The 71842-nt window shown below is 38.7% G+C and overlaps 3 protein-coding genes across 5 annotated transcripts; 2 read left to right on the top strand and 1 right to left on the bottom strand.

Moving 5' to 3' along the window:
* Positions 1 to 12250: 12250 nt before the first annotated feature.
* Positions 12251 to 26840, top strand: LOC119796929 (sialic acid-binding Ig-like lectin 12). Of its 2 annotated transcripts, XM_038305706.1 has the most exons (10): positions 12251 to 12426; positions 15188 to 15293; positions 18743 to 18957; positions 19150 to 19251; positions 19762 to 20142; positions 21003 to 21305; positions 21382 to 21639; positions 22618 to 22699; positions 22778 to 22808; positions 26327 to 26840. In XM_038305706.1, the coding sequence occupies exons 4-10, from the start codon at positions 19167 to 19169 to the stop codon at positions 26372 to 26374; spliced, it is 1188 nt and encodes a 395-aa protein (XP_038161634.1). In that variant the 5' UTR covers positions 12251 to 12426; positions 15188 to 15293; positions 18743 to 18957; positions 19150 to 19166; the 3' UTR covers positions 26375 to 26840. The 2 variants fall into 2 exon arrangements, with proteins under 2 accessions (XP_038161634.1, XP_038161635.1); XM_038305707.1 differs by lacking the exons at positions 12251 to 12426; positions 15188 to 15293 and adding an exon at positions 13761 to 13779.
* An 8038-nt stretch (positions 26841 to 34878) lies between these two features.
* Positions 34879 to 46269, top strand: LOC119796933 (sialic acid-binding Ig-like lectin 13). 2 transcript variants are annotated; one of them, XM_038305713.1, is made up of 9 exons: positions 34879 to 34966; positions 35217 to 35309; positions 35460 to 35834; positions 37643 to 37942; positions 38042 to 38245; positions 43212 to 43469; positions 44124 to 44205; positions 44283 to 44313; positions 45892 to 46269. In XM_038305713.1, exons 2-5 carry the CDS (start codon positions 35225 to 35227, stop codon positions 38137 to 38139), a joined length of 858 nt encoding a protein of 285 aa, XP_038161641.1. In that variant the 5' UTR covers positions 34879 to 34966; positions 35217 to 35224; the 3' UTR covers positions 38140 to 38245; positions 43212 to 43469; positions 44124 to 44205; positions 44283 to 44313; positions 45892 to 46269. The 2 variants fall into 2 exon arrangements, with proteins under 2 accessions (XP_038161641.1, XP_038161642.1); XM_038305714.1 differs by lacking the exon at positions 45892 to 46269 and having other exon boundaries at positions 44283 to 44314.
* A 7778-nt stretch (positions 46270 to 54047) lies between these two features.
* LOC119796928 (sialic acid-binding Ig-like lectin 12) lies at positions 54048 to 62033 on the bottom strand. Its single transcript, XM_038305705.1, has 8 exons — positions 61990 to 62033; positions 61634 to 61739; positions 61060 to 61440; positions 60245 to 60547; positions 59914 to 60168; positions 56556 to 56637; positions 56444 to 56474; positions 54048 to 54603 (listed from the first exon to the last, which is right to left on the bottom strand). The coding sequence occupies exons 2-8, from the start codon at positions 61716 to 61718 to the stop codon at positions 54553 to 54555; spliced, it is 1188 nt and encodes a 395-aa protein (XP_038161633.1). The 5' UTR covers positions 61719 to 61739; positions 61990 to 62033; the 3' UTR covers positions 54048 to 54552.
* Between the last annotated feature and the right edge of the window lie 9809 nt (positions 62034 to 71842).

Here is a 71842-nt window from a genome sequence, read left to right as displayed (position 1 = left end):
GATTGTGAGACTGATGAGTGACATTTCACTCCTTTCTTATGTTTATAACCTTGGCTTAGACATTTTAAAACCCTTTCAGCTTTAATTGAAGCTGAATAATCTCACACTAAAAAGTTTTGTTAGTTCAAACTTGAGCGCATTGATTCAGTGGTAAAAAATACGTTAAAAAAATACATTACTGGGCAAAGTTATACGCCGCCTCACAGATTACTTTAAGCTTTTATCATTATTTTATTACAAACATAGAAGATCGACTAGAACATATAACTGTGGTAAGCAGAAAATGCATAATTCTAATGTTTTAAGTTGAGGGTTAAAAAGCTTTCTAATAAACATGAAAAGAGTAATCCCTCATAAGCCTAATTATCTCACATTTGCTGAAACAACTGCCATCAAGCGTTTGAGAAACTGGGTATATGTCATCCTGTAATTTGAAAAACTTTGTAGACAAAAGTCTTTTCTCTAAGACTTTTCACTTTGTGAATGGATAGTTGTTACTGTCTCACAATCAAAGATAATCTGTGATTAATATCTGGCAGAGGCAGATATTTAGAATGATTACATCACAGTGTGAACCTGCTACACCCTACATTACTAATCAGCGAAAAGAAAAGTACTTGTCATTTGAAGTACGTATTTTGTTTAGTGTGCAAATAATGTGTTCTTTATATATTAATATCCACTTGTGATATGCTAACTGCAAATAGATGAGTGATAAATACATAAATCAAACTCTCTCATCAAAACTAGCATCCTAAATTGGCCTCTTTCCCTCTGCCTCGACAGTAATGGTGGACAGTGTACCCAAAAATTATACTCAGAAGGAGCACTACTTCATATTTTTATGCAAATAAGAATAAAAGATGGACATCCAAGAAATTACTTAAGTAAGAGTAAATAATATCTAATAAGAATGCTTGAGTACAGACTCATTGCAACATCTTAATGAGATGAAATTTAAAGCTATGTGAAAATCATGTTATTTTATGGATTACAATTAAATGATTAAACAAATTAATAACTTTATTGATAACACTGTGGATCTCAGTTTGTGGTGTGGGTCTGCCTTGCTGCCTGCCCTTACCCACCACACAGCCTATGCCTATGGGGTACTCTGGTGGATGCCTAAGACCTGGGTTCTGGTGGCTGGTGTGCCGTACTTGGCGTAGGGGATTGGACTACCTAGGTTGTGATTGCCTGGTAGCTGGGTGTGACAGGACCATATAGATTGCATCAGGGGGTTAACAACCTGCTCTGGCATCTGTGGGGATGGGTATGCCAGACACCATTGATGAAGTTGCTCATTGCTGTACCATTTTACTGGTAAACAATTATGTACAATGTCTGTACATCAAACTTGGCCATGTAAATCTTTTTTCAAATTTATGACAGCGTGATAAGATTATTTATTTTGCATTCTAAAACTATGATAAATACAAACATTTTTGATATTGAAAATGTAAAGGAGAAGTTAGAAGGGGGACTACATGAGAAACAGTTCATGGGGCCTAAGAAGAGAAGAGTGCCTTAATTCTGTTCAACGAGGTAAGTCAGAAGAACATAAGAATCCAATGGTTAATAATGAGAACCAGTAATCTTATATATTTTGGATTAAATATTTCTATGCATTATAATCTGCTGAATAAACTCCAAACAAGGAACAATAATAATTTTAATTAAAAAACCTTTCACTTCCCAACATGGGCATTTTAATGAGTGATAATTGTAGCTGTGGTGCCCTCCCTTCCTCTGCATCCTTCCTCCTTAGCCTCAAGGTAAAGCCGTTATGTCTGAAATGATGGAGCAGCAAAAGCAGAAGCACACTTAGGTTCAGAGTCACAGGGGAGGTAAACCATGAAAAGAAAAGCCAAGCGTTGTCTACAGCCCGCAAGGAGAGTTGCCTTTTATTTAAGGAGCCCACTCCCATGCATTCTTTTGCCAAGAAGCAGGGCCTCCCTGGAGAAAGCCAGGTTGAGAGGCCGAACTCACATTCAGGCGGGGGTTCATGGACTGGAGCTGCTCCAAAGATCCACAGAGACGCAAAGTCTGTGCAGAGGCAAGGAAAAAAGTATGCAGTCACATACACACTGATGCCCATACCTTGTTCATCCACCTCCTTCCTCTTTCTTTGTTCTGTCAGTCAGGATGGTTTTCTCAGCTGCATTTCACAGCAGGGAATTTCTGTTTCAAGAATGGTCACAGACTTATAAAAGAATAAATGATTGATTTATTGGGTTTAAGGGGCAGATGTAGGTGGGATATTAGGTGCTCCTTGGAGATCTCATTGTGAAATGTAAGTTCATGGCTCTTTAATATGGCACAAAAAGGCATTAATGCTTAACTTTGTCAAATGTTTTCAATATCTTCCTCCAATTTCAGTTGAGTATCTGTGTGCAATCAAACAAATAGACTCTTATTCTGTAATCTATAATCCTTCATGATGTTTATAGCATTTTTTTAGTTTGTTGTATTTTACTTAGATATTACCTATGGATTGTTGTAAAAATTTCCTTCTGCAAACCCAGGGTTGTTGTGAAGATGTTTGCATTGGAACGATATACATGAGCACATGTCAGCAGATGGATTTTCTCGTCACCCCAATGGATATAAGGTGACAGCACTGTGGGGCTAATTTGTAAAGAATTTTGGCTGTGAACATCACATCCAAATCTGGAGACCACGTGTTGTGCCATTGCACAGAGAACTGTAGCGGAATTTATAGACTACCCAAACTTTTACAGCTTTATTTTATAGAACTTTTACTGTACTGAAACTAAAACTATGCATCTGCAACCAGCTGTGTGTCCAGCTAAACTTTAATGTATTTCTCACTGTCCAACAGACAAAAATCATGCCTAGGAAGGTTTCAGTGGTTTTTCTTTGGGGAATCTGTACTGTAAAATATCTGTTGGTTCAATCAGCGAACAGGTCAACCCCACTGCATTGGGGCTTTGAATCATCCTTTATACTGTAACCTTCTCTTTTCTGTTGCATGACTTCTTTCCATAAAGCGATTCTCAAGCAATGAGTTATAAATATCTAATCTAAAAAAACTCAGACAAAATGGTTTTCACAAAGACAGTAAATTGGATCAAAGTTGCTTCAGACTTTAAAGGAATTTAAAGGACAAGAAGACGTATATCAGGACTTGGAAAATTGAGTTTTTTTAAAGCTTTTTATGAAAAAATAACTCCGATTAGCTTCTTCTCAGATTGTTCAATCATTAACCGTTTAAATCTTTATTTTAAAACATGTTTGGTTACTTTTGCAATATTTGTGTCTTTCATTAAGTAGAGTCAAATTGCAAATTGTCATGATGCTCAAAACACTAAATCATACTGATGAAACGGAGAACACCTGTAAAGTTAGATCGCGTTGCTTACGTTGATAAGAAATAACATCAAATAAAGATTTTTAAGAATTTATTTCATTAATAATTAATGTATTTAAGAGTTTAGGTTAGCTTTCAGTCAGGAAAAACAAAGCAGATTGTCAAAAAAAAAAATTGCTTATATGGATCTCAAAGTAGCAGGAAACAAAGTCAAATCCTGGCTGTCATTAATCCAACCTGTAATTTCTGAATAAATTTAAATTTATTACAAGAATAAATTTCTACTTCAAACTGTTTGCAGCTAAAAAAGACCTAGTGTTATCAAACTATTATACTTTTGAAAAAATGTGATCTACCTGAAGCCATTGTCACTGAGACAGAGGCGTAGTATACTTCAGATAAAAAAACTGTACAAAACAAAGCAAAAAGAAAACAGAAATTATATAATGCTTGGAAAGTCAGAGAAACAGTCAAAAACCTTTGTGTAAGCTGATTTTCCTCTTGGCTCTTTTTTTCCCTAGTTAAATAAAATGTTAAATGAAAGATATATATAAATCCCAAATCTAGCTATTCAGCAAATATAAACAGAAAAGAGGAGGTCAGAATCAACTAGAAGCAAAATTTAAACATTATATCTCACTATACTTTTCCCATCCACCTTGTTTTGCTTTCAAATTTGGTTGGTATGTAATATACAGACAAAGCAAAGTAAGGCTGATTGGTGACCACACACCTCTTTGACCCCTGTTAAGGAGTGGATGTTGATCAAGCTTTTTCTGGAGGATTGTTTTACTAATCAGAACTGCGACATTTTGAATCTAATCTCTTGTGATAACAGTTAACCTCTGCGCTCCTTTTTTTTTTTAGGTCAAGAGGAGATACAATCAGAAAAAAATACCTGCCTAATAACGAAAACAAGGAAAAATCAGCGGCACGGAGGAGGTATGCGGCTGGCATGGAAGCCAGACATTCCTCAGAGCTTCAGGAATCTAGACGACAAGTTCGGCTGCTGCTGGTAGCCACCAGCCGATGACAACCTGCCTCGTCTCTGGCCATTGTTTAGTCTGTGATTGACTGAGGAAAATGTTTGTTGTTGCTGGACTCTTATCTGTGTTTCTTGGACAGAGCCGGGACATGGAGCTGATGTATTATATTAGCAAAGCTGCTTGTGAAAACACAAAAGGCGCAAAACATCAAGCTACTCAACTATTCCAACCATTTAGGCTTAGATACTGTAGCAATAAAACAGGCGGTATTCAAAGTGGACAGATTCTAGGTTGCCTCAACAATGAGATGAGAGACTCTGTGTTATGGTTCTCCTCATTAGTGACTCTGAGTTTTTAGTTCTTTGTTATCAGTTGTTCTGTTTTGTTCTTTGGTTTTCCATTATATTCAAGCAGTCTTTAGTTACTCCCCGTTTCCCCCTTGTGATTGTTTTCTTTCCCCTTGGCTTCCTTCTAGTTAGTTCCACTCATACCTGCTCCTTAAAGGAATAGTACACCCAAAACATGATTAGCCTTCATTTTCTACTCACCCCCATGCTGAACAACACCCTGGAGTACTTTTTTGATATCTCAAATGCATCTGGAGATCTGGGAGGCTTCTTGCTGTCTGCTGACATTCAAATAATGGAGGTCTATGGTGACCGAGACAGAAAGGTCCATAAAAGTCCACAAAAAACGTGTCAATATTCCTCCATACTGCTCGTCCAATGTATTCCAAGTGTCCTGAGTGGGTAGCATCCAGAATTTACTCGAAACGAAGTCATTTAGAATGTTTTTAGAGCATAAACAGTAGTGTATAGGATTTCCTGAAAGCGCGCACATGCGCGCTCACGATGCTACGGAAGCCGGCAGACCAAGCCAGATGAAAGTGCGCATTCAGCATCTGCTCTGCCAATAATGCAAGCGTAGAAGAAGAAATATGCTGTTTACCTGTGCAAAGAAAGAAACAACGAAAGAAAAATGTCTGAGGACTTCAGTGTTGAGGAAGAGCATGAGTTCTTTGCCGAGCTGAATGCGCTGGTTTGGTCTGCCTCTCACAACCACCTCCAGATCAGAAATCGTGAGGTCGGAAAAAAATCAAACATGTTTGATTTTTCTTCCGCTCAGTGCGCATGCGCAAAGGATTCTTCTTTTTCTTCTTCCTCTCAGATGTAAGTGCAGAAGCATGGTGGGGGTGTATTGAGTGAAATGGAGTTCTGTCTGTAAAATTGACAGACCATAGTAGCCATGTTTGCTCAGCCATGTCTTTTTTACTTCGCCGTCGCCTTTTCTTTTTAGGGCTTTCAGCACAAAATTGCACAAAATTGCCAAGACAACGCGTTTCACTCTAGTGAGCTACATATTCCTCTTCTATTTGTTTGGCTTCGAGTCATACAGTAGCAGTTCCATCTCACTGCGGAGCAGAGTCCGATGTGGTTTTTAGTCGTACAGTGTGAGCAGGTAGTTCGCATCAGAGCGTCTGGCCGAACATAAATCGTTAGCTCTGAGCTCACACTGTATGACTAAGCCCTTAGGTTTAGTCGTATAGTGTGAGCAGTAGCTGCGTGCAACGATTGAAAGAATCTTTATTCGGATCATTAGCCCATCCTTTGTTCTGTTCCCCTTAAATACTCCACCTCTGCATTCACTCAGTACTGGTCCCTTGTTGTTTTTAATTGTTATTTCCTCTACTCTGGCTCCCCACGTTTTCCCCTGAAGCTTTTTGCTTCCTTATATTTTGTATTTTTTCTTTTTGGATGTCTGCCTCATGAACTCATCTCTGCATCTCTCATCTCTTCACTCGTCTCTGAATCCGGGTCCTCAAGCAACCTCACCACCCATTGTTGACACTCAGACTTTTTGCTGTAGAAAATGAAAGCTGGCAGAATAAGCCGTCAGCCTTCAGCAGGGAGAAAGTCAGTGTTGCTAATAGAAAGGCTTGCATTCATAGTAAGAGGTAAGATATCTTATATCCAACACTTTTCGTTTCATTGATTGCTTTTATATGCCACCTGGTGCTCATTTTCTAAAGCTGTCACTGTCAGAAGCTCTTCAGCATCCACAGCCAACTTCCCCAAGAGAAATATCAATTTCATACCACAGCATTGAGAGCTCTCTCTATGGCTGAGTGTTAGCTATTGTCAAAGAATTCATATTACCACAAGCATAACTATCCGCCCAGGACCCGTCACCGACTCCCCGAGGTGTTGTTATGTTGGGTTATTAACTTGGGACTGCAGCCTATTTTTTTTTTTACCATCGTTTTCATTTTGCGGCCCTAAGTCATTTAGTAACAAGAACCCATCACGCTGCACAAAAGAGAAAATGTGAGCGTTCACAGGCTGAAAATTACCATAAGCCACCAGAAGAAAGATGTGGAAATGCCTCTTTTCTTTCTGTTATCTAAACATAGCATTCTAATACATTTAATCTGATCAATAGAGTGAGGTAAAACTTTACATGCTTTAAAACTAAAAGTCTCAAGTATACTCATCTTTCCTTTTAGAAGTTCCAGCTTCACTGTTGTTTTCTTAGGATTCAGAAGCTTGTATAAAATACTAGAATGATGGAACAAGAACACCATAATGAGTACAAGCATGAACTTCATTATTCACCCATGATGTTTTTTCTTTTTTTTCCCAGCAGTTTGTTGTTCTCCTTTTATTTTTTATTATAAAATCAATGGTAAAAAAACTACTGCATAAGAACTTCTAAAACTAATGTATCTAGAGCATTTTTCTACATGTACCATATACTCTGACTTTCTGTTTTTAGTGGGTACAAAGGGTCACAAATATACAAAAAACAAGCATAAAATCTTAGAAATAGCAAATAATAAAAAAAAAACATCAACAACTAACCATTGAAATCAGGCAGACTGATGATTTTCAAAAATCGCAAATTCCTATAGGAGGTCCATATTTACAGTCAGAGCAACATTAAAAAAAGCTAAAATTAAAGGTGACTAAGGTAAATGGTCTCGATCACGACACAGATGGAAGGAGAGATGAAAAATATTCAAGGTTCACTGTTAGGTTACCAGAGCAGAGGTCAGCATCTTCAAGAAATTTTGAGTGACGTTAATTTGTCCATGTGAAAACTGACTGTTTGGTAGAAATTCCAGAATTCCGTTGCTAAATTAATCAGTCAAAGGGACCCAAAGGCAAATTGGCATTAAATGAAGAGGTTCATTTGGTTTGGACTGGGTAAATACAGTTCTAAAAATGATCTTGAGAAATAAAACATTTGAAATATGTTAGATCAAATTGAACAACCATTTCAGATTAGTCTGGGATTTATGCAAAAGTTTGCAATGAATAAACAAGGCAAGGCAAGGCAAGGCAAGGCAAGGCAAGGCAAGGCAAATGTATTTGTAAAGCACAACAAAAAATAACATTAAAAACAGTTGGACTAAAGAAAATAAAAAAAGTTGAACTAATGATGTTTCAGTTGAAGCGTTTAACTAGAACAGTCGAAGGCAATCTTAAACAAATGTGTTTTTAGTCTTGATTTAAAGGAACATACACTTTGTTTAGTATCATGTACGATCTTTCAAGCTGTGGGTTGTTTCTTTTTCATACCCTGGGGATTCTTATAGGGACTGACATGTATGTTGCATCATGGTCTCTTTTAAATGTTACAATTGAATTAAAAAATTATTGTGACTCCATCAGTAAACCTATTATGGATTGCCGTTTTTGTTTTACAACAGGGCAAGGATTTCAACAATGTACTTCTTCCTTACTAATCTTACTCCCCTGATTGCAATGCTGTGTTTTGAACTAATGATAAGATTATTAATTGAAAATAATTATTCCTCTGTTTAAGTTTTTGTAATCAGTAATTTAATATATCTAAATTAATAGTTAGTTATTCTTTTTATTCCACTTTTTCTGATGGCTGAAATCTTACATCAGATGTTTCCAAGTAATTTTCTGTGCTGAATATTTTTGTTTTCCTGTTAAATGGTTCCAGCATATGGACTGTCATTGACAGGGAACTATTTTCTCCACAGTATCAGAGCCCAGGGACAGGAAAGCTCTCTGTATCTGACCACAATAACCATTGCCCCCTTTTATCTGCGTTCCCTCGCCTTGCAGAGCTCCAGCTGGGTGCCGCTGTTTCCTTCTGCATTTTCATTGGCACACTCTACTGCAGCTCTGTGGCCAGACAGCACTGCACTGCCTCCAAAACAGGAAGCACAGGCTGCCTGCAGATAGACACAGGAGACAGAAAACAAGCTAGAACGGGTCCAGAGACACCAGGCAGCAAGCAAAGGAAAACGATAACGTTTCATTTCATCTGGTGTCCATTTGGTTTCTGCACATGAATTCCAGTATATTGCTCCAAGTGAAAAGTTTCATGTCTGGCCGCCAGAGTTGTGATGTTTCATAACTTCCTCTTAATGTTTATCATTCCGTCTTCTCCATATGTAAACTAGCTCTTCTAAGATTTCAAGATTTGGCTTCCCATTGTTCATCATCTTCAAATATGTAGGTTTATTTTTTTAGCTGTAATTATTTGATCACCAACTAATATTTCAATGTTTTATTGCATTTTTAAATGTATTTTAAACAAACAATTTCATGAACTCCAGAAGTTATTGCAATCGGCTATTTGTACACAGATCTAAATTACAGATTGCTTAAAGTTTATTTGCCTTGGCACAAAACATGCTTGTGCAAACAAAGGGAACTGAAATTAAAGACTGCTTTAGAAATGCATCCACACATCTCCTTTTAAGTTCCATTGGTATGATTGGATGATCAGTTTTGTGCACGTTATTTCATAAGCTGTCTCACTTTCATACATTTTGTGGATCCGGAAACAAACCAGCCTATCAGCGAATAAAGGGCTTACCATGCCCTGTGTTGCACTCCTAAAGAAAGCTTTTATTATTGCTTAGTCTTTGCGAGTGGGTACTAGAACAGTTTTAACTGAGTGGATCAGTAGTTTTATCCCCTAAATCAAAAGGAAGATTTGAGAACCTTTATCTTGTTGGCTGGTATGCTTCTCTCTCTGTATCACTTCTTCTTCTCTTTTCTCTTCTCTGCTCTGCCACATCTCCCTGTTCAACTCCTCCTTGTATATTGAAATTAAAGGAATAGTACACCCAAAACATTAGCCTTCATTTTCTACTCACCCCCATGCTGAACAACACCCTGGAGTACTTTTTTGATATCTCAAATGCATCTGGAGATCTGGAAGGTTTCTTGCTGTCTGCTGACATTCAAATAATGGAGGTCTATGGTGCCCGAGACAGAAAGGTCCATAAAAGTCCACAAAAAACGTGTCAATATTCCTCCATACTGGTCGTCCAATGTATTCCAAGTGTCCTGAGTGGGTAGCATCCAGAATTTACTCGAAACAAAGTCATTTAGAATGTTTTTAGAGCATAAACAGTAGTGTATAGGATTTCCTAAAAGCGCGCACATGCGCGATCACGACGCTACGGAAGCCGGCAGACCAAACCAGATGAAAGTGCGCATTCAGCGTCTGCTCTGCCAGTAATGCAAGCGTAGAAGAAGAAATGTGCCGTTTACCTGTGCAAAGAAAGAAACAATGAAAGAAAAATGTCTGAGGACTTCAGTGTTGAGGAAGAGCATGAGTTCTTTGCCGAGCTGAATGCGCTGGTTTGGTCTGCCGGCTTCCGTAGCGTCGTGATCGCGCATGTGCGCGCTTTCAGGAAATCCTATACACTACTGTTTATGCTCTAAAAACATTCTAAATGACTTTGTTTCGAGTAAATTCTGGATGCTACCCACTCAGGACACTTGGAATACATTGGACGAGCAGTATGGAGGAATATTGAAACGTTTTTTGTGGACTTTTATGGACCTTTCTGTCTCGGGCACCATAGACCTCCATTATTTGAATGTCAGCAGACAGCAAGAAGCCTCCCAGATCTCCAGATGCATTTGAGATATCAAAAAAGTACTCCAGAGTGTTGTTCAGCATGGGGGTGAGTAGAAAATGAAGGCTAATCATGTTTTGGGTGTACTATTCCTTTAAGCAAGAAGTGAAGAGTACAGATAAGTAGAAGAATGTGATAAAGATGTCTTGTTTAGACAAAAGTCCACTGATATGTTAAGTGTATGGGTGCTTCTGGAAAGCATTTAATATGGGGTGATGACATAACTTCTATGTTATGTGTAATTCCAGGCATACACTTTTTGTCCTTTTCAGGCAAATTCTCCAGTCGTACATGAATATGTTCGATCGGGCCGACCTTCAGCCTGATCATGCGTCATGCGTTGTGTAGTGTATAGGGGTAACAAGGGGCGATCGGCCTGTCACAACCACCTCACAATCTAGAATCATAAGGTTAGGAGAAAATCAAACATGTAGGCTGTTGTAACCTCGCATCAGTGCGTCACACAGTGAGAGAACATACATTGAGAGCTGTGATCTTTGCAACGTTTGAAAATATCGCACACTGTATGGTCGGCTTAAAATGATCTACTGAATGAAAGCTTTTTTGTCAGCTTATCTGCTACTATTCTGTTTTGTGTTCTTACCTGTTTTTTTCTTACCTTGCACTCTACACATACAGTGAGGAAAATAGGTATTTAACACCCTGCTCTGTGCCAGTTTCCCCACTTAAAAATTATGAAGGGGTCTGAAATTGTCATCGTAGGTACGTAACCAATATGAGAGACATAAAAAACAATCAAAACACCACAATATATAATTTTTAAACTATTTATGTTTATGATACAGCTGCAAATAAGTGTTTGAACGCCTGTCTATCAGCTAAAATTCTGACCCTCAAAGACCTGATAGTGGTCGTTAGCTGCTTAAAGACACCTGCCCACCCTACAAAATCGAATCCAACTAACATGGCCAAGACCTGAGCTGTCCAGATCTACTAGAGACAAAACTGTACACCTCCATAAGGATGGAAATGGCTACTGTAATTGCCAAGCAGCTTGGTGAAAAAGGTCCACTGTTGCAGCAATCATTAGAACATTGATGAAGTTAAACATGACTGTCAATCTCCCTCAGACAAGATCTTACCTCAGGTGATAAATCAGCCCAGAACTACATTTGCCAATGATCTGTTGGATGATCCAGAGGAGTCAGTGGAGAAAGTCATGTGGTCAGATTAGACCAAAATATTGGTCATAATTCAACTAACCGTGTTTGCAGGAAAAAAGGATGAGTACCATCTAAAGAACACCATCCCTACTGTGAAGCATGGGGGTGGCAGCATCATGCTTTGGGGGTGTTTTCTATGCACACTTGAGAGGGCAACTGCACTGAACTGAAAGGGGCCATGAATTGCGGGATTTTGGGGATCAACTTCCTTTCCTTAGTTAGAGCATTGAAGATGGGTTGAGGTTGTGTCTTCCAAAATGATATGACCCAAAGCACACAGCCAGGATAAACAAGGAGTGGCTCTGGAAGAAGCATACAAAGGTAAAAAGGTTCTGGCATGACTTAACCAGCTCAAACTCTGTGTTTCTCAGCGACAGTCCAGAAACCTGACTAGAGAAGACCTGTGTGGAGGAGTGCACCAGTGAAGACAGTTCATGTCGGAATGGGGCTTCACAATGGACCTTGATGTTTCTGGCTTTCTACTGGACAGCTGAGATAATTAAATTTAATAATAATATGCCCCCAGCCAGTTGGTTCACTTTCCTACACTGGATGGGCTTCATTACAATAGTGTTGGGCTCTAAACCTTGTTAATGATTTTGGACATTGAGGACTGATGCCCATGTTTCATATTTACGTGTTCAGTAGGGTAGAGGGTGCAGTTTTGACCCACATTGCTGCTCTTCTTTCCAAGATTCTTCAACCCATACCCAGCCCACTCTAAAAGACCTCAGAGGTGCACCTTTTGTCCCCATGGTGTTTTAGGACAGAAAAACCACACAGAATCTTCCTTTCTTTCCCCAAAGCTTCCATGGGGCTATAATATAAACCCTAGGCCCAAGGTCCAGATCTCCAGACTGACCAAGGCTAAGTCATGATGGTTGTCATTTCAGAGCCAAAAATATTCCTCTTTGAGTTGGTGGAACTGTAGATTCTTGAAGAGATGAAGAGAGTGGAGGAGGAGAGCACCCCTGATGTGTGGCAGGAACAAAGGAAAACCCCTGCTGTGAACCTGTGAGCCCTGCAGAAAACATGTCTGGTACACTTAAGGGCAGATTCTCCAGTTAAACAAGATGTCTTTTGAGGATTTTGATCATTTCATGTGTTTACTGTTGAGTAACAACAAAATTAACAACATGTATTGCATGGTAAGCAATGCTACAGTAACACACGTGAGCTATTGTTTATAAAGCTAAAACAAGCTTTATTTCACTAAGGGTTTAAACACTGATATATCTTAACGTTCATGTGTTTTCTCATATCAAAGGAGGCTAAGAATCAATCAACTAAAGGTTTTTGATTAAGAAAATAATTGAATAAAATATTATTTGGCCAAATAATGTTTTATTAACCTCTTGGATTTGCATTGTGAATTGTTTTGAAAACATTCCAATTGCTCTAAATAAGCTAAAAGCTTGTTTGATCACATTTCCAAATCTTCAAGACAAACTTTGGTTTTTAAACATAAAATCCATGCTAAACTGTGACGTCATTGCATCATGATTATGCTTTTCAACCGTGTTCATCATTCTGTCCATTGTAGCTTAGTTTAGTTGAGGTTCACAAGTTTTTAGTCATGATCTTTTTCATTAATAAAATCGTATATTTTGAAAGGAAGTTGTGATGAAAATGTACATATATGTACAGAATGATGTATGACAAAGATTTGAGCTGGATTCACTTTAATTTGTAATTCTAACACACAGGCAGAGGGTGTATGTTCCCAAACAATATATGACAGTCCAAATAATATCTGATTAAATAACATATTTTCCATCCCTACTAGGGAAGGCAATAAATATAATAAAGTTGCACAACAACAGCAATCAGTTCCTGTTAACTCTCACAAAAGTCATGCAAACAGGGCATTGTACGCTTTATTCAGCTGTTTTCAGAGGTTTTTTTTTCCATGTGTTTCAATATTTATTTCAGCTATTATGTTAAGGGTGATTAAGCTGCTGATTTTTCTCCTTGATACTCTTTGCAGAGTGCTGACATTCAAATGGTCATATCCTCTATATTCCTTCTTTTATTATAAAAAGTCTGACATCATTGGAAAGCTTAGACTTCACTCTTTCATGATCTGTAAATAACTCAAAACTTCTCTCAGTAGACTTGTTCCTAGCTTTGCCACAGCCTGACACGTCTGAAGCAGTTAAAATTCAATAAGTAATAATGACACCCAGTGTTCAAAATTGGAACTACATGCAAAAAATCATTTAGTCCCCCCTTCAGAGTGTCCTTAGGGTTGTGAAGTCAAAAGAGAGGAGAAGGTAGCAAAGTCATATTCCGAATTGGCCAATGAAGACGATTAAGCAAAAGCAACTTGTTTTGCAAATACTTTTGAAGGATGCTGAGACTTCTTAGGTAATGTTGAGACTAGTTTTGGTTCACATCCCTCTCTGAATTCCATGTTTGCAGGTGGCTGCTTTTTCAACATAATATTAAATTCTAAGCTCTGCTTTTGGCAACCCTAACTTGACTACGGCATTGTTGATGAGGAAGATTGATTATTTATAGGGAATGTTCATTTATTAATAAGTCATTCGTCAATGAAAATTATTTTTGGTTATTTATACAGTAAATTTCATACAGTATTACTTATTTACAACTGCTGGTTTGAGTTCTGAGACTAATCAACTCTGACTAGGTTCACTTGGAAAAGCCATTATCAGTAGAGCATGGATGTGATGAGTCACCATGACAACAGGAAGGAGGAAGTCTGCCTATTTCAGAACACTGAAACTAGAGATTTTAATGCAAAATTAAACAAAATATTTGATAAAATGGTTAAAAGAAAGAGAAAAATCACTGGAGAAGGGTAAAGGAGAAGATTCAATTTGCTACATTTGTAGGTCACTAAAATAGGATTATTCCTGGTCAAAATCACATTCCTAGGCAGTCCCTAAATTACTTTCTTGAGGGCAGAAAGCGTATATATATATATATATATATATATATATATATATATATATATATATATATATATATATATATATATATATATATATATATATATATATATATATATATATATATATATATATATATATATATATATATATATATATATATATATAATGTCAGATAGAAAAATACCTAGAAATGTTTACACAGTTTAAGTGACCATTTTGAATTTCATCAGCTTGACTGGATCGTTACTTATTCAGTCAAACTAACAAATACCCTATCGGCCTGCCTTAAGCGGTTGTAACCACAAAAACATGACGGGGAGAAATTTGTTTGCTGCTTGAAAGGTACTGGAACAATGCATTCAATTTAGGTGAAATTCTCATTGGGTAGGGGCGCACCTGTATAAAAACATTGTTTAAACAGTGAGGACCTGTGCATCATCTCATGGGGGACCTTCTCATTTTGATTCTATCTTCCATTACACAATAAAACCCTAAGTGGCCGTTTGACTGTTCAGTTGTTTTATATTATGCTGTTATCACACATCAATGTTCCCTCACAGATATCAAGTTCTGTTAAATACCGGTTAAGAAGTCTATGTAATGCTGAAAATGTGAGCACGGATAAGGTTGTAGATGTATGTGATGGATTGGTAGTGCTCATAAAGACAACTTTCTGAATTTGAAAGGACATCTGCAGTTTATGCAATCAGAGGACCCTCTTGGTAAAAATATTTAATTCTCTGTGAATTGATGCTGCTCATTCTTTAATTTGATCCATTTAAAAAATACATGTCATATTTGTGTTTTTAACATCCAATGTGTCTAACAGACCTACTGACAGATTTTTTTTGTTTGTACAGAACTATGACAAAACCCTTCTGACCGACTCAGGAAATTAATTGGCTTTAAGGATGGCGGAGACAGATGACACTCCAAGCTTATTGAGAAAAACCTGTATCTTACCAGGTTAGTTTGAGGGAAAATGTTGTAATAGACACTGAGGTTGAGTAAGCTTTCTTTGTACAACAGAAAACTCCCTGATTTCATGGTTAACAAACTTAGAGTTTTCATTAAAACTGTTTAACAACTTATTTTCTTACAAGGGTAGTGACAAAGAATGGAGATTAGCTCACATTGCACAGATTTAAGATCTTCAATTCAGTAGCTTCCTCTGCCAATATTCAGTCAGTAGCCAGCTACATTATGAAACTTCATAAGAATGTAATTTTTACCAGAATTTAATCAACACATTAACCATATAAACCAATGGATGACTGAGAGGAATTTGTTAAAGGACACCCATGACACAGCTAAAGAAAGGGGAACAATCTTTTCTTAAAGTCTAGTCTTTCAAAATAGAGCAAAATTAAGCATATATCATCAAAGTAAAAGTTATTTCATGTTCCATGTTTTTTTGTTTCCGGGAAATAAGACCATATGAAATTGTTTTTATTCGTTATCTATATATAAAAGCAAGTCAAAAAATAGGCATATATACTACTTGGTAATAATAAAAAAAATCTTCATCATGTTCATGTTCTCCTCTATTGATGAGCCCCCAGCTTCATGTTAATTACATGATGAACATTTTTATTTAATCTCCAATCTGATTGTGTCTTAAATAATTTTGGAACTATAAACAGGGCTGACATGATCAAATTCTCCATTTATAGTACTGTAGGTTAAAAAAAATTATTTCACGTTTTGAACCACCAAACCAAATCAAAAGGAAAAATTAAATGTTCATCTTTTGCCAACTAAACTTGTATGTCTTATTGTCATTTCAGTAGGGAGTTTACAGGGCCAATCCTCAGAGGGCAGAAGGTCCTGGTAGCACTTGTTTTCAAACCTTCTAAAGATCTTGAGTGATACCGATGATTAGACCGGTATAACCTTTCAAGGTGATCCCAATTCTAAGTATATAAATCAGCTTGTGATTCCATTCATGGAGGCAAGGGTTCCCAAAACTGTATTTTGTGATTAAGTGATCAACATTAGTCTGCACTGGAAAGATTCTTGATGTCAGCTGTACTCAGAAGCTAAAATTTCCAACCTTAGTGTAGAAATTTAAACTGGAACTCCCCCAAAAGTTAGAATTATTCAGTCAAATCAATTCAGTTTATTTATAAAACCTCAATTAATAACACATTTCACCCTATGACACTTTAACAAGACAATAAAATCAGATCATACATACACTGGTTAAACATTTTCTATCTAGGGAAACAAAACTGTTTGCCTTCAGACATAGACTTTTCAGGATTCACTACTCCTGGATGAGCTTTTGGTGACAGCAGACTTTTATTTGCATTCTGTCGTTGACTCTACAGCAATCGTTAAATGGATGATTCATGCTGTGACAGTGGAGAGTAAAAAAATATATATTTTAAACAGTAAGAAACAACCAGCATCAGAGTGAGCAGCCATGTTCTGCTGGAGGTTTCAATAAACAAACTCCATAGGTGGTTGTCTAGGAAAGAAACAGGTAAGAAGATGAGTTCTGAACTAAGTCCTGTGTTAAAAGGGTTGAAAGAGAGGGCTGTGAACTTAAAAGCTGAGCCAATCTTTTTGCTGGTGTAAACACCAAATAAAGGGGACAATAAAGGGATTTTCTATTCTATTCTATTCTATTCTATTCTATTCTATTCTATTCTATTCTATTCTATTCTATTCTATTCTATTCTATTCTATTCTAATAATAGCTATGGCTAGGAGACAAACAGGACTAAGCACTGAAAAACAGGCCCAACTGTAACAACAGTAAGAGAAGTCATTGATGACAGCAGCCCAGGCATAACATGGCTAGTGTTGTGCATGAATGCGTTCAATGAATAAATTCATAGTTTTGGTGAACTGAGTGGATCAGATTTGAAGCAATGAACATAAACAAGGGTGCAGAATAATTTACGATACAGATCTTTTTAGCATAGCCTGATTGTACCTGTATGTTTCTGAAGTTCTCTTTAATGTGGCTAAATAAAGGCTTCACTGCACAAACAGTATTTTCAGTTTCTATCTATATATTATGATCACACATTTAAAGAATGAAAATTTTGGTTTTATTGTGTAGGATTATGGTTTGGTTAAAATATATGTCGTGTATGCAGGTGTTTCTGCATGTTGGATGTATTTCCTCCCACGGATGTAATTGCCACTTTGCAATGATTGCAAAGCGCCTTGTTGCCATCTTTCTATTCCTTAAAATGAACCCAAACTTTCGATCACCTCACCCGATGGGACGCCATTTTTTTTGTTTTGCTTTTCTAGACTTACGCCCGGTCACGTCGTACTTGCTTACTGAATGCCGTGTGTGTAACTTGCGTAACAAATGTGACGTAAGTCGTGCTACCCAGAGCGGCTCTGGTGCTGCCTGGAATCGTTAAGAGAAGCATTAAGTGAGCTGCCAAATGATGCCATGGAATTGGATCATACAGAACCGGTTCTGAACAGGAACCAGTTTTAGAATCCCATCCCTAATTGTTACTAACTTTCACAAAAGAAACTGAAATGCTATTTCTCGAGAGACTCATTAACTCTGGCCTCCTAGTTAGTTACAAAGTAAGTGGTCTGATTCTTTAGTTTACAATTATATAAAGTCCTCAAATGGCCGAAAAAGCAAACTAGGATCATAAATAAAAACAAGAAAAATCTATAGTTTATGAGGAAGCTACAAAGCAGATGTGTAGTGTCTCATAAAGGTGAGCATACCTCTCAGTTTTGTGTAACTATTTTGTAATACATTGTTATGCAAAAAGACTGAAGAAATAATAGTTTGATACGATGTAAAGTTGTTAGTTTATAACCTGTAGAGCAGAAATGTACTGACTACTGACAAAAAGGTCAGCAGACAGCCATTTATGTCTAAACATAAGGGGTTTTAACCTTGCAATGTAGGTTGACATGAAAAAGCTTTCTTAAAAATGCTATTGGTGCAGAGATAATGGCACCTTCCACTGCAGCCTTCCACTAATAATACAATTTGCTGACTGCTTTTATGTCTACATTTGGTTTGTTGTTTCATTTAATAGAGGTTTTATTCACTACAAGGCAGTCATTGGGATGAAGGCGATATTTGTTAAAAAAGAAATGTCTATGTTTGATACTGTGCAGTTCTTAATAAAGCTGCTATGTGCCAAGCAAAAGTATTAAACTCCATGGGCTCTATTTATTTCTTTAAGTGCTTTAGCAGTCTTTATACGCGGCAATGTTGAATGCCTATATAAAAATCACAATCAATGAAAGTAGTTTTAGATAATTATGTCCAGAAATTATTAACAGAAAGAATATATGAATACCACCTTAGGTAAATGTAAAAACATTAATGATCAGTTAACAAATACAATGACTGTCAAAACCGGAGAAAACAAATACATCTTTCATGTAAATTGCCCCAACTGTTTCTTCTTTTATTTCAGCTGGTATTCAGAACACAGCATACATCAGTAAGGGAGTTATTGTAATAAACCCGTCAAAACAGTCTCAATGCAAATTCTTGAAGCAACATCCTCTCACAGAAAAGGAACAACAAATGTGGCTGGTTTCCACACAATACCAGCTTTAAAACAGAGAAGTTGCTCTTCAGATCTCCTGATCACCAACTGATACACCTCTTGATATAAAGCTTCATTAGGTAAGAAGTTATTAATTGTACATTCATTGTGACCTTTAGTGTAAAAACTATGTTAAAATTGTAGTTCAACAACCTCTGGAAAAGTGCTAAATGATTAAAAAGATTAGAATATATTACTTGAAGTAACGGATAAAGAGACTAAGGCATTATCTAAATGTGACTTTATTTAAAAAGGAACTCTTTTTCTGAAAGTTTTTACAGTCTAAGAAATGAAGGATCGTCTGAGTCTGATGGCAGCTCTGTCTGAGAGCATGCTGACAGTAAACTTGTTACTGAGCGTCTTCTCTCTTCCAGGTGAGCTGTTTGTTCACATCCTTTTATTTACATACCAACAAAACTTGAATCATGAGGCTGCACGGTGTTGCAGTGGGAAGCACTGTTCCCTTTCAGCAAGAATCTTCTGGGTTTGATTCCTGGCCCAGGGTGCTTCTGCATAGAGTTTGCATGTTCACCCCATGCATGCATGTGTTCTCTTCGGGTATTCCAGCTTCCTCCTACAGTCCAAAATAATGACTGTTAGGTTAATTGGCTTCTCTAAATTGTCCTTAGGTGTGAGTGTGTGTTAATGTTTGTTTGTATCTATTTTGCCATGTAACAAACTTTACCTCACCCCCCGCCCATAGACTGCCAGAGATAGGCACCGACCCCACCACGACCCTGACAAAGATGAGGTCGGAGAAGACTGATGGATGGTTAACGTGAATAGTTTCTAGTCTAAAATATTATAATAGCCTGCAGCTGAACTGGAGTTTGTGGATCGTGAAGTTTCTGAGGATCAAGTTAATAATTTGTCTGTTTTTACAGGTACTTTTGCTGATTGTGGTAGTATAAAACCAGTCGTCAGAATCACTACACCAAAGAAGATTGAAGCTCTAAGTGGATCTTGTTTGGAAATCCTGTGTATCTATGATACAAAGGATACAAGATATAACAGCAATAGAACTATCTATGGAGTTTGGATCAAAGGTGGTCACAAAATTTTACCTATAGATGGAGATGTCTTCAACAGCAGTGGGTTAAATAACTCATATTCACTGAATATCATTGGAAATTTGAAAGAGAAAAACTGCACCACTCTATTTCCCGATTTAAACACCAGTTATACAGACAAATACCGCTTCAGGATTGAGAACTGGCCATTCAGAGCAACAGCTTGTGATGATCCTCTCGATATAGAAGTAAAAGGTAAGAGGATTTTTCTTTTTTACAAGTTATGACATCAAATGAAATGTTGCACTGCAGGATATTTCAAACTTACATCTGAAACTTACATCTTCTGTTTCCTTTCTTTTATTACTGGATTATCTGATTAATCCAGGTGTGTCTGGCCATGGTTACTGAGGTCAGGCACATCTGGATTAATCAGTTCATCCAGTAGAGAAAGACAGGAAACAAAAGAGCTGCCTTTAGTTCAAGAAAATGTGGAGTTATGCATAGAGCCCATTAATTGCTGAAGTTAAGTGAGGATCTTTGAATGATCCAACTGTGACCTACATGACTGATGATGATGATAAAAATAATCCACCTGTGTGTACTCAAGTCTCCATTTCTATCTGACTGCTCTGTGATAGCCTCAGAGTTCAGTTTAAGGCACAGATCATGAGGGAACACACCAGGCAGGTTTGGATAAACAAATTTAAACATCACAAGGAGCACTGTGCAAGTGTTAAAGTGTTGAAATGGAGGGAACAAATCTGGCCTTGATGTAAGAGTAGCAAGAAAAAAGCTTTTCTTAAAGATACCCATTAAAATGGGGTGTCTCCCAGGTGGCTTGTAGCAAACACAAGCTTGTGACAAACAGACAGTTAAAAGTAAAATAAACTAAAATAAACTAAAGATTTTTCTATCAGCTTTATTTTAAATTTAATGGAAATTCTTTATTATCTTTAGTACAAACCATTTTACGAATACAAACGGTCATATAGTGTATATACTGTATTTCTTTTAGGTTACACTCAGAAACAAGTGTAAACAGTTGAGCCTTTATTGTAAATGCTTTAGGTTTGCTTTACTTACTAAACTGTCTGTCTGATGTGAACTCCCAGATTCTCCTTGGAGTCCCAGCATTAATATCTCTGTTGGTGATCTGAAGGAGCATCAGTCTGTCACTATAAGCTGCTCAGCTTTGACTCCCTGTCCACACTCACCTCCTGAACTCACCTGGAATCTCCAACAAGACTCTGAGGGACGAACAGAGAAAAACACAGATGGAACCTTAACAACTAAAATCCAGGAGACCATCACTCTGTCAGACACACATGATGGATACAAAATCATCTGTTTTGCCAGATATCCTGCGAAAGGAGGAAGCAAGACAGAAGAGACAAAGTTTACTCTTAGTGTTGCATGTTAGTGATCATGTCAGCACGTCATGGTTCAGCTGTTTCTGATCAATAAAGTTAATGTGTGTCCCATTTTCCTCAGATGCTCCTAAAGATACCTCAGCATCCATCAGTCCATCAGGTTTGGTGTCAGCAGGTAGCTGGGTGGAGCTGAGCTGCTCCAGCAGAGCCAAGCCTCCTGCCAGCTTCACCTGGTTCTGGAACAGCAAACATGGAGCCTTTAATGTATCTGTGGGGCAGGTTTACAGCTTCAATGATACTGAGGGAGGAGAGTATTACTGTGAGGCTACAAATGATCTGGGGACTCAGAGATCTTCCGTCATCTTTCTTAGTGTTAAAGGTCAGTCTTCAACAAACTCTTTGGTTCATATTGTTCTTTTACTTTGATAAAATGTGTTTGTGGTTCAGGTTTAACCTTTATTTTTCTCAAGTAAGAATTTCTTTATTATTATTATTTTTTTAATTATTAAAAGGAGCCATTAGTAATAATGATACCTTGGCACTTTTGGAACAACACATAAGATGAATGCCTACAAGTCATATCCCTCAAAGAGTGTCATTTGGGTTGTTAAATGAAAAGAGAGAAGGATTTAACGCAGCTAAATTCAAGATGATTAATGAAGACGATTCAGCCGCAGTAAACGACCTCCAAATATTTTTGATGGATGCAGAGCCTTCTTATGTAATGTTGAGATTATTTCGGGTCTACTTGTCTTCCTGGCTTCCATGTTTGGATGCACCTGCTCTTTTGCCAACATAAAATACAAAAAAATGGCCCTCTGTTTAAGCAACCTAGGAACCTTTCATGTTGTTGGATCAGGAACCAGGAAGTAAACATTGGCCACACACTGCAGTGCTGTACTTATAATTTTGAAGTAATAAATGTTAATGGAGAACACTGATTGTTCACAGGGAATGCTTCTTCCATCCAGGGTTATAGATGAGAATATTTTTGGATGATTTTTACAAAACATTTCTCAATGATTGCTCTTAAAAAAAAGCAATGAAAATAGAAGAAACAGATTTTATAATTATCTAAAGTCATTGTTACAGATGATCCAGTCTTTGGGCTCCATATTATACTGAAGATCTTGGGAGCTATGCTGCTCTGTAGTAAAGTATAGTAATAAAGTTAATGTGTGTCCCATCTTCCTCAGATGCTCCTAAAAACATCTAAGCATCTAGCAGTCCATCAGGTTTGGTGTCATTAAGTAACTGGGTGGAGCTGTGCTGGCATATGTCAAGAAATGTTGAGCATGTTTAATATATAATTATCTAAAGTAATAGCAGAAAAGCTAAGCAGGCTATACTGTTACAGATGTTCCAGTGATTGGACTCCATATTATACTGAAGATCCTGGGAACTGTGATGCTCTGTAGCACGCTTGTCATCTTTGAGTGGTGAGATAATCCTCTATTCATTGATACTTTGCATCTTCAGTTACATTTTGGTGTTTCAATTAACCTTTTTTCTTTCAGCTGCTTCAGATTCTCCAACAAATCAAAGAAGGTTTGTCTATCATTATTATATTTCATATTCGAAAATTTGCACCTGCTTTTATGTTTTATTGTTGCACCCCTAGTTGAATTTATCTTACACTGGTAGACTGCAGAGATAACAACAAGGCCTCAGACACCACATCCTCTGATACTTTACCCCCTTTGAAAAGGCTGAACTGAAACTGATATTTTGCCTTGGTGGGGTGCTGCTCCAGGCTAGGTGACGAATATAATTCGATTTGGTGATTTGTTTACTTTTGATGCTACACTAGTATAGATGCTGTAACCTATGTATACACACATTTAAACACTGATGGTGGTAAGTCCTATTATAGCCACAGCTGTGTATAGGCACCCATTGGCCTTTTGACCACTATTAAGCAATGTGGGTGAGGTGTCTTGCCCAAGAAAACAATGAGGTTTGAGCTTGATACAGCAAAAAACAGCAAGCTGTCAATAGTGCTCCTATACATTTCTCAATATGTGTACTTGTGGTGAAGTGTCATCAGCCTCAGACCTAGTACTGTTCCAAATAACAAGAACACGCCACAAAGTTCCCAGGTGTTTTTTAGAGTTTTATTGTCATTACACTGTCACAAGTACAGAGCAACGAAATGAACTCTCTGCATTTGAACCATCCCTTTGGGTAGCTGTGTGGGGGTAAGGGTCTTTGCTCAGGGGTCTGTGGGAGTGGGGCTCAAACTCCGAACCTTCTAAGCCCAACACCCTAATCACTCCTAAAAGCAGGCATTAGTGTGAAGGTTCTTCTGGCCTAAGGCCTAAGGGCCCAGTGTGGGTCCTTAGACAAGAACCACACTGGCAGCTCATTCCCACCAGCATTCTTCCCCCTGCAGGATGGATAACTTACCAATTGAGCTAGCCAGCAGTGGATGTTGTCCTCACCCCCCTCCTCTTTACAGCCGTTGATGTTGTTCTCGCCCCTCCCTCTTTACAGAGTATGCATAAGAGCAGACTTGTCCGTTCTCAAGATTGACAGCGGTCCCAGCATGCACTGCGGCAGCAGCAGCTTTCAGTGGAAGTTCTATTTTATATTACCGTCGTTCTATAAAAGTACGTTTTAAGATTTTTTGAGAACATTATGCTTTTAAGCGTCACTATATGGCCCATTTACTAATTTAGTACATAATCACAAAAAAGGTTCCGATGTTGAGAGGTTTGCTGCAACCACTGGTCCTCCGAGTCTAACCGCAGCCAGGGCTAACGTTAGCCCATCTGCGGTATCCCTCTCTCGGCATGGCCGTGTGTGAAGTACAGCTGGCTCTGGTGGAGATTTTTATGTTTTATTTAGCAAAATGTTATTTGATTTGTGTTTATCTGACTGTGTTAATTATTATTCTCCCACTAAATGGAAAAAAAAGTATTATTATCTAGAGGCTATTAATAACAGGAGGTGAAATGCAGCTCCAGACGAGCGAGCATGTGGTGACGTCAATAGTGTGCTTCTGTTCCAATTGACCTATATTTATGTTGCGTGCTCGCATTCTCCCAAAGTCCATACTTTCTTGTGTTTTTTTCAAGAACATACTTGGAGAGGACACAAGTCCGTACTCAATTTCTTGTGAATTGAGAAACAGCCACAGTGTTGAGGAAGCAACTTAGATAATGTAGTGAGCTAGGCTACAATGTGTTCATTAAATTAATCTTCACTACAATGTAGCTACCCACCAGAGATATGTTGCAACCTAAGTTACAACAAAATGACAAAACTATATAGCGTACTGTAACTATGGTTCCCAAGAAGCGCCAACATACTTAATTACACCAAAGCTTCTTTGAAGAGTCATTGTAAAAACTGTGAAAAACAGATCAGATCAGTTCAATTGTTTTCAAAGTTTTTGAATTGGGTTGAGTTTGAAGTTTTATAGGCTTTGATGGGCTACTGTAGAAAACTTCAAACTCAATGCTAATCCTGACATTTTGAATTGAAAAAAAAAAAACCCTGGATGGGAAGCAAAACATCTTCAAACTTGGAAACCAAGTCCAGTGGATTGTTTTTAATTTTCAATACTTATGCTCAAATTCAAATCTAACTTAACTATTCAGATATAATGAAAATTTAATTCTAAGATATTTGGATAATCATGCATCCAACAACCACAACAATATAAATATGTCTCAGACTAGTCCAGCAACTGTCAAATTAAGTCTTGTAAATTAATCCTTGATCTACCTCGGTGCTTTTTGTTTTGATTAATTTAAAGTGACTAGAGTGATCTGTTTAATTTTGGATTGTGCAGTCTTGCTATGGTCTGTTTTACTTAGAATATTTATAAGCCCCATTTTGTACAACTGCCATATACACAAATATCCATTTAAATTGATCATTGTTTTGTTTTCTATGGAAAAAAAACCCTGCACAATCTAATACCTGCTCTTCTACTAGCTTTTCCTCCATGAATTCTCTTCATATACGCATGCATTTACAGTATAACACACACATCCACATGTATGCGCACAAGCACAAAGGCACACACACTCACTCACACGTTATTATTTTGCTTTCGAAGGACATCCTTTTGGATTGAACTATGTTAGCTGTTGATGTTTGCTGGCTGAGTTCAGATGACCATAGCTTAGCTGATTGTGTTAACTAAAGTGTCATTTACACTACCCCTTTGAAATCGTGCCAAGATCGGTCCGAGCATGGAAACCAAGATAACTGTTCAGTGTAAATGACAGGCACAACTGAACCGGACCTCACCAGACACTATCGAACCATGCTTAACTGGTACTAGTTGCTCACTAGGGCTCGGCGCGGTTCCGTTCTGGCTCAATTCTCAGATAACAAAGAGCACAAAAACAGACCTCCTCATCTCCTATTTATAGTCAGCCTCCATAATCATGAAATTTCAAATATTTATAAAAATACAAGCTTCCCTACCTTGCCACATGATTTCCAGTGGTTATTCTATAGCGCTATATAAATAAAATGAATTGAATTCTCCTTAGCAGTGTGATAAAGGTGTGGTAAATGGTTGTAAGGATCCGAGCTTGGCATTGTTAACTGATTTAAGCTCAGCACAGAAAGGTTTTCAGAGGGTGGTGAAAATGGGGTATGAGTGTTAATTTGACACTATATTTTAACATACATATTTAATTCTGGAAATCTTATACATTTCATTTTGCAGTGCAGATCCTCATTAAGTGACATACATTTATCATGGTCAGGATTTATAGCATTTATTGACATCTAACATTGCATAAGACCACATACAGTCATATTTTCTCACACATATACACGGATTTGTAGTATTATTAAGTAATTGTATGTTTATTTAGCAAGTGCTTCAACATATTATGTTGGGGAGAAATTAGAATGAAAATCACAACAAACTCTGCTGTGATGAACAAATGTTGTTTGGTATCCAGTTAGACTAAAATTAAAGTGACTATAAGTCTTAGAATTTTTTAAACTATGAGCTTTGGATTTCTTTCTTAATCACTTTAATCCAAAATAAATGTCCTAAAAATTAACAGAACAATTTTGTTTTTATTTTATCTTCAAAGAAACAGAAGACCCAACCTATCTCGACAGTGATGGAGACCAAACCATGAGCTTCAAAGTGACCAGAAATACCAAGGCTTCTGCTAGTGTCTTCTTTCTATTCATGCTTTAATTTTTTTGATTGTTTACTTTTAGAAAGTTAAAAGGCTTATTATTATTAGCCAAGGTTAATAGCTTACAGTAATGGCAGTTACATTCTAAACAGATCACTGGTGTTTTATATCACTATATATCATGCTATAAAAATTACCTAGTAGTTCTTGATGCTTATTTCTCTATTTGCATATTTTATTCATGGATAAAATGCTACCACTTGGGATCATTCATTTGCATCAATGAATTATGAATGTGGCCTGTAAAAAAAAAAAAAAAAAGACTTTTAGAAGTGAGACAGAATTTCTCATGAATGTAACAAAACATTTCCTCTCAACAGAGTTTTTTTTTTATTGTCTTTGTCTTAATGCTACAATTAGGTTTGTGTGGTATGTTTAAGAGATGGTAAAATTTTGCTCCAGATATTTCCAGTGCAGACATGTGCATAAAACATGATCACAAAAAAATATATTTGATTTTCTTGTTTTACTTGTTTATCTCTTTTGTTGTTTGCAACACATGCAAGCCTTAAATTTCTATGAATGCAAGACAACTAGGATGAGTAACTTGTTTACTTTGGGGGGTAGTTATACACAATGGAAATTAATTCAAAAATGGTTTGGAGACTCTTTTATGGCTCAATGTCTGAGCTCCATCACCCAGGCTCAAACACTGTCTGAAAGGGAACTCTGAACTCTAGAACTTCTACAAGCCTCTGGCAAAGGTCAGAGCTGTTGGAGATTTTGTTACAGAAACATTGCCTGACAATTATTTGTTAAACCTCAATATCAGAGTATTCCTGTTTAAAATGTTTGATATGAAAATTACTCTCCATGTTAAAAATGGATTGGATCCTGTCTTTTCAGTTGGACCATGTTAACCTTGATTAAAAATGTTCTAATGTTTCTGATGCAAAATGTTAGAAGCTGCAGGAGGAAAGGAGGGCTTGCTAAAACAGGAATTATATTTTCAATCAAAAGACAGGAATAAATTTAAAAACAGACTAAGATCTGGATTAGCTCTCCTCTGCTCTGCTGCAGGCAGTTTCATAAAACACTGCGTTCGTCTTGCTTTGAATCACAGGAAACAAAACAAAACCCTATGACCAGCTCCTTCTGAGTTGCAGGAAAAAGTAGTCTGACTCGGTCCAGTGAGCACAGACCTTACTGGAGGGATTTGGTGGTTAGTTTAGTGTATCCTTAAGCTGGGAAGCGATGAGAGACCAGCCTTAAGCAGCTGAAGTTGTCCATAGAATTAGGCCTATCCAACTTCAGCTAATTAATAGGACTATTTGGCATGCATTTTAGCTCTAAATTATCAGAATTTACAAGAATTTATTGCAGTACCTACCTATAAGCCAAGTGTGCCTGTGGTGGCTGCACGAATCAGTTAAAGGCAGATAAAGAGGATTCAGTCTTTCATCAAGCTGGTTCCAGATTAGCCAAATTTTTCCTGCACATATTTATGACAACTTTAGAGAATATCATGTTAATTTTGCCACTTCTGTGAGATATGGTGCATTTTAATTGTATATGTTTTATGAGAAATATGAATATGCTGTCCTTTGCTCTTCACAAGAAACCAGTTTATAATATGATAAATTTGGAATATTAAAATTGAAATCCTAAGGGTTTAGTGCATGTTTACCTGGATTTAACACACTCAATACAGTTTTCTCTGAAAAGAGTTGAACCAAAATGGAATTCTTTTCCAGTGGGATCTGGGAAGATTCAAGGGGTTTACCAGATCAACCTTCTTTTTCCACTAAGTGGAATTAGGAAGTGGTGGAGGATAGTTTCCATACCAAGTTGTGTTGTGCTTCGGGTCAGGTTTCTCAGGAGGATCACTATCATCAGGTGGTGGTTGAGAGGGGTGAGGGATCTGACAAACCGCTTTTTGCCAACAACCTGTGGAGGATAGCTTCCATCTCCATCACTGGCTGTTCAGTCTGTTTACTCTGATCGTTACCATCACACCACTAGACTTGGTTTTTCAAGTTTGAAGACATTTCGAGGAAGTTATTTTAATTATAATAACATTTTTCTTTTTGACAATTTTTTTCTGGTTTTCCTCTGGTCAGGCTGTCTGTTGTCTCGGCTCATCTCTGATTTCCTTGTTTGGAAACCACTCTATTCCCTACTCTGTCAACTCCTCCTATCCTGGAAATAGGGTTGGGAATTGATACGATTTTCATGATTCCGATTTCCTTATCGATACTGTGAAACGATTAAATTCCTTATTGATTCTTCTATTGATTCTGTGAAACAATGAACTTGGTAAAAGCACGGTGACATTCGTCTACCTTCACCTGGGACATTCTATTTCTGCTTGCCTCAGGGAAAACAAAAGGCAGTGAACGGGAGCTGCCAGCCTCTGAGCCAGCCAGGCTACCCGTCTCGTCACAGTCATCTAAATCTAATGGAGAAGGCATCCGTTTGATTGGAAAAGCATTACTGTACAATTTCGTGAAATAAACTCATCCTCCCCTGATTTAAATAAACAAGGGTCTTTCTCTTGCTTCCTGAACTGCAGAACAACTTCGTAGCATATTTAATAACACCAAAGTGAGGTACGAAATTGGTTTATTTCCAGAAATGGAATGTGATTTACTAGGGACCACATTAAGCAAAGCCAGTGGTATAAAACTAGCTGCTTACCACCAGAGTTGCCTTCCATGCTGGTCATAACTTTAGCCTCTGTCCGGAAGCATCATAAACATGGCATTTGTTAAAATGTATGCCATGTCTTGTGCGCAGGTGTTTCTGCATGTAGGGTGTATTTCCTCCCAGGGATGCAATTGCCACTTTGTAATGATTTCAAAGTGCCTTGTTGCCATCTTTCTCTTCCTTAAAATGAAATCAAACTTTCGATTGCTTATTGAATGCCTGTGTGTAACTTCCTTAAAGAATGTGACGTAAATCGTGCTACCCAGAGCAGCTCTGGTGCTGCCTGGAACCATTAAGAGAATCATTAAGTGAGCTGCCAAATGGTGCCATGGAATTGGAACACACGGAACCGGTTCTGAACAGGAACCAGTTTTCGATTCCCATCCCTACATGGAATGCTCTCTTTTCTTGTGGACCTGCATCATATTGTCTTTAAACTTGACTCTGGAGGGAGGAACTTCTTGTCTGTCCAACAAGCTTCTCCCTAGTTCTGCCTGAATCTATAGAACCCTGTTATCTCCATCTGTTCCTTACTGGGGCGGATGCATGCTATCTGAGCATTGTTCCTGTTCCTGCATGGAAAGAGTTTTAGTTCAGTGGTACATGGTGACTTCATTCCTAATGCTCTTGTGAAGATTGTAGAAGAAACTTGATTTTAAGGTATGCTTTTCCCCCAAACCAGGAGCATTTCTGGCAAAGAGAAGAATAGTACTGAAGGCTCTCCATGAACACACAAACACAGCTTGAAGAGGTTCTCCAGATCAGCCTCAATTTCTCCGGAGCGTAGGGATTGGGTAAACCTAAAAGACAATGCTCTGTCTCTCTGGTGTAATCATCAATGGTGGATTCAGGATTACTGTGATCAAAACGCTCCATGGCTTGTGCAAGGGATTTAAATTTTCAGGTTCATAAGCCCTGTTTTGGGATTAGCACTGGTCCATTTGAATCATCATCTGACAACTCTAGCCAATCCTATCAAGGTAGGAGGGAAATTCCCATAGATGGCTGTCCTGCTATCTCTGTGGAAAAGGGGTTTCATATCTGATAGTGTTCTTAGTTAGGTTGACAACCTGCACTGCTCTGTAAAACGAACTATACGTGCCAGTCAGGTGAATCATCCTCTGTGGTCTGAGGCTGTTCTGCTTATTGGAACTGCGCACTGCACTACTAAACCTTTCCTGCTCCATCATGCTAGCTCTCAGCTCTGTGGTTGCCTGAGGAGGAACTCCTTTGTCCACCTACTTCTCTAACATAGGGACGGTTTCACTCTCTTCCTCTTCATCTGACCCTCCAGCCTGTGGCCAGGGGGCTTCCGTCCTTCGCCGTCTGTCCAGAATGGTAAATGTTGCCTTTCTACTCCCTTCCACCCTTCTAATTCTCCCTTCAGGCTTCAGACAGTTCTATTTCTAACTTAGACTTTCTCTGATAGAGCAAGGCAAGCTGACCAAACATATCAGCAACCAGCAGATCTTTTCTTGGATTCCTAGTTGACTCAATCGGTTTCTTAATCTCACTTTCACAAGCCTCTATACTGAGACTTTTCAATGCTCTATTCTCTTCTTTGGAAAAAGAGATCACTGAGCTAATTGAAGCTTGGGACTCCATCTCTAGGGAAGTCACAGATACACCCACTACTATCTTATCCCGTTCTCTATCCATTTTGTTCAACTAGGGGAGGATGAAGCAGGAAACGTAGCACACAGGCTACAAATCCCTTATCCTGTTAGCACTACACGCACAAAAGCTGAAAAACTCGGTTTGCTGTATGTCTGTCTACCTATACGACAGGTGTACAATACATGCAGACAATTATGTTGTGCAGGTTATCTTTTAACAAGCAACTTACTCTTAATCAGGTTCAGATAAATTACATTGCTGTGTTTAACTTCTAAAAATTTCTGATGGATGATTTGATCACTGACTTCTTGGCAAGTGGAATTTGTTGAATGTGATAATGCATGTGTATTAAACAACTGTGAAACAACAACTAACACACAAAAGAACAAATGCATTGTTTGGATATCCCCTCAGAAGTGGTATAGCTGTAATATTAACTCAGGTTTCAAACCTATAGTTTAAAATTACCACTCTACAATTAACCCTTAAGCACAATTTCTCCACAACAAAGACAGTAAATTCCTCAAACAAGATATAACTGTAATTGAAAGAGCGACCCGCAAGGGGAAAAAGTGTGCCTTTACCTGGGAAATTCAAAGTGTGCTGACACGTTCACACCACCATGGGCCATGCAAAAGGGCACTACACAGATTGGTCACTAGGGGAAATCAATCCTCCACCTGAGAACAGCTGGTGAAGCTGTAATAACACTCCTCAGTCCCAGGGAAGTGCCCTCTGACTTTCCTAGCTTCTCTTCATTGGCTTGCTTATAAATCAAGAATAAGAATTTAAAATTCTCCTCACATACTGTATAGAGCCTTAAAGAGCCAAGCTCCATCTTATATTAGAGATCAGATTTTTCCTTATGTCCCTAGCAAAGCACTTTGCTCTCAATCTGCAGGTTTACTAGTGGTTCCTAGAATTTCTAAAAGTAGAATGGGAGGCAGATCTTTTAGTTATCAGGCACCTCTCCTGTGGAACCAACTACCAGTTTTAGTCTGTAAGGCGTCTATATAGTTAGGGACTAATTTCCCATTGGGATCAGCTTCATAGTCATGGTATGCCACTTCTTTGATTTTACTTTGGAAAATCTTTGGGCCATGAATCTATTAAGATTTGGAACAAAACCTTAAAAAACATTGCAAATGAATATCTGACTCCTTTCAAGTCAAGTATTTTTTAATTCAAATTCAATCAATCAGATTGAAACTACTAAAATAATTTTCAAAATCTGAAAAAACTGCTTACAAATTCAAATACATTAGAATTAGCCTGAAAATGAAATAAGCCTATGTAAAATCTAATCATTTTACTCACCTTTCAAACATTAATTTAGAGTATTTATAATGTATAACAAACAAATATGTTGCCTGGAAGTTAGTAAGTTAGTATATGTCCCCAGAAGTGTGTTACTCTTCCTGTTCCTGCCATTCAGCCTCATCTTCAGGCCCCGTCTGACCCATCACTGCAGGTTCTACCAGTGGCAGATCTTCTCTTCAGAGTCAGCAAAGGCTTATCCTTACTCCCAACTGAAGTCTAGGCTGATGCTGTTGGCTACTCCAGTTAGTCTGCCTCTGCATTAACTGCCGGGCTCAGTCCTGTTCTTTTCCAGGGCCTGCCTAAATTCCTCTTGTCCGCAACATCCTCACCCTTTTCAAATAAGAAACCTTAAAACATCATACACTGTTGGCTTGAATCATCGGGTTCTCAATGCTAAAACATGACGCCAGCCCTACCACGATCCTGAAGGTTTATACCACTTAACATCACGGGTGACCCTTAAGCAGGAGATGAAGGATGGATGGATATGAAAAGTGTATTTTGAGAAATTTAAGAAACTTCTAACAAAGTAAAAAGAAACCAAAAAAAAAAAAAAAAAATATATAGAAATAATAAAACTCCTATAAAGAAGTGAGGTAAAACATGTATGTACATTGGTAACACTTTGGTTTAAAAGCATTTGAATTCCTGTTTGTTAATAATATACAGGTGCTGGTCATAAAATTAGAATATCATGAAAAAGTAGATTGATTTCAGTAATTCCATTTAAAAAGTGAAACTTGTATATTATATTCATACATTACATACAAACTCATATATTTCAGATGTTTATTTTGTTTAATTTTGATGATTACAAATGACAACAAATGAAAATCTCAAATTCATCATATCAGAAAATTAGAATATTACTGAAGACCAATAAAAACAAAGGATTTATAGAAATGTTGGCCAACTGAAAAGTATGAAAATGAAAAGTATGAGCATGTACAGCACTCAGTATTTAGTTGGGCCTCCTTTGGCCTGTATTACTGCAGCAATGCGGCGTGGCATGGAGTCGATCAGTCTGTGGCACTGCTCAGGTGTTATGATAGCCCAGGTTGCTCTAATAGTGGCTTTTAGCTCTTCTGAATTGTTGGGTCTGGTGTATTGCATCTTCTTCTTCACAATACCCCATAGATTTTCTATGGGGTTAAGGTCAGGAGAGTTTGCTGGCCAATTAAGAACAGGGATACCATGGTCCTTCAACCAGGTACTGGTAGCTTTGGCACTGTGTGCAGGTGCCAAGTCCTGTTGGAAAATGAAATCTGCATCTCCAAAAAGTTGGTCAGCTGCAGGAAGCATGAAGTGCTCTAAAACTTCCTGGTATGTGGCTGCGTTGACCCTGGACCTCAGAAAACACAATGGACCAACACCAGCAGATGACATGGCACCCCAAACCATCACTGACTGTGGAAACTTTACACTGGACTTCAAGCAACGTGGATGAAGTGCCTCTCTTCTTTTCCTCCAGACTCTGGGACCTTGATTTCCAAAGGAAATGCAAAATTTACTTTCATCAGAGAACATGACTTTGGACCACTCACCAGCAGTCCAGTCCTGTTTCTCTTTAGCCCAGGCAAGACGCTTCTGACGCTGTCTGTGGTTCAAGAGTGGCTTGACGCAAGGAATGCGACAGCAGAAACCCATGTCTTTCATACGTCTGTGTGTGGTGGTTCTTGAAGCACTCACTCCAGCTGCAGTCCACTCTTTGTGAATCTCCCCCACATTTTTGAAGGGGTTTTGTTTCACAATCCTCTCCAGGGTGCGGTTATCTCTCTTGCTTGTACACTTTTTTCGACCACATCTTTTCCTTCCCTTCGCCTCTCTATTAATGTGCTTGGACACTGAGCTCTGTGAACAGCCAGCCTCTTTAGCGATGACCTTTTGTGTCTTGCCCTCCTTGTGCAAGGTGTCGATGGTCGTCTTTTGGACAACTGTCAAGTCAGCAGTCTTCCCCATGATTGTGTAGCCTATAGAACTAGACTGAAAGACCATTTAAAGGCTTTTGCAGGTGGTTTGAGTTAATTAGCTGATTAGAGTGTGGCACCAGGGGCCATCAATTTTGAACCTTTTCACAATATTCTAATTTTCTGATATGATGAATTTGAGATTTTCATTTGTTGTCATTTGTAATCATCAAAATTAAACAAAATAAACATCTGAAATATATGAGTTTGTATGTAATGTATGAATATAATATACAAGTTTCACTTTTTAAATGGAATTACTGAAATCAATCTACTTTTTCATGATATTCTAATTTTATGACCAGCACCTGTATTGGTTGTATTGTCATGATCTCCTTTTCTATTGCAGCCTTACCTAATTTTACTGATACCCTATCCTTCTACCTTTTCTTTTAACTTAATTTTCCTCATAGGGGTTAGATGTATTCCCAGGCATTCATTGGGACCAGTGAAATATTAAACTCCAATTTTAAAAGAGAATAAAGCATAGTTGATATTGTGCATTGGAAGCTAATATGTGCAACAGAAAAGTAATAATCTTAAACAACTTCAGACCACCTGCCATTGGGTGTCTATATATAAATCCCAATCAATTAAATGACTATAGATAATTATACCAAATATGACGGAGAAGATATGAACTTTATTTTAGGTAAATGTAAAAAGCATTCCTAGTTAACAAATACAGTGGTTATTTTAACCTGAGAAGACATTATCGTTATATACAATTCTCCAACTGTTTCTTTTTTTTTTATTACATTTGTTATTTAGAACACAGCACACATCTGTAAAGGAGTTATTGTAATAAACCAGTCAATGCACTCTCAATGCAAATTCTTAACCCAACATCCTCTCACAGAAAAGGAACAACAAATACAGCTGCTGGCTTCTACATAATACCAGCTTTAAAGCAGAGTGCTGCTCTTTAGATCTTCTGATCACCAACTGATACATTCCTTGATATATAGAGCTTCATTAGGTAAGATGTTTTTAATTATCCATTTTGTGTGACCTCTATGGTAAAAACTATGTTATATATTATAAGTTTGCATTATTAGTGTCAATTATTGTACTGGCAATTTTACTTTTAAATAAATTTTAACTACCTCTTGGAATGTGCGAAAATACTAAAAATATCAGAATATTTAACTCGAAGTAACGGCCGAAGCTAAGTAACGCGTTATCCAAAGCTGACTGATAAAAAAAGGAACTTTTTTTATCTTTTCCAGTCTAAGAAATGAAGGATTGTCTGAATCTGATGGCAGCTCTGTCTGAGAACATGCTGATAGTCAACATGATACTGAGTATCTTCTTTCTTCCAGGTGAGCTGTTTGTCTTTTCTGGTCTGAAATTTTAGATCATGATATAATTTAAAGGCCCCACATGTAAAGTGCTGTAGCTGACCTGTTCATTGAACATGAAGTTTGTCTGCAGGCAAAGAAAGAAATATAAAACAGTTGTCTCTTTTACAGGTACTTTGGCTGGTTGTGGTATAACACCGCACCTCAGAATCACTACACCAAGGGAGCTTGAAGCTCTGAGTGGATCTTGTTTGGAAATCCCGTGTATCTATGATACAGAGGATACCAGATATAACAGTAGCCAACATATCTATGGAGTTTGGATGAAAGGTGGTTACATGCCTTATCCAGATATAATAATTTTCAACGGCAGTGGGTCAGTTAACAACTATTCACTGAATATTACTGGAAACCTGAGAGAGAAATACTGCACCACTCTGTTTCCTGATTTAAAGACCAGTTATGCAGACAGATACTTCTTCAGGATTGAAAATGAGCCGTTTAAAGCAACAGCTTGTGATGATCCACTGCAAATAACAGTTAAAGGTAAGAATATTTGTTCTTAACATAGTAATATAATGGTCATTTCAATGAGGAATATTTAAAATGTACATGTCTTTTACAGCTTTAAAAGGTGTCAGAAAAAAAGTTAAGGGATCTGGAGAACATAATGTCATGTTTTTTTTTTTATATTTTCCCCCAGCAAATTAGCAATATTACTGTATTTAAACAGCTGGGCATATTTTCATCTTCTAAACAAAAAAGATTCTAAATCTGAAAACTAAGATACAAGAAAAGTAAAAAGGGGTCTGTTTCACAAAGAAGGTTTATCCTCAACTCTGAATTTATCTAGCCTGAGGTTGGATACTCTGAGCTTATGGTTTCACAGTGGCTGCTGTGAGTTAGTTTAATCAACTCTGATAAGCTCCACTCAAAGTTGAACATGTTCGATTTATTATAAAAGCCATTATCATTGTAGCCCTGATCCAACGAGTCAACATGACAGAAGGCGGTTCAAATTTCACACCCGAAAACTAGGGATTTTAATGCAGAAATTATAAAATAAATCTAGAATGTTTAAAAAAAAAAGAGCAACTGTAAAGGAGAGGGATATGGCGTAGCAGAAGATCCTTGCTACACTTACCTATTTTTTTGTACTCAGCGCTTATTGGTTAAATGTTTTTTTAATCTGCTGTGTGTTAAGAATTGTACAAGAGGACCCAAAGACAGTCAGACAACTGATATTATTAAACAGTTTTTATTAAAGGCGGACTGCGGTAGTTTAAGGAAGAATCACCAGCATCGGAGACAGGCCCCTCTGGGAGTGGAAATGAAAGGTTAGTGACCAGGCAGGGACTATGGTCAATTTCAGCTGAGACAACCAAGGTCACTACCCTTCTCACAATCTGGGAGTCGACTTGTAAGGTAGTTCGAAGATCCTGTTGAGGGGTTGTGTCTGGTGATTATCTCCTTGATCTAAAGTCTGATAGATAAGCAGAGATCAAGGGACATGCACAGGGTCAGAGCTGAGTGATCAGGGTATCCAGGTAAATCAAAGGCATAGGAAAAGGTCAGAGATGAGGTCAGAGGTCAAGGTAATCCAAAACAATCATGTCTGATATGGATTATGACACTGAGTCTGCTGTGTCATTTGGAGGTTGAGTGAAAATACAGTAAAAAGTATGCAGGTAACTCAAACTAATACATATCAATATGGCCTGCCTGCTGAAATAATAACATTTCAGGGGTAACTACCTTACTGGTTTAATAGCAGTGTATCAATGAAATATATTTTGGGGCAATCTCACTGGGTAGAAGCGAGCATGTGAAGATGGAGTATAAAAACATTGTTCAAACATATAAGGCCTGTGCATAATCTCATGGGGTTCCTTCTTATTTTGATCTTGTCTCACATAACACAGTAAATATTTGCAAAAAAATCTCGCAAAGCATTCCTGGATATATCTGCACATCTAGTGACCATGGATGATCACTATTTTTCAAGGTGCATTGTGGGAAATTTTGAGTCCACTACTTTTTCAAACACTAGATGTTCGGACACTCATTTAAAATGTACATAGTGATCTATATAGTAATTAGGGTGGACCAAACCTGATCCTGAACCAGGTTAGCTCTGGGGAGAATGTTACTATGGTAACAGAAACAGAGATTGGCTAAACTCTCTTTGTAAAACAGAAATCTCAGTTTCCCTAATTTCAGGTTTAGTAAACCTGCTTTGTGAAATGGACACCACTCTGTTTTTTTTATATTGCAGTGTATACCCTTGAGCATTTATTATAAATACTGTAGGTTTGATGTAGTTAGTAAACTGTCTATTTGATTTGAACTCCCAGATTCTCCTTGGAGTCCCAGCATTAAAATCTCTGTTGGTGATCTGAACGAGCATCAGTCTGTCATTATAAGCTGCTCAGCTGTGACTCCCTGTCCACACTCACCTCCTGAACTCACCTGGAATCTCCAACAAGTCTCTGAGAAACAAACAGAGAAAAACCCAGATGGAACCTTTATAACTAAAATCCAGGAGACCATCACTCTGTCAGACCCACTTGAGGGATACATCAGATGTTCTGCCAGATATCCTGTCAATGGAGGATTCAAGACAGCAGAGACAAAAGTGACTCTCAATGTTTCATGTAAGTTATCCATCAGCACATCATGTTTCCATTATTTCTGATCAATAAAGTTAACGTGTTTCCCGCTATTTTCCTCATATGCTCCTACAAACACCTCAGCTTCCAACAGTCCATCAGGTTTGCTGTCAGCAGGTAGCTGGATGGAGCTGAGTTGCTCCAGCAGAGCCAAGCCTCCTGCCAGCTTCAACTGGTTCTGAAACGACACAAATGTAGTCATGAATGTAGCTGAGAGAGGAGAGTGTTATAAGGCTATAAATCATCTAGGAAACAATACATTGTCAAGGACCTGTTTTGATGATAAAGGTAAACTTTTTCTTGATTTATATTTATTCCTATTTTTTTTAAGATTTTCATTGCCTCACATTATAGCTAGCACTTTGTTGAAAGAAGCACAGAGCAATACCGAGTATTGTACATGAACTGCGTTTACTGACACGTTGATATTTTTAGTGAACGGTGAACCAAATGGACCAGTTTTGAAGTGATGAACATGAACAAGAGCAACGTTCACTCTGAGAATAATGAGCGACACACACAGCTCTTTTTCCCGTTCAATTGATAACAACACTTTTCATTGTATAACGGCAGGTTTTACAGCACCTATTACAGCTAACAGCATGAAAAACCAGCATGTCTACTGCTAGTAGTAGTCTGCGCATTTCAGACTCATCTTCTGGTATTTCTGATGCCAGTTTTGCAGAGCGCCTGGTAGCATTTTATTAACTAACAAAGGAAGACTCAGACAAAAAAAAAACTCACCTTTTTGTGTAAACTGTACCCACGGGACGTCACAAAAAATGTCGGCCTTGTCTACTTTTTAAAGTGATACATTGATTTAAAGCATCCAAGCTATCTTGGGAAAAACCTGCCACTGAATTATAACGTAAAAAATAATTTTGGATGCAGGTCTTTTCCACGGAACCTGAATGTACTTGTGTGTTTTAGAAGTTCTGTCTAATTTTGCTACCTCGTGTATATATATTCCTCGACTGCATCAAGTATTTTCAGTTTCTCTCTATATTATGATCACACATTTAAAGGGTTAAATGTGAAGTTCTATTGTAGTATTTGGGTTTAATTTACAACATTAACTGGAATTAGTTCAGTTATATGTGGGCTGGTAAAATTAAGGTGACACCAGACACAACAATATCATTTGGGCAATGTAAATTAGTTTTATAATAACAGAAACACTGAGCAGAAACGCATTTCTCAAAACAACAAAGTGGCTGGCACAAGAACTCTTGCGAGGTAAAAATAAGGTTTATATCTCTTCTAAACTGCCAAACTTAGAACCTAAATTATCAAAGTGAATAAACCAAAACGGCCAAAACAAGGAAAGAGCATAACCAACTGCATTAGTACTTCCCTGCAAATCTACACAAAATGAGAAAAATACCCGGAATTAGTGATGGGTCCAGCAACACCGATGCGTCGAGTCCATAAAGCAAAACATTGTATCTTTGCTTTTGACGTTTCAAGAAAGTCATGTGACCGACACAGGAGTTGTTTCTAACTGACTGACTCTCTAAACTGTGTTTAAAAACGTATCTGTCCACATGATGCATCTGCTAAAATAATGTCTCATCTTTTGTGGTTTATCATAAAAATGATCAAGACGCCTGTTGTCGGAAAATTTATTTTTCTCTTATTTCATATATTAATTTATCCAATTTACTCACTATAAAAGTTTTCACTCAGTCTGTATCACCTGTAAGGCCACACCATTTTCTGGTGAGGGTGTTTGTAGACCAGACATACACTATATTGCCAAAAGTATTTGCTCACCTGCCTTGACTCACATATGAGCTTAAGTGACATCCCGTTCCTAATCCATAGGGTTCAATATGACGTCGGTCCACCCTTTGCAGCTAGAACAGCTTCAACTCTTCTGGGAAGGCTGTCCACAAGGTTTAGGAGTGTGTTTATGGGAATTTTTGACCATTCTTCCAGAAGCGCATTTGTGAGGTCGCACACTGATGTTGGACGAGAAGGCCTGGCTCTCAGTCTCCGCTCTAATTCATCCCAAAGGTGTTCTATCGGGTTGAGGTCAGGACTCTGTGCAGGCCAGTCAAGTTCATCCACACCAGACTCTGTCATCCATGTCTTTATGGACCTTGCTTTGTGCACTGGTGCACAGTCATGTTGGAAGAGGAAGGGGCCAGCTCCAAACTGTTCCCACAAAGTTGGGAGCATGGAATTGTCCAAAATGTCTTGGTATGCTGAAGCATTCAGAGTTCCTTTCACTGGAACTAAGGGGCCAAGCCCAGCTCCTGAAAAACAACCCCACACCATAATCCCCCCTCCACCAAACTTTACACTTGGCACAATGCAGTCAGACAAGTACCGTTCTCCTGGCAACCGCCAAACCCAGACCCGTCCATCAGATTGCCAGATGGAGAAGCGCGATTCGTCACTCCAGAGAACGCGTCTCCACTGCTCTAGAGTCCAGTGGCGGCGTGCTTTACACCACCGCATCCGACGCTTTGCATTGCACTTGGTGATGTATGGCTTGGATGCAGCTGCTCGACCATGGAAACCCATTCCATGAAGCTCTCTGCGCACTGTTCTTGAGCTAATCTGAAGGCCACATGAAGTTTGGAGGTCTGTAGTGATTGACTCTGCAGAAAGTTGGCGACCTCTTCGCACTATGCGCGTCAGCATCCGCTGACCCCGCTCCGTCAGTTTACGTGGCCTACCACTTCGTGGCTGAGTTGCTGTCGTTCCCAAACACTTCCATTTTCTTATAATACAGCTGACAGTTGACTGTGGAATATTTAGGAGCGAGGAAATTTCACGACTGGATTTGTTGCACAGGTGGCATCCTATCACAGTTCCACGCTGGAATTCACTGAGCTCCTGAGAGCGACCCATTCTTTCACAAATGTTTGTAAAAACAGTCTGCATGCCTAGGTGCTTGAATTTATACACCTGTGGCCATGGAAGTGATTGGAACACCTGATTCCAATAATTTGGATGGGTGAGCAAATACTTTTGGCAATATAGTGTAGCTTCTTCCCATAACAGACCAGATTCTTTCTCAAGGTTTATTCATAACGTGTTATTGTTATCCAAAGTGTCTGTAATTTGTTTTGACTCTGACTACTTTCCATTGTTGTAAGTAAAGGGGAATGAACGTGGTCCAGGCAGAACAGGGCTGAATGCTGTGCCATAAGGGCTGCATGATGAACTGTTCACTCTTTGCAATGATATACCGTAAATAAAATGCCGACCGAGTGAAATCAATGGATCTCTGTTTATTTAACTAGCGTAAATAGTTGAATACTTTTTTCCCACTACAAAGCCTTAAAGGAATAGGAAGTAGGATAGGATGTTTCATACTTTTCCTCTCAGTTATCACTCAACTTATCTGAGTTAAAGTTAATTTAAAATTGAGTCTTAGTTTATTTACTGTTTTACTGTACTTATTGTTTTAAAATTATGATTTAAAAACCTAGTCCACAAGCATCCTCATTCACAATGTCCCCTAAGGGAACACCAACTGTCCATTGATGTATTGAAATGATTGCTTCCAGGATGTTCCACCTGAAACGCACTCCGGTAACCCTTCTTTCAAATGAATCGTTTGCAAATGAAACCCCTTCTCCTGCTGATCCCTTAGCAAAAAGTAGTTTATTCAAGTACACTAAAAATGCACTAATTTCATACTTAAAATCAGGCACTGCACTTAGAGTTTACTATTCTATTGTTTACTTTATTGTTTACTAAAGTATACTTTAAGTATACTTAAGTAAACTTAACAAATTCCCAATTTAGTTCAAAGAAGTATTACTTTAGTAATACTTCAAGTACACTAAAAGTACATTATTTGGTATACTTTCTAAACTTATACTTCAGCATTCTTAATATAATTTACTTCAAGTATACTACTGGTTTGAAACAGTGCACTCTAGTGGTGGGTACAGTGTAACGTTACATAAAGGTTGTGAACTTGGTTCCTTTTTTTGAAAGAGTGAAAAAGGAACGTGAGCGACTTCCCTTTCATTTATGTGAACAGAACTTTGAGCTCATTATTTTTTATTATGAACTAGCACAACACTGGCAATACCATCAGTAATTGTTGCATGCAAATAGAAATTGTCCTAAATGTACATGTATGTTTTGTTATACTCAACTTTCTCTAGGTTTTTAATGTTTTATTTAATTCACATTTTTTTTCTTAATTTAATAAAATTAACTCCCAACTTAAATGGATTGAAACAGGTAAGAGGTGAGACAACAAAATTATAATTAAAAGCAGATTTGATCAAAACTGAAAGAAACAAGAAAGCTTTGGCCAGATATTGTAATTTATCAAAACTGGTAGACATAATTTGATCTAGTAGAGGTTGGGACCAAAAAAAAGAACTACCAGCTCTCGGAGTCAATAAAACAAAACAAAAAAAAACATGATGTATGTTTAGGATTCTCTCTAACACTCAATCATCAAAGTTTAAATAATCAGACTGAAAACATGAATAAGATAAGATGTTTAAGGGAAATTCCTGAAACTATGAAAAGTTAAACTTGTCATATACTGGAATACCCGTCTCAATGTTCACAGTGACAAAAATTGCCACGGCTCAGAATAGAGGACCCAGTATTCAAGGCAAGACAGACAGTGGGATTATTAAAAAAGCGTTTATTTCAAAATGGATCTGCGGTAACAGCTGCTAGGGAGTCTGAGGCAGGAACCTCTTGCTGGAAGAAAACACAGGTTATTGACCACGTAAATCTGAGGTTGATTACATGTATGGTTTTATAGTTCAGTTTGTGCCCAGAGAACAAGGTTGAATCCAGCCGGTCGGTTGACAAGACAAAGCGGTTGCCGGACAGAGAGTTCCAGATACTGAAGCCTTGAGACTACAGAACTGGCAGAAGATCTAATCCAAGCAGACGAAGGAAAGCAGGACAATCCAAAGGGCAAAGTCTAAGCCAGTGTCAAGGCCATGCTCTGGATTCAGAACCAAAAGTATCAGAGGTCCGCAGAGTTTCTGAAGGGAAATCCAGATAGTTGACAGGAATCAGTTCTAGGTAAGATTAACAGGCAGAATCAAGCAGGAGTCTTAAGACAAGTTAGGCAAACAGATCAGAACAGGAACAGGCATGCACAACAACATCAGCTGTTGTGCCAGATACACTATGAATGGAGAAGCAAGACAGCAGAGACAGAAGTGACTCTCAGTGATTCATGTTAGTGATCCTGTCAGCACGTCATGGTTCAGCTTTTTCTGATCAATAAAGTTCATGTGTGTCTCATTTTCCTCAGATGCTCCCAGAAACACCTCAGCATCCATCAGTCCATCAGGTTTGGTGTCAGCAGGTAGCTGGGTGGAGCTGAGCTGCTCCAGCAGAGCCAAGCCTCCTGCCAACTTTACCTGGTTCAGGAGCACCAAAAATGGAACCAAAAAGGTAGCTACAAGTGACTTTTATAGCTTCAGGGCCACTGAGGATGGAGAGTATTACTGTGAGGCTACAAATGATCAAGGGAATCAGAGATCATCAATCCTCTTTCTTAGTGTTAAAGGTGAGAATTTAAAGAACTCTCTGGTTCATGTTGTTCTCTTATATTGATAATATGTGTTTGTGTTTTAGGTTTAAACTTAATTTTTGTCAAGTGAACAATTACTAAATTTCTTAATTATTTGTTTTTTTAAATGTATCAAAAGGAGCCATTAGTAATAATGGCACCTTGGCACTTTAAATTTTGAATTGGAACAACTCATAAGACATGTCATCTCCCTGAAATAGTGTCTTGCAGGTTGTCAAATTAAAAGATAAAAGGATGTAACACAGCTAAATTCGGGATGATTAATGAAGACGATTCAGCCACTTCTTATGCCTTCTTATGTACTGTTGAGATAATTTCTGGTCTGCTTCTCTTCCTGAAAATACAAAATATTGCCCTCTGTTTTGGTAACCCATTAACCTCTCATGTAATTGGCTCAGGAACCAGGAAGTAAACATTGGCCACACTCTGAAGTGCTGTACTATTACTTTTGAAAGCAGAAAGAAATGTTTAAGGAACACTGATTATTAAAAAGGAATGATTCTGTTTGATTTTTACAATACTTTTCTCACTCATTGCTCTTTTAGAAAAAAAGCAATGAAAATAGCAGGAATATAACTTTATTATTATCTACAGTCATACACAAAAACTAAGAAGGCTGTATTGTTACAGATAATGCAGTCTTTGGACTCCATATTACACTGAAGATCTTAGGAACTATTCTGCTCTGTAGTGCGGTTGTCATCTTTGAGTGGTGAGATGATCCTCTATTTGTTTATACTTTGCAGCTTCAGTTATGTAGTGGTGTTTAAATTAAGCTTTATCTTCCAGCTGGTTCAGATTCTCCAACAAACCAAAGAAGGTAAGCTAACATTGCCATTGACTGTATGCATTGAAAGTATGCACATTCATGTCAGTTTTTTAATGCTAAAGGGGGATGAAGCATTAAAAACCAAAACTAAAGAGCACACCGAAAATAAGCTGCAATACGGGGGCTTAATTTCCATCATTTTCCTACGGATGTGATGTCTACTGTTGCTACATACCCACACCAAAAGCTTTGACACAGGAAGATGCAATTGTTTCAGTAGTAATAGTAGTAGTAGGAGAAAAAGTGTTTTTTTCAAACCCTTAATTCGTCGTTTGACATGTTGCTTGTTGCTGTCATAAACTATGGCCTGTCATAAACCTGTAGTAAACCGTCACAGCATCACCTGTCTGGTGCTGTAAATAGTCTGTCCATAAAAGGTGTCTTTACCCTCTGGTTGCATATTGGCTGCTGGTTGCAGTTAGAGCTGGCCGATATGATCTCAAATCAATATCACAATAAACTGGGCAGTTTACCTCCATAACAATAAATGTAAGATAAAAAGTCCAGCTCCTCTATCTGAAAATAATGGCATGTGCAGGAAATATAACTTATCTATTTTTCATGTATTTATTGACCAAATCACATAACATTTTTTTGGTAATTACAAATAAAAGTCTTTTAACCATTTAAGTTTAAACATTCAATAATGTCTCATTGAACAGGAGAAAAATCTTACCTCTCTTGTAAACATTTTTGCACAAAGGTAATCGAGCCTTATACAAATCTTTGACTCAACAGCATGGTTGTGCTGTAAGTGGTGGAGGTTGGAAGTGTTACTTTGGGTAGTCCTGACAATTTCCAGACAAACTTTGCATTTCGTATTCTTCTGCTTAACATCTATGGCTTAATCTTCCTGCTATCGAACTGATCATGCAATGAGAACAATGTAAATCGTATAAACTCACACACCCTCACTAGAAACCCATCTGCGATCATCTCCAACAACAGGCGTTCGACTTCTTTTCTGCGCACTCTATTTATCACTCTTAACCTGCACACTCAAACCCTTAACTGCACTTCCTCCTTGTGCACACTTCATAGAGGGGCGTAGGGTTTACTGTCAGTAATGAGACAGAGCTGTTGTTGAGGTTGTGTTAGGTGAGACCCACGTTAATAATTCATCAATATTTCAGACACAAAGTCCGAGAGGTAGAGCTGCTCTCTCCTGTGCTTCGTAAGCATTGAAACGGCAGTTTCCATTCCTCGATTCTATTCATCTTTTTAAATTGGGAGGGTCTGTTGGCATCTCTCCTTGCCTAATACTGTGGGCTGTTTTATGGGGCCTGGAATAGATTGCCAGTTGTTTAGGTTTATTCCTGATTTTCCCTAAGGCCACCATTTCCCCAAAGATGCTTCCACATACAATATGTTGAAGAGACATTTGAATCAAACTCACAACCTACACACTCTGCTCAGCTACAGCTTCACACGTTATGAAGCAATGAACAATTGCACTTTCATATCCAGTTAGATTAAAATGAAACTCAAAAAGTATTACTGAATTACTTTGATCTCAAATGAACTTCCTAAAGATTAACAAAACCATTTTTCGTTATTTTTTCTCCAAAGGAAAAAGAAGACCAAATCTATGTCAACACTGTCACAGAGACCAAACCATGATGTGAGCTACAAGGTGACTAGGAACATCAGTCAGTTTCTTATTTCTATTCATATTTCAATTGTCCAATTGTTTACTTTCAGGATGTTAACAGGGTAGTTATTATCTGCTAAGGTCAATAGCAAATAGCTGGTTACATTTTAAACAGGTCATCCTTGTTTTATATCTCCATATATAATGCTATAAAAAAATTCAAATTTTTTCTTGATGCTTGTTTCCCTTTTACGTGTTTTGTTCTTTGGTGTATCAATGAGTTAAAAATGTGGCCTATAAATACTAAAAAATCAGGATTGAGAAGTGAGACATTTCTGATAAATGCTATTTTTTTCACTTAAAGGAGAAGTTCGGTTTTTTACACTTTAAGCCCATTTTCTGTAGTGTCCAGGATGAAATCGAATGATCGACACCAAAAGTTTGACAATTGGTCCTGTCTCTGCTTTTTGGCTCATTTAGAATCACCCCCTGGCTGCTTTAGAATGGCTAGCATAGAGCATGTCCGATAATGTCCTTAAAACAACCTTAAACTTTCTTTTTTTAAAATATGCTACTCACCGTGTCGTCAGCGCTGTTCAATGACGTTCCAAAAAAAGTTTCGTAAAGAAAAAACGTTCCTGTAGTGTTTTATTTAGCATTTTGTAAATCCCATTGAGTTCTGTAGGAATAGTCAATATTCCGCTGCCACCGGAAACGGAAATGGGGCCTGTTTACACAGTTGTAGTCTTTTCGCTTCACTCTGTGTACTCCGACGTCGAGGTGCTAACGTCTCTGTTAAACACTTTAAAAAACTCTGAAAATGGTATACGAAAGGTGGATTCTTGATTCTCGACGTCGGAGTACACAGAGTGAAGCGAAAAGACTACAACTGTGTAAACAGGCCCCATTTCCGTTTCCGGTGGCAGCGGAATATTGACTATTCCTACAGAACTCAATGGGATTTACAAAATGCTAAATAAAACACTACAGGAACGTTTTTTCTTCACGAAACTTTTTTTGGAACGTCATTGAACAGCGCTGACGACACGGTGAGTAGCATATTTTAAAAAAAGAACGTTTAAGGTTGTTTTAAGGACATTATCGGACATGCTCTATGCTAGCCATTCTAAAGCAGCCAGGGGTTGATTCTAAATGAGCCAAAAAGCAGAGACAGGAGCAATTGTCAAACTTTTGGTGTCGATCATTCGATTTCATCCTGGACACTACAGAAAATGGGCTTAAAGTGTAAAAAACCGAACTTCTCCTTTAACAGTGTGTTGATTTTGCAAAAATGATTTTCTGTTTATTAATGATAAAATCAACCTATTTTATTATTTGTAACATACACTATATTGCCAAAAGTATTTGCTCACCCATCCAAATTATTGGAATCAGGTGTTCCAATCACTTCCATGGCCACAGGTGTATAAATTCAAGCACCTAGGCATGCAGACTGTTTTTACAAACATTTGTGAAAGAATGGGTCGCTCTCAGGAGCTCAGTGAATTCCAGCGTGGAACTGTGATAGGATGCCACCTGTGCAACAAATCCAGTCGTGAAATTTCCTCGCTCCTAAATATTCCACAGTCAACTGTCAGCTGTATTATAAGAAAATGGAAGTGTTTGGGAACGACAGCAACTCAGCCACGAAGTGGTAGGCCACGTAAACTGACGGAGCGGGGTCAGCGGATGCTGACGCGCATAGTGCGAAGAGGTCGCCAACTTTCTGCAGAGTCAATCACTACAGACCTCCAAACTTCATGTGGCCTTCAGATTAGCTCAAGAACAGTGCGCAGAGAGCTTCATGGAATGGGTTTCCATGGTCGAGCAGCTGCATCCAAGCCATACATCACCAAGTGCAATGCAAAGCGTCGGATGCGGTGGTGTAAAGCACGCCGCCACTGGACTCTAGAGCAGTGGAGACGCGTTCTCTGGAGTGACGAATCGCGCTTCTCCATCTGGCAATCTGATGGACGGGTCTGGGTTTGGCGGTTGCCAGGAGAACGGTACTTGTCTGACTGCATTGTGCCAAGTGTAAAGTTTGGTGGAGGGGGGATTATGGTGTGGGGTTGTTTTTCAGGAGCTGGGCTTGGCCCCTTAGTTCCAGTGAAAGGAACTCTGAATGCTTCAGCATACCAAGACATTTTGGACAATTCCATGCTCCCAACTTTGTGGGAACAGTTTGGAGCTGGCCCCTTCCTCTTCCAACATGACTGTGCACCAGTGCACAAAGCAAGGTCCATAAAGACATGGATGACAGAGTCTGGTGTGGATGAACTTGACTGGCCTGCACAGAGTCCTGACCTCAACCCGATAGAACACCTTTGGGATGAATTAGAGCGGAGACTGAGAGCCAGGCCTTCTCGTCCAACATCAGTGTGCGACCTCACAAATGCGCTTCTGGAAGAATGGTCAAAAATTCCCATAAACACACTCCTAAACCTTGTGGACAGCCTTCCCAGAAGAGTTGAAGCTGTTCTAGCTGCAAAGGGTGGACCGACGTCATATTGAACCCTATGGATTAGGAACGGGATGTCACTTAAGCTCATATGTGAGTCAAGGCAGGTGAGCAAATACTTTTGGCAATATAGTGTATTTAAAAAACATTTACTCCAAATATTTCCACTGCCAGCATATACATACAATCTGAAGCAAAACACATTATGTGTCTTTTCTTCCTCTTACAGATGTTTTAATGAATAAAAATGATGTAGCATGAAAACTGCATTCTGCTGTCTTTTTTTCCCACTACAGATACAAGCATTAAATCCTTCCTATGCAGGAAATTAGGATGATTAACTTTTTTACTGATGTTAGCACTGGTACACATTGGTAAACAGAAATAACTTGAATCTGATGGAAAAAAAAATCTATGAAATGTTAGAATGAAAGTTAGACATTTTTTTCTACCATTTTTTAATGGATTGATTAAAAAAATGAATTGGTGAAACAGGCTTGGACAAAAATTATAGTATCCCAAGAAAATAAAACAATTACGTGACCAAAAGGACATGGTAAATCAAGTTAAATCAACTTTTAGGTAATGAGACAACATTGTTGGTTTGATGATTAGCTTTCACTTACGATTCATAAGCAATTAAACTTGTGCCTCCTGCACCTTAGCGCCGGGTGTTTTCTGAACGACCCTGGTGTTACGCTTGTAACAGGTATAAGATGCATTAACTCCAAAAATTATTTCAGATTAAAAATTTTAATTAAAAAGCATTCAGATTTGTTTCTACTGTATTCCATGCAACCCAATCATCATCCACCATGACCTTACAAGTGAGAAGTACTTTGACCTGAAGTACATAATTTTTACTGAGTGAAAAGAAATAAAAAACTAAAAAAATGATTATTTGCGCACAAACGGTACAACGACTGCACAACTACAGGCACCACAAGCATTGAGGGACTTGGAATCCAGGGCTGTTGACCCCCTCAATCTGGGGTCTGCAGTCAGCGATTTCTCTTTGGCCAGCCAGACTCATTCATTACTCATGCAGGTTAATCATCTCGTTATCTGAAGAAATCAATAACTGTTTTCTCGTTACAACAAGATAATTATCTTGTTATCTCTTGAAAACAATTAATTGGTTAACCATGATCACAAGATAGTTATGTCATTATCTTGAGAAGTAAAAGGGAAAAAAATGTTTAGTACGACCGCTCTCGGCTTCCGTACCTTGGGAACCCCACATGAAATACCGAGTTTTTCCAAACTGTGATGACCCATTTTAAAGGGGTCATAGAATGCAAAACCGAGTTTACATTTTCATAGATGAATAGCGATAGCTCAGTTGGTGAAATGGCCATACAGAGAAGTTCAAACCCCATCGACACCTCCTGTCTCTGCACATCTCACAATTCTAAACTTCCACTATAAAACAACTAAATCCAAACAAAGCACCAAATTGATGTCAATTTGTGGACATTGCCTTATTTGGTTCTGGCCTGTACTTTTGTCACGTGCCGAAATTGACATACAGACCTGCCCACTGATTTACTGGCTCAAGGGAGGGGGGTGTGAAGTGTCGACTGCTGGGCCGCTGACTGGACCAAACCTTAGCAGAGAGCCATGAGCCGTCCGTCCTCAGCCGGAGTAGTGGGCTGGGGGCTGGTAATAGACATTCCAAGTCTCCTGGGAGTGTCCTTGATAAAGACAGTTGTTCACAGATGTGTCATAAAGGGGACAGATGAACCCAGTTTTCAAGGTGAGACAGCCAGTAGAAAAGTTCAAAATGTTCATTAAAATAAAAACAGAATAGGACAGTACAAAGGCGCAGGGCTGAGGAGCTAAAGGCTCATGGCGACTGCAGGAGGGGGGCGGGGCACTGCCCAATCTCACACACTCTGGTTGTGGGAGAAACAGGTAAGTGACCACGATCATCTGACAGGAGATGATTATCAGAGTGAGTCACTTACCTGGTTTAACAGAACAGTCCAATCCCTGAAAGAGGACCAATCAGGCCGCTGGACTGCCAACTGACGTGGTACGCATCACCCAGGGTGTCCCCACTGCTGTAGCCCCGGAGGACTTGCAGGAAGCTGATCAAAGCAGGCAGGAACAGTTCATGAAACCCAGATGACCTCTGGTTCTGACCCAGACAGGATCAGAGTTATCCGGGCTTACAGGAATCCTCAGAGCGCTCAGGGAGGTTCAGAATCCAGAATCAGATGGAGTCCAGAAGCATGACCAGGCGGACACGCACAGATACAGAACAGGCTCAGGCTCTTGGATTCATAACCTTCCTCTGGGATTGGACTGAACCAGGTCAGTGACTATTACTCTTAGTCATTGCCAGCCTTTAATTTTGAGTCACTGACCTGAGTTTCCGTTCCGTTAATCCACTCCAGCTTACGAGCTGCCGCACGCTTTCTGTTAAACTAAAGACTTGTGTAAAATCATCCAAATCTGTCTGCTTGAATATTGGGTACAAGGTTTCCAGTTCCTGACAGATGAAGCAGACCATCGGCGTCGCCAGACCCCATTTACTGGGGCACGTGCCCCAGTATAAATGAGCTGTGCCCCAGTATAAATCTCATGAATATTTGCAACAGTGATACATTTTTTTAATGCATCAATTTAGATAATTCCAACGGGAGGAGACGTATATTTCTACTCAAATGCGCAGCAAGTGTGTTGTTAACTCCAAATTGAGGATGTATTAGCGCCCCCACGTCAGCGCTTGTCACTGCATGAACTGCAGGTAAACTAACGCGCTGCTCTCAGCTGTTTTGGATGGGACACTGTGCGGCCACGACGCATTTTTAGTTCTGGTAACGTTTCTTACCTGTCAATTTTATTATTTTCCCAGTGAAACCACATGATTTATAGGCTACTAACTGAAAATTACTGCATTGGTTTGTAGATGGATATCAGGAAATTCCTCACACGAAGCAGAGACAGGGAAGCAGTAAAACAAGATGAGAGAGGGAGGTAAGGTCCCGTGATGAATTAGTGATTTAAGCTAACTAGTTACATTAGCAACGTTATAAGCAATATGATAGATATTTGCATAATAATAAATTTACGTTTTTTAATGTTTGCTGTAGAGAATGAGAATGAAGGTGCTGGAGTAGGAAAGGGAGGAGGAGGCGAGACTGACAGGCAAGAGACAGGTGAAGGACAGGAGATACAGGACCATGAAGGTGATGAGGGAGCAACAACCAGCTTCCACAAACAAGAAGGGGACATTAGTGACTTAGGGGGAAAGCATGATGGTCCTAAACAAGTGAAGTTGTCCCACCATCCCCAGCACAAATTTGGAGTAAAAAAAACGTTAATTTAATTCAAAATGGTTTGAAAGCTTTTCCTGGTTGAAAAGAAAGCCTTGTCATCAAGGATATGCAGTGTGTTTTCAACTTGCTTGATAACACCATGTTCCCCACACTAATGCAGGTCATCTAGACCTCCCTCACAATCACAATTAACAGATGGAGTTGTGAAAGGTCATTCAGTGTGTTGAGAAGGCTCCACACTTGGCTGAGGTGCACAATGGGACAAGATAGGCTCCATCATCTTGCTATTTTATCAGTTGAAAAGGAAGAACTTTCTAAGCTGAGTCACAGTCTAGTGATTGACCGCTTTGCAAAAATGAAAAATAGGAGGTACACTTTAATGCTCAAAAAATAAAAGAAAAACTTAGTTTGGGTTGAGTTAATCTTTCCCCTGAACTAAAACTCTGAAACCTAGGAATTAATGATTACTTCAGAATGTGTATAAGGAAACTTTTTATTTGTCAAAGTTGGTGATGTCTTATTTTTTATAGCTGCAATGTTGAAAATGTTCATGTTTGTTAAAACAAATATGCTCTTACACTCATTAATATCTCAACTGGTAATTTTGGTAGGAATGTATCAGGGTGGGGCAGTGTGCTTGTCTGTATTTATGTATGGAAGGAGGGGCATATGCACTAGGGGGCCAGTGCCCCAGTAAAGCTTTGTGCCTAGCAACGCCCCTGAAGCAGACTGATGAAGTATTGTCAATATATCTTTTATCTTCTTTTTCTTTCTCTCTTTTTAAATTTTTTTTTTTGTAATGTCCACATACCATGAATTATTCCCTTCGTACACCATAATAAAACTATTTACACCATAAATCAAGCAGAGCACTATGGCACAAATGCTCCACTTTTGAGAATAAAATCTGTTGGTCTCATTCTGGCATTAAGACAATTCCTACTGCCACTGCCACCAACCTCTTTCACCTTTAACCTCTTTAAAGTTCACCTATAACCCATTTATAGGTTTTTTTAAGCAAGCCTAAGGCGGGGTAAGACAGAGTCAAGACCAAGATCAGCATGTCTTTCTTGTTAGAATAAAATGAGGGATCAAAAGTCCTCAAATTAATCTGATACTCCACATTCCCATAAAAACTACAAGATTTTAATTACTACAGCATTTTTTTGTGGCGCAGTGTTTAGCGTACACACCCATGTATGGAGGCCTTAGTGCTCAATGTGGGTGACCTGGATTCGAATCTGGCCTGTGATTCTTTGCTGCATGTCTCCTCTCTCATGCCCCCTTTCCTGTCAGCCTACTGTCCATAAAAATGAACCATTAGTGCCTTCAACAAAAAAGAAAAGAGATTAAATACTAGGAGCTGAATTAAATGAAACTTTCTCTATTCAGTACTTACTACTGAAAACCTCATTTTTTAAATAAAATATTTAATTAAATTGTATTTAAAAATGTACACATTTAATTCACTTTTTTTCATTCCCTTCCCAAAGGACTTAAAGTTAGTCTCAGATCCCCTTACAAACTGAACTGTTAATGACGTAAATTCTTTTAGCAGGTATGACTATGATTTATAGGTTAGGGAGATTTTAAAAAATCATGAAAAATTAGACTTCAGGTCTAATTTAAATTTTATTTTCTTCCAAATAGAAATGCTTTAATTTGAATTAATTAAACGTTTGGCACTTATGGGTTTCTGCAGAGCATGCGGTCGTGTTTTTTGTATTTGCTAGTTGTTTTTTTTAAATGTTTTTAGCAGTTTTGGATCTACAGCAAAATCTTTTTATTTGTTCACCTCCAGTCTGATACTGTAGACCAGAGGTCAGGGATTAGCGAACCGGGGGCCGGATCCGGACCCACCTGCTGGCTAATCTGGACCCAACCTGATTTAAAACATTTATAAATTTCCGAATGTTGTCCGACGACTTTGTTTAACTTTACGTGCACCGCTTCTTCTTTTAATTTTCAGTTTTTAGGAATTAAATAAGCACTAGGCTGACAAACTAGACTGGTTGAAATAATATTTATCTCACCAATGAGTCAATGCAGTCAGTTGTTTTTCCTTAGATAGAAAACTTTGAATGAATTTGACTGGATTATCTGATTGAATTGTCTCTGTGATGTGCCTTCAGATGTGTTCTGAATTGGTGCTATATAAATAAAGTGAATTGAATTTATCTGTATTAAAACATTTACTCATCCCAGTGTCCTGCATTTATGGGAAGGATTTAATGCTTGTATCTTGTGTGAACAACAAAAGACAACAGATTGCAGTTTTCACAAGACATCAGATTTATTCATTTAAACATCTGGAAGGGAAAGAAAAGACAGAATGTTTTCTTGCCTCACATTTTATCTATATGCTGGAAGTGGAAATATGTGGAGCAAATTTTTAGAATCTGTTACAAATAGCATACAAGTATTAATGTTGCATTAATAAACAAAAAAAATATTTAAATTTTCAAAAACACAGTTAAGGGAAAGAAAATTAGCATTCATTTTGTCTTACTTCTAAAACCTCTTTCTTAGCATTTATAGACCTAATTTTTTAACTCACTGATGCACCAAAGCATTGTTTATTCAAAGAACAAAACATTTAAACAGAGAAACAAGCTTCAAGAATAAATAAGAAATTTCTTTATTGCACGATATATGGTGATAAGTAATTTGGTGGTAAGTAATTTCCCTCTGGGATTATGAAAGTATGTCTAATTCTGATTCTGCTAAAACAATGATGACCGGTTTCTAATGTAATCGGAAATGAATTATTGGCCTCAGCAGATAATATGCAGCCTCTTAACATTCTGAAAGTAAACAACTGGACAATAAGATAGAATCATGAATAGAAATAAGAAACTGAAGGAGGCTCGATGTTCCTGGTCACCTTCGGGCTCACATCATGGTTTGGTCTCTGTGACAGTGTTGACATAGATTTGGTCTTCTTTTTCCTTTGGAGATAAAATAAAAAAAAATGGGTTCTGTTAATTTATTTGAGAGCAAAGTAATTCTGAAAGAAATACAAAGACTTTTTCACTTTAATTTTATTCGAACTGGATACGATACTGCAATTGTTCATTGCTTCATAACTTATGAAGTTGTAGTTTGTAAGTGTTGAGTTTGGTTTAAATGTCTCTTCAACATATTGTATGATGAAGCATCTTTGGAGGCATAGTGGACTTAGGGAGACTCAGGAATAAACCCAAACAGCTGGTGATCTATTCCAGGCCCAACAGACCAGTGACAGCTGTTTGTGTGTGTGTGTGTGTGTGTGTGCGTGCATGTGTGAGCGTGTAGGTGCGGTGGTGGTGGGGGTATTGGGCAGTATAAGGTAAGCCAGCTAGGGAAGGTGCCAACAGACCCTCTCAATTTCAAAAGATGAAGTATGACGTCTGGAAACTGCCATTTCAATGCTTATCATTCTACCTCTTTGACTCAGTATTTGAAATATTGATGGGTTTTTGCTAGGATGCTAATGTGAAATGGACGCCGACATAGCGGCAATGTTGAATAAGTGTAAAATTATGAACGTGTGTCTTGCCTAACACTATTGCCTTATCCCGTAGCTCACAGAAAACTCTACGCCACTCTATGAAGTGTGCACATGGACGAAGTTGAGTTACAAGAGGAAGTGTGCAGGTCAAAAGGTTGTGCAGGTTACAAGAGTATTAAATACGGAGATGTTCTGGCATTTTTCTGTCCAGGTACACCGGGTCCTTGGAGGACGCAGCCGCAGAAATAGAACACACCCTTTAACTAGTCAAAACAGGCGTCAGCTCATAAACAAGCATCCACATTCTGTGGCACGGACTCGGAACTGCTTCAAAAACGAAGGTTCTGCCAATGGAAAAGAGGAGGCACTCCATGTTTTCAGGGGGCCAAACTTTCTCAACAAACCTTTTTTGTCTAAGGCTTAAAAATGGCTTTGTTGCAACTCCTACAGTGCTTAGAAAATGAAATCTATCAATAAAATACCAAAATTTAAAAAATCTGTTAAAAACAAATTCTATAGAGTTGTGTTTAATCCATTCACCCAAAAGTTGAAAATCACGTTTTAATACATACATTGATGAACAATACACGCGCAGCTTTGTTTTTGAAACACATAAATATAAAGAACATAACCGTGGATGTCTGGGGGACATGATTCGCCTCCATGTTCTGAATGCTGGCGTACCATAAAGAATAAATTATGAACAGTTTAGTTTGTGTCTTCAAGTCGACTGACCATAGGAAGACGTTACTTGGATATAACCTAAAGGAATATCTTCAGAACGGCTTCAAATGACACAAAACTCATATGGGTGAGTAGAACATGATGTAATAACGTAAAATCAAGGGCCCAATTTAAAAAAAACGGCGTTCCCCTTTAAGTAGAGAACAACATTCGTTCAGTTTGGTATGTAGACAATTTCCTGATTCACAGATTTTATATATATAGTTTATTTTATGTAGACAGGGAAAATATGTAACTATGAATGATAAACAATTTAAATTACATGCAGTTCAATAAGGAATCTGCAAGAGGCAGTATTTTGTCAGTTGGGTAATGAACTTGAACACCCAGTCAAGTGTTTCACTTCGGCTCAGAGGGCAGTAATGGCTGATGCTAACTGTGTGACCACCATAACTGCTGTTGAGAATATATTTTAATGTGAAATCTGACTTAAACAGGAAATTCAAAATTCCCTTAATGTAAACTTTGGTGAAAGTTTTTAATGTAGCCAGAATAGTTATGTTTTTCACAATCTGACTCTGTTAGCATACAGGCGATGGGCAGTGTTGGCTTACCTTCTTTGGTTTGTTAGAGAATCTGAACCAGCTGAAAGAAAAATAATTTTTATTTAAACACCACAACATAACTGAAGCTGCAAAGTAAAAAATTAATAAAGGATCATCTCACCACTCAAAGATGACAACCGTACTGCAGAGCAGCATAATTCCCAAGATCTTCAGTATAATATGGAGTCCAAAGACTGGATCATCTGTAACCAGTGATGGGACTAACGGCGTTGAAACTAACGGCGTTACTAACGCCGTTACCTTGTTTTAGTAACGAGTAATCTAACTAATTACTTTGACTGTAACTATAACGCAGTTACCATTGCAGACACCCCGTTACTGCGCGTTACTCAGGTCGCACAATTAACCTTTTTTCATGATAGGACTCGTGCGCAGCTGCGTGAAGCTGACACCCCACCCACGTCAAAAAACTCTGCAAATAGACTGAATGGTTAGTGCAACGTTAGTGCAGATTTGTGCAGAAAAAAATATTGTTTGTGCTACTTTTGTTTAAGAGATATTAAAGATTTATTTTAGGTCATCCAGAGGTGCGCGCCTTGTCATGAGAGAGGGGAGGATGAGAATCCGTCTGTCAGTTGAATAGGTTGGTGTTTCTGCTGGTGGGTGTTAACGTACAGCACACACAGAGAGATGGAGAGTGATGATGACTCCAGCAGCAAAACAGCGTTTTCCACATGGAAATACCGTAGAGCTGCGTTTCCCCATCACATAACGGTTTCCTCTGCATCTCCACACAGCGCAGGCGGCAAGAGTCACCGCGCAAGCGACATGAAACGCGCATGCTCGCTAAAGGCGCGCAACAGTCGCTCTGTGCTCGCGCCACAGGAGAACTATGGAGAGCGTGAACGATCAAATGAACCTGACAACAGCCAGAAATGATAGCCTATATGGAGAAAGGGAGAAATCTGGATGGATGGATGGATGGATGGATGGATGGATGGATGGATGGATGGATGGATGGATGGATGGATGGATGGATGGATACTCTGCCTTCTCAACCTACTGTATTTTTTATTTTAAACATTATTTGATGGCCTTTGTGGCAGGGATGGAGATCCATATTTTATGTCACACACAGAGTATACATCTAGATAGATAGATAGATAGATGTTGCAGTATCTATAACAACCCAAACACACAGGATTTCAGAATTAGACATCCCCAGTTATTAATTTCATATACTCACCGGATCTGAATGTCCTGTTATAAAACTTTACATCGCGTTCCCCCCTGATGTCATTTACGTTGAGTTGCAATAAATGCTTAACTCTCTGCAGGTTCTTGTCTTTGTCGTCCGCTCTATTCAGCTGGCTTTGGAAACACACGGTGAGAAGGTGGGGGCTGGGTGGTGAGGTTTACGGGGGCGAGAAACGCAAAAGTAACGCAATAGTTACTTTTACTAGTAACTAGTTACTTTTATTGTGGAGTAACTCAGTTAGTAACTCAGTTACTTTTTGGGAGAAGTAACTAGTAACTATAACTAATTACTTTTTCAAAGTAACGTGCCCAACACTGTCTGTAACAATACAGCCCGCTTAGCTTTCCTGCTACGAATATAGATAATTATAAAGTTTTATTTCTGCTATTTTGATAACTTTTTTTAAAAGAGCAATGAGTGAGAAATGTATTGTGAAAATCAACTTCTCCATAAACATCACTCACTGCTTTCAAAAGTAACAATACAGCACCATAGTGCGTGACCAATTTTTTCCTTCTTGGTTCCTGAGGCACTTACATGAAAGGTTCCTGGGTTGCCAAAACAGAGGGCAGTATTCTGTATTTTATGTTTGTATAAGAGCCGGAGCGTCCAAACATGGAAGTCAGGAAAAGAAGCAGAACAGAAATAATCTCAACAATACATAAGAAGGCTCTGCATCCTTAGAAAGTATTTAAAGGCTGTTTCCTGTAGCTGAATGGTCTCCACTAAATAGCTGTGTCACATTATTCTTTCTCTTAATTTGACAACCTGCATGCCGCTCTTGCAGGGAGATGACAGTGGGGGAAGCTCTTTTCTGTGTTGTTCTAATTTGAATCTCAACGTTCCAATCTCATGATCTTGTGCTTTGATGACTGGCCTGATGACTAATTTCATTCACCTACCTATCTCCGCCCACTTTCTCTTTACCATTCATCTAATCCATCTTCTATTTAACCCGCCTTCTACCAGTCATCAGAGCCAATATATTTGAGACTGTGGAGTTCTCTAGCGTTCCTGTGTGTTTCTGATTGCCTAATCAGAAACACATAGCTCCCAGATCCCAAGGACCTATGAGCCTGCCTGTCCTTATTCGATCTGTTTGCCTTGACCCGTCTTCGGACTACTGCTGGATTTGGACTTTTACTGAACCTGGAATTGTTTCCTGATACCATCCTTTCAGTACCTATTCGGATCTTTGATCTTCTGGCTCTGACTTCTGAGCACCTCCTCGACACCGGCTTTGGCTTCACCCTACAGATTATGGGCCTTCAGCAGCTGGGACTCTCTGGGCGGCTCCCACTGCGTGTTGCTGGCAGCTGACCAGCTGCAACCAACCTCGTCCTTCTGCCACGGGCTGAACTTTAAGACCAGAGATTCCTGCCTTAAAAGTCCTCAGTGTTCACTGCAGATCCTACTCTTCTGAGCTTGACAGCCAAGGTATCATTATTACTGATTGATCCCTTAGAAAGTTTTTTAGAACCACATAATTAAAATTCATTTGTCGAAACACAAAGAAAAACATTCTATCAATGTAAAAAACAACAACATGAACCAAGGAGTTAGTTAAAGGCACACTATGCAACATTTTTCAGTTAATGAATGTGTTCCATAACGTTTTGGATGATTAAATGAGTCATTTCAGGTTGAACAAAGGTATTCTCGGCCGCCCTGGTGGTCTGTGGGGGAAATACCGCACTTGCAATTGCAGGAGCCCTTGGCCCGCACCCACAGGCTCAGAAGTCTCGCGAGAGTCGGTCTTGCTTTATGGCGAGAACTGCTACACGCCCCTAGTTAAAAGCATGCTCGTTGCTAGCACAGTGGCGATCTTTGTGCAGTTATCATGGCGGAACCAGCGTGAAAACAGCGAAAGCCCATGTCGGAGCAGGCAAGAAAGAGGAAAAGGGCTCCGGACAGAGAGAGGAGTCGTACACGGGTGAACATCGGGCAAGCTTTTTCCGAATGGCGAGAGCTAAAATAAAAAGGCTGCAAGGCTGACGCGGACCTCGCGTTTCTGCTGATGCGATTGTAAGTAACATTGGAATGATTTCTCTCTCTCTGTGTGCATGTTCATGCTTTCACTGTGTTAGTCATTCGTTGCGTTCGCCTGTCTGCTAAGCTCAAAACAACCGCGCCTGGCTTGACGGAGAAACCAGGAAAGCAGCTGTGCATATTTACGACAGTGCACTTTTACTTTCGCCCTCTGGGGGGAGCCTCGCTGGAAAATCAACATCGGTTGCATAGTATACCTTTAACAACTCACCTTTTACAAGAAGAAAGATGACTGATCTCTGATTCCCCAGATCATTTGTAGCCTCACAGTAATACTCTTCTCCCTCAGTAACATTGAAGCTGTAAACCTGCCCCACAGATAAATTAATGGCTCCATGTTTGCTGTTCCAGAACCAGGTGAAGCTGGCAGGAGGCTTGGCTCTGCTGGAGCAGCTCAGCTCCACCCAGCTACCTGCTGACACCAAACCTGATGGACTGATGGATGCTGAGGTGTCTTTAGGAGCATCTGAGGAAAATGGGACACACATTAACTTTATTGATCAGAAACAGCTGAACCATGATGTGCTGACAGGATCACTAACATGAAACACTGAGAGTCACTTCTGTCTCTGCTGTCTTGCTTCCTCCATTCACAGGATATCTGGCAGAACAGCTGATGTTGTATCCATCATGTGTGTCTGACAGAGTGATGGTCTCCTGGATTTTAGTTGTAAAGGTTCCATCTGTGTTTTTCTCTGTTTGTCTCTCAGAGTCTTGTTGGAGATTCCAGGTGAGTTCAGGAGGTGAGTGTGGACAGGGAGTCACAGCTGAGCAGCTTATAGTGACAGACTGATGCTCCTTCAGATCACCAACAGGGATATTAATGCTGGGAGTCCAAGGAGAATCTGGGAATTTGCAGTAAACAGATGGTTCAGAAATCAAAGTCAACATTCAAAATAAAGTCTCAACATTTTGGTGTGTCAAATAAAAATATATCTATGTACTATTCAGTGAAATGTTTTCATATTATGTTTATATAAACAGTTTCAAATTTTAACACTTATTTTCTTGAAGATAAGAAAGAAAGAAAATATTTAGTACAATTGGTGATTTAATACAAAAAAGACAAAATACTTTTCTGACATCGTTAAGCATTTTTTGTTTTGGTGATAGAAACTACGCCAGAAATGAAAAATAGATGATATTTTGTACATTTTGTAATATTCATATTATTAATTTGCTGGTAAAAATATTTTAAAAAATCATTGCATTCTCCAGATGCCTCAAAAATGTTTCTTGTGAAATCTTTCAAAGCTTCTAAAGTCTTTAGGGAGATTTTGTTTTTTTATTATAAATTTTAAATATTCATAATTGAAATAACCTTTTTTATAATAATATGTTCAGAAAACTCTTGTACCTTTAACTGTTATATCGAGAGGATCATCACAAGCTGATGCTTTGAACGGCTCGTTCTCAATCCTGAAGAAGTATCTGTCTGTATAACTGGTCTTTACATCAGGAAACAGAGTGGTGCAGTTTTTTTCTCTCAGGTTTCCATCAATATTCAGTGAATAGGTGTTAACTGACCCACTGCTGTTGAAAATAACGATATTTGGATCCGCCCAAAAATTGATAGCACCTTTCATCCAAACTCCATAGATAGTTCTGCTGCTGTTATAGCTGGTATGCTCTGTATCATAGATACATGGGATTTCCAAACAAGATCCACTCAGAGCTTCAATCTTCTTTGGTGTAGTGATTCTGAGGGCTGGGTTTTTACCACAACCAGCCAAAGTACCTGTAAAAACAAACAAATGAGGAACATGATGTGAAGCAAAATCTGCCAGCAGATAAACTTCATGATCCATGAACAATTCAGCTACAACATGTTACATGTTTAGCCTTTAAATTATGTCAGCATCTAATATTTCAGAGAATAAATGTTTTAAGTTTTGTTTGTATATAAATGAAAGAAAGTGAACAAAGCTCACCTGGAAGAAAGAAGACACTCAGTAACATGTTTACTTTCAGCATGTTCTCAGACAGAGCTGCCATCAGATTTAGACGATCCTTCATTTCATATACTGGAAAAAATTTCTGAAAAAAAAAAAAGTTCCTTCTTTAAACAAAGTTACAATTGGATACAGCTTTAGTGTCTTTGGCCGTTACTTCGAGTTACATATTCTAATCTTTTCAGTCATTTTGCACTTTTCCAGAGGTAGTAAAACTGAAATTGCAGGTAAAATGATCACAATAATTTACACTTAAATCGCAAACTTATAACGTATAACTAACCGTTTTACCCTAAAGGTCACAATAAATGTACAATGAATAAACAACATCTTACCTAATGGAACTGTTTCATGGAGTGTATCAGTTGGTGAGGTGAAGATCTAAAGAGCAACTTCTCTGTTTCTCTGTTTTAAAACCAGTATTGTGTGGAAGCAGAGATGGGAAGTAACGAAGTACAAATACTTCGTTACTGTACTCAAGTAGATTTTTCTGATATTTTTACTTTACTTTACTACTTATTTTTATTGCGACTTTTTACTTCTACTCCTTACATTTTTACACAAATATCTGTACTTTCTACTCCTTACATTTTAAAAAATTGGCTCGTTACTTTAGTTTTGAATCATTTCAATTGAGTTACATTTATTATTTTTCACGTCATCAATACCAAATTCAATCTAATTGGATGGGAATCTACGTTGCATTTGACGCACCACTACAAGATGAATCGACAGATTCGGCGGTATTCATTCGCGGCAAATCATTGCAGCTTGGTGGCGGTGGCGTTAGCATAGTAGCATGGACGACGAGATGATTGAAAATGAACACAATGGAGATCTAGTCCTATTGGCAGACATCCATTTAAAATGTAGGCAACGGCATGAAAAAGGTGGTTTCTACTTTTACTTTTATACTTTAAGTAAATTTACAAGCCTGTACTTTGTTACTTTTACTTGAGTAAAGAAGTTTAATCAGTACTTCCACTTTTACCAGAGTATTTTTTAACACAAGTATCTGTACTTTTACTCAAGTACGGAAAGTGAGTACTTTTGTCATCTCTGTGTGGAAGCCAGCTGCTGCATTTGTTCTTCCTTTTCTGTGAGAGGATGTTGGGAAAAGAATTTCCATTCAGAGGGCGTTGAATTTAGCACGTAATTTCTCTTGCTGATGTCTGCTGAGTAAAAGTTTTAAGATTTTTCATGACAGGTATTTTTTGCTAGGCTGCACGTTAAAGCAGTGGGTAGCACTGTTTCCTTGCAGCAAGAAGGTTTGATTCCCTGCCCAGGGTCTTTCTGCATGGAGTTTGCATTTTCTCCCTGTGCATGTGTGGGTTCTCTCTTGGTATGGGCTTCCTTCCACGTTCCAAAAACAGGACCGTTAATTGGCTTCTCTAAATTGTCCTTGTTTGTGTGTGTGTGCGTGGCTGTCTCTGTGTTGCCCTGGAAACCTGTCCGAGGTGTACCCCGCCTCTTGCAAATAGACTGACAGAGAAAGGATCTGGCCCAGCCCTGGTGGGAGAAGATGGATCGTATTTTTTGCATTCTCAGGTTCAGATAATCATTACATATGTTAACTGATAATTAAGGTTTTTACATTTACCTAAAAAAACTCATCCAAATGTTATTATTGTATTTATTGGTGTTTTTATATAGACACCCAACATTGCTGTATAAAGACTTCTAAACCAATTATGTACGTACGCTCTCATCTAGCAACCATGACAATTGACAAAAAAGAGCAGGCAAAGACTTCACTATTGTTCTGTTTGCAAATTATGCTGATGAAGATTCTCAGTCATCCAGACCTTGGGATTCCCCCCGAAGGAGATGGCCCAGGTGGCTGGGGAGAGGGCCTCCCTACTGAAGCTGCTACCGCCGCAACCCGACCCCTGATAAGCGGATGAAGATGGATGGATGGATGGATGGATGGATGGATGGATGGATGGATGCTTAATTTTACAGTAAGAAATTATGATCACCCTGTTTGAATGAGACTCGACAGAAGATTCTTTTTTCTATATAAGTATTTTGTGGGCATCATCTGATTAATTTCTTATCAGAGCTTCTTTTTCCCATTCGATCTGGTTATCGACTCCTTTTCCTTTATATTTTCTATGTTTTCTACTGTTTGCTTTCCTGCCATCAGCGCCAGATTATTCGAGTTGTTTGGTGAGACTCTACCTTTCTGATTATTGTTCTGACTTTCTGATTTTGAACTGTTTCTGTTTTGTGGATCCTGAATTTTACTTTGCCCCTGTCTGCTCTGTTAGTCTGATCAGTTCTGGACTGATTACTGGATTCTACTGGCTTACTGAACTTGGACTGCTCCTTAGACCTCAGCTGGATTCTCCCTCTGCATCTCCTCGGCTCTCTGATCTTCTGGTCTTTGAACCTGGTTTGACTTCGATTCAGGATATTCCCTTCTGGACATTGTTGCTCCCCTTCGTTGGTTGGCATAAGCTCTGCACCTCATTCTGTAATGTGGAGGTGGCACCCGCTGCAAGAAGTGGACAATCTCCCTCTTGGATTCATAACCTTCCTATGGCATCGGACTAAACTCCGAACCAGGTCAATGACTATTTCTTTTAGTCATTGCCAGCCTTTCATTTTAAGTCACTGACCTGAGTTTCCATTCAAGTAATCTTCTCCAGCTGACAAGCTGCCGCACACTTTCTGTTAAACTAAAGACCTTTGTGAAATCATCCAAACCTGTCTGCTTGAATGTTGGGTGCAAGGTTTCTAGTTCCTGACAGATGGAGCAGACTGATTAAGATTTGTCTTCTCTTTCTTTCTCTCTTCTTTTAAATTTTTTTGTAATGTCCACATATGAATTATTCCCTTCAAAAACCATAATAGAACTATTTACACATATAAGTCAAGCAGAGCACTATGGCACAAATGCTCCACTTGTGAGAGTAAAATCTGTTCGGCTCATTCTGACATTAAGACAACAATTCCTCTTTCCCCTTTAACCTCTTTAGAAGTTTTTTTTTAAGCAAGCCCTGGGTGGGTGGGGTAAGACCGAGTCAAGACCAAGATCAGCATGTCTTACTTGTTAAAATAAAATGGGAAACGAGATCAAAAGTTCTAAAAGTCCTCAAATTAATCTGATCATCCACATTCCTATAAAAACTACAAGATATCAAATACAAAGAGCTGAATTGAATATAACCTTCTCTTTTCAGTACTTACTACTGAAAACCTCATTTTTAAAAATAAGATATTTAATTTAATTGTGCTTAAATATTTGCATATTAAATTCACTTTTTTACATTCCCTTCCAAAATGACTTAAAGAAAATTTGTCTTAGATCATCCTATAAACTGAACTCCTAATGATGTAAATTATTGTAGCAGGAATTACTTTAATTTATAAGTTAGAGATATAAAAAATAATAATAATAAATCATGAATGTTTTTTATTCACGATTTAAAAAATTATACCTCAAGTCTTTAAATTCTACCTCCCTCCAAATAGAAATACTTTATTTTGAATGTTTTAAACTTTGATATCTGGTATTTTTAATGTTTTCTTTTTCCTAGTTGTTTTAAAAAAAAAAATGTTTTTAGCAGTTTTGGTTCTACAGCAAAATCTCCCAGCCTGATACTGTAGACCAAGGGTAATCAATTAAAAAAATCGGGCAGGGTTGATATGTTGCCATATCAACAGGAGAAGCGGTGCAAGTGAAGTTAGTTACTGTTGTCCGACAACATGCAGAAATGCGTAAATGTTTTAAATCAGGTTGGGTCCGGATTAGCCAGCAGGTCGGTCCGGATCTGCACCACGGCCCGCTAATCTGTGACCTCTGCTGTAGACAGATGCCTCTGGTGGTCACATTAGTCCAAAGTAAAAGAGAAACAGCACAAACCTGCTGGACTTTTCGTAACTTTGTGTCGTCCACCTGGTCCTTACTCTGAATTTTTAGATGAACTTTCAGAGTTCCTATCTGGTTTGGTGTTGAATTCTAACAGGGTCATTATAGTGGGGGATTTTAACATCCATGCTGACATTGAAGGTCATGGCTTAATTGCAACCTTTAATGTGATCTTAGAAACTATTGGTTTTGTTCAAAATGAGAATATTCCCACACATTCTTATCTTCATACTTTGGACCTTGTTGCAGGGACGGGGAGCGTTGGGCCAGTGTGTTGTCTTGTATGCATGAGTGTGGATGGGTTGTTTGTCTTGTCTTTGTCTTGTCATTTGCAGGAGTGTCCTTGGGATGAGCGGGAGGGGATTGGACATGTATAAGCTTTTGCTTCCTCCATCCCCTTTTCAAGCCATGCATATGTATTGTTTGTCATTATATGTATTGTAAAATGTGTGCAGGTTTGAAATTAACTTTTTCAAATGAAAAATGAAAACATATGGCATCGAATGTGAAGAGTTAACAATATTTCCTCACAACCCTGTCCTCTCAGGCCACTTTTCAATAACCTTCAGAATTACTTTAACAGAGTTCTCCTCTCCAAAAGAAGGTTTCACTTCAGCAGTTCATTATCATATAATGCAGTTATAAGTTTTAAAGAATCTGTTTTAGTTTCTCTCTTTATGTTGCTGAGCAGTTCTGCAGAATGCAAACATTTATTTTATTCCCCTTCACAGGTTGATGATTTTGTTGATGACGTTGCTAATTCTCTGCATTCTACTGTTAGGATAAATATAATTGAAGATGCTGGTGAAGATTCTCTGTCACCCAGGTCATAGTCATTCCGTAAAAGTTAAAAACAATCCCCTGCACTTTGTTTCCAAGGTTTGAAGACGTTTAGCTTCCCCTCCAGGAAGTTTTCTCAATTAAAAGTGTCTGGATTCGCATTGAGTGTGCAGACTGCTTCCCTGTCTGCACACTGGGTTGTAAGTTTTGGGGGACTAAAAATTTTGGCCAGATTCCTAGAAAGCATTCCCCACAGAACCCAAACCCCCGACGCCCCGCCGGGGCACTCGCCTGAGGGCAAACCGCCCAGACCCCCATACCCACCCCGGATCCACCCGGCAGCAGCACATCTACTGTACCAGGCCAGTAGCCCACGTCCGCCACCACGGAACTCTCCCGAGAGCACCGCAACTGGACGCTGTAGGACACCCCAAGGTGTCCCAAGCCCTGCAACGATTGGGGTAACAGACCCCGGGGCCAGACCCGCCAGGAACCCCACTCCGAGCCCCCCCAGCCCCCGCAGGATGCGCCCCACAGCCCCCACTACACTAAGTGATGGAGCCGATCAAGGGAGCCCAGAGAAATCAATCTTATGGGGATGCAGTTACACTGGCTCCCTGTATCTCAGAGAATAGACTTTAAAATACTTCTGTTAGTCTATAAATCTCTGAATCGCTTAGCACCTAAATACATCACAGATTTGCTATCAGTGTATCAACCCTTGAGACCACTCAGGTCTTCTGGCTCCAGCCTGCTCTGCATACCTAGAACCAGAACTAAACATGGAGAAGCAGCATTTAGTTCCTATGCTCCACTTATCTGGAACAAACTTGCAGAAAACTGTAAAAGTGCGGAAAGCCTGAGTTCCTTTAAATCAAGACTAAAAACACATTTGTTTAGGATTGCCTTCGACTGTTTTAGTTAAACAGTTCAATTAAAACATATTTTCTTTAATCCAACTGTTTTTAATATTCTTTTTTGTTTCTGCATTTTTTATTTAGTTTTTTTATTTTTACCTACTTGCTTTGATTCTGTTTTATCTTCCTGTATTTTAATCATGTAAAGCACTTTGCATTGTCTTTGTACTGAATTTGCCTTGCCTTGCAGATGCTGTTTCAAGATTAATATGATCCAACAACAGGGGCCTGTTTCAATAAGGAAGTTCAACCAACTCTGAGTTAAAACTTGAACTCTGAGTTGACTTATCCTGAGATTGGAAACTCTGAGTTTTGGGTTTCAGAACAGCTGAAATGAGTTAGTTCAATCAACTCTAAATTGACTGACTCTGAGTTAAGCGCGTGCACCACAACTATAAAAAGCCATTATCAATGGAGCACAGATATTACGAGTCACCATGGCAACAGCGTCAGACAAAAAAAAGGTGTGCATATTTCTCACCAGCATAACTGGATGTGCTTATGCAAGCATATGCAGAATTTGAACATGTATTTAAAAAAAAAAAAGCAACACGGTTGCAGCGGCGAAGGAGAGAGCGTTAGCTTGGGTGAAAATAGCTGCTAGAGTCAATGCGTAAGTTTACATTTTAATTACTTTTATACAGTGTTGGGTGTAATGAATTAAGTTACTTAAGTCATGTAAATACTGAAATTAAATTAAAGACTATAAAAAAATAGTGGATTTAATATCAAATTTCTAAAAGGTATATTTTGATTTGAACTTTCTCCCTCTAGTTACACACTTTGGTCAATTTAAGATTAATTCATGCAATTGAATATTGTTTATTTGAAAGCATTAGAAGTGCAGTTTCTTGTCTCTCCTTGTATTGTTCAAGTGGTTGAGGTTGATTTGGGATTTAGAAAGTAATTAATAAGTAAGTAAAACAAATTAGTAAGTAGACCAATACTTTCTAGAGACAGTAATTATTACATTAATCTAATTAGACTTGTTGAAGATAAAATTTGTAGTTAGTAATTAAGAACTATTTTAGAGTAACTTACCCAACTGTTATAATATCAGAGGTGAAACTGGAAGAACAGTATTTTATTAAACCTAATTTAGTTTTCATGGAAAGGTGCAATCCTGCAGGCATCAAAAGAACATGGCAGCAGCTGAAAATGAAATATAAAAACATACTTCAAGCAGGTAAGCCTTGAGCACATCATGGGAGTAGAGTAGCTACCTGGCTTTACAAACAGGATCATCCATAAAAGGACATGCCATTTCATTCCCTTTGATGCGCTCTACATGACTGAAATGTGTGCAATGAATACTGTATGTCCCCAAAGAATCAATGAGGTGTTTAAACACCACTTCCTCTTTAAAAAAGGGGAGGAGACCAAAATAAACTCTGGATTTTCTGAAGAAAACCTGCTCCCGACCAGGTTAGGTTCACAGAGTAAATTGCCATGGTAACTGACTCTGAGTATAAGTTACCTCTCTTTCAGAAACGGGCTTGACTTACTCTGCTTTCTCAGGTTTAACTTACCTCCCTTTCTGAAACAAAAAACCCAGAGTTTCCCTCATTTCAGGGTTAACAAACTCAGAGTTTTCACTTAACCTCCTTTCTGAAACAGGCCCCAGATCTCTATACTGATTGATACTGAGTTTATCCTTACTTTTCCAATTCATGAGAATAGTTTTCTTTGTGAATCATAATGCAGTGAAAGCCAGGAAAACTGTTTTTTTTCCCAGAGAGCTCCCATCAAAGTCACCCAGCAAGCAAACTGAAGGAGAAAGTGAGATTTTACAAACCAGACACAGTGATAAGTCCTTACATACAGTACCTGTACCCAGAACCTCGGAACCGGCATGCATAACTATAACGCGTGAATAGAATTATCCAGATGATTGCCTGTGCACTCTGGACAGATATTAGATTGTGCAAAACCCATCTTGAATAATCTTTGACCTGTATAGTGCACTCTGTGGAGGACGTTGTATTGTATTAGTTGTAAATAGGGGTTTCTAGTTATGTTAAAAGTTCTTAGACATATCTGAGCCCAGATGTTTTGTTCAAAGCTGACTGAAAAATCCTCCTCCCATTTCATAATAGGGGGGGGGGGGGTGTTAACTCTAGATACTCTGAAACACATTTTTGGGAGTTAGAATTGATACATTTTCATGGAAGCCTCACATCAGACACACAAAATATCCAAAAGCCTTTCAGCTTTAAGTAAAAGCAAACCATACCTTGCTGTGGATGCATTTTGTGCCCTGTACTGTACCTTGATTCTTACACATTTCTTATATTGCGTGGAAGTGTGGGGAAACACCTACCGAAACACAAGTACCGTAAATTCTCTAATATTGGCCTGTATTCCAATAGCGGCCGGGTCTCTAATAATGGCCGGTCTCGCTGTCAGAGGAGGTACATAATGGCCGGTCTCTAATACAGGCCGGGGCTATAAACGTTTTTTCTGGGCATACCTCAACATTATACTTGTGGTAGTAAGTAACATACAAGTACCACAGCCCTGCGCAGCTGGACGACAGCCGACAGGCCCTGACTGCTGCCCGTCTGCGCGAGGAAGAGAACAGACACGCAGCAGAACAGGAGGAGCGCGAGTGATGAGGAGATTAAAGGGAGAGATGAAGAGGAGGAGAAAAACTGAGGAGGAGAATTAAACAGAATTGGAGGATTTTTTTTTTTTTTTTTTACTTCAAACCAAGCGAGACATGCTAACTGTACTTTTTCAATAAATGAACCTAGTGTTTTATAGGTTCAAATAGACACAAAATCTCATTTTTATTCATTCCACTGGTAGTCTGTTTTGCTCAAATAGCAATAGAGGCCTGTCTCTAATTCTGGCCTCTATCCAATAAAGGCCTGGACCGCGATGCACTTGAGTGAAATAAAGGCCCGGGCCTATATTAGAGAATTTACGGTATTCCTTTAGTTACAGTACAGAAGCGAGCAATGCCCATCATTCACAAGGTTGGTTCATACACATGAGCTCTTTCTTCAGTCAAAGTTGCTCAAATTTGGAGATCTTGTCAAATATTATACTTTTATTATCCTATACAAAGCATTTGACAAAGCGTCTGAAAATTTAGAAAACAAATTTGAAGCTCGAGAGTGTTCATAATTTAAGAGGCTATGGTGAGTTCACATTTTCACATTACCTAGAGTACAAACAACTCTGAGTTTTTGTGTGTCTGTATGTGGAGTGAAACTCTGTAACAGCTTACATTCACATCGTAAATGATGCAAAAAATATTCACAGATTTAAAATATTATTTAAACAGTTGATCTGATCACAGTATGTTCAGAGGGGGCCTTACCCCCAGATTCCACATACTCCGTCAGCGCTCCGCTCTGCTCCGCCCTGCTGACGTACGTCGTGCGAAGCGCTTGTCTTTCATGGAAATCAATGAGAGCTGTTCCACATCCACCGCTACTCCTCCGCACGTCTCCGTCCACGTACGTCTTCTCCGTCCGTCACCGACAAATTACGGAGCCGAGCTATTTTTTTATTTTAGAGCAGTAATTATAAAAAAAAAAAATTGCATTTAAGATAAAAAATAAAATGTTGTCTGTCAATATGCTCAATTCACAATTACTTAAGTGGAAAAGTTTCAAGAAATTAGTCTGAGATGATTTACTTTATAACATGGTGCATTATCCTGTTGGAAGTAGCCATGAGAAGATTGGTACACTGTGGTCATAAGGTCCGGCCAGGTCAAGATCCGCAATTGCAATTGCACTAAACAGGAAAAAGAACATCGACAAATTCCGGTTCGTCAAATTAAAATATAGCAGCAACAGATCGGTGACTAGAAATTATAGCATAATTCTAATAAATATCTAAAAAAAAACCCAAAAAATAACCCGTTTATTTAAATGATTGGATCCAAACTATTGGTTATTCACCAACGAGGAAGCAGTGTCATGTTGGATTTTAGTCTCTTGACCCACATGCAAGTTCACACGAGACCTGAGTTATCTGTTCTGTGAACTTTTATTTATGTTTATTCAAACAGTTAATTTAGGCTTCTCTGGGTGGCCAGGCGGATTCAGCTCGGGTTCTGTTGAAGAGGGAAATTGTTAGCAGGGGCCGGTGATGAGAGATCTTGGTGGGTTTGAATGAACCGGCTTACTGTTTGTTGGAAGGCAGCTGCGTAAAGGGAAGGGCTTGGATCCGGGAGCGTGTCCGAGGGGGGAATGGTGGAGATTGATGGAGAGCGGCAGGCGGAGATGATCGGTCTTGGCAGAAACGGCTTTAATCTCCAGACGCAGTTCTCGGCTTGGATTTGACAGCTCGTCTTTTTCCTGAAAGGAAACGCAGAATTACTCAGGTTATCTTAGATCATCCAAAGCATGTTTTCAGGAGTTGACTCTGACCAACAAGTGGGACCATCGAGCGATGAGCGACTGTTCCTCAGCTTCTTTAAGGTCCACCAGTCAATCATCCGAAATCAGCTGCCGGTGCATCAGCCTGTCAGAGCTCTCCTCTGAAGATCTTCTAAAGGGAAGACCCCTCACGCTGACCCAAATCCTAACAGTACCCCTCCCTCAATGTCCGCCACCTGGCGGACTGGACAACCCCGAATCCCTAGAGGCATGAAATTTCCTA

This window comes from Cyprinodon tularosa, unplaced genomic scaffold (genome assembly GCF_016077235.1).
Source record: "Cyprinodon tularosa strain WSP-4 unplaced genomic scaffold, ASM1607723v1 ctg561, whole genome shotgun sequence".
Lineage (NCBI taxonomy): Eukaryota > Metazoa > Chordata > Actinopteri > Cyprinodontiformes > Cyprinodontidae > Cyprinodon > Cyprinodon tularosa.
Note: the sequence above shows the minus strand (reverse complement) of the source record. Positions and strands in the feature narration are given on the sequence as shown.

What these genes read in the sequence shown, in the direction of transcription:
- LOC119796929 (XM_038305706.1), top strand. Translation starts at nt 19,167, where the DNA reads ATGAAGGATCGTCTGAGTCTGATGGCAGCTCTGTCTGAGAGCATGCTG. An exon ending in CATCTTTCTTAGTGTTAAAG is followed by an intron (nt 21,640 to 22,617) that starts GTCAGTCTTCAA and finishes ATACTGTTACAG; the next exon opens with ATGTTCCAGTGATTGGACTC. An exon ending in ACGCTTGTCATCTTTGAGTG is followed by an intron (nt 22,700 to 22,777) that starts GTGAGATAATCC and finishes TTTTTCTTTCAG; the next exon opens with CTGCTTCAGATTCTCCAACA.
- LOC119796928 (XM_038305705.1), bottom strand. Translation starts at nt 61,718, where the DNA reads ATGAAGGATCGTCTAAATCTGATGGCAGCTCTGTCTGAGAACATGCTG. An exon ending in CATCTTTCTTCTTGTAAAAG is followed by an intron (nt 56,638 to 59,913) that starts GTGAGTTGTTAA and finishes CACTGGTTACAG; the next exon opens with ATGATCCAGTCTTTGGACTC. An exon ending in ACGGTTGTCATCTTTGAGTG is followed by an intron (nt 56,475 to 56,555) that starts GTGAGATGATCC and finishes TTTTTCTTTCAG; the next exon opens with CTGGTTCAGATTCTCTAACA.
- LOC119796933 (XM_038305713.1), top strand. Translation starts at nt 35,225, where the DNA reads ATGAAGGATTGTCTGAATCTGATGGCAGCTCTGTCTGAGAACATGCTG. An exon ending in GAGTATCTTCTTTCTTCCAG is followed by an intron (nt 35,310 to 35,459) that starts GTGAGCTGTTTG and finishes TCTCTTTTACAG; the next exon opens with GTACTTTGGCTGGTTGTGGT. An exon ending in ACTGCAAATAACAGTTAAAG is followed by an intron (nt 35,835 to 37,642) that starts GTAAGAATATTT and finishes TTGAACTCCCAG; the next exon opens with ATTCTCCTTGGAGTCCCAGC.